At 44.6% G+C, this 59,440-nt stretch overlaps 1 protein-coding gene and 2 long non-coding RNA genes across 8 annotated transcripts in view; all 3 read right to left on the bottom strand.

The window, feature by feature from the left end:
- Positions 1-17,587: 17,587 nt before the first annotated feature.
- On the bottom strand, positions 17,588-28,389 carry LOC121016323 (uncharacterized). The gene is made up of 2 exons (XR_005784224.1): positions 28,353-28,389; positions 17,588-17,933 (listed from the first exon to the last, which is right to left on the bottom strand). It is a non-coding gene; the product is annotated as an uncharacterized LOC121016323 (long non-coding RNA).
- Positions 18,726-30,237, bottom strand: MCFD2 (multiple coagulation factor deficiency 2, ER cargo receptor complex subunit). Of its 5 annotated transcripts, none has more exons than XM_040453820.1 (4): positions 30,130-30,237; positions 24,906-25,066; positions 23,965-24,124; positions 18,726-18,900 (listed from the first exon to the last, which is right to left on the bottom strand). In XM_040453820.1, exons 2-4 carry the CDS (start codon positions 25,052-25,054, stop codon positions 18,838-18,840), a joined length of 372 nt encoding a protein of 123 aa, XP_040309754.1. In that variant the 5' UTR covers positions 25,055-25,066; positions 30,130-30,237; the 3' UTR covers positions 18,726-18,837. The 5 variants fall into 5 exon arrangements, with proteins under 5 accessions (XP_040309754.1, XP_040309750.1, XP_040309751.1 ...); XM_040453816.1 differs by lacking the exon at positions 18,726-18,900 and adding an exon at positions 21,066-22,556 and having other exon boundaries at positions 30,130-30,229; XM_040453817.1 differs by lacking the exon at positions 18,726-18,900 and adding an exon at positions 21,066-22,556 and having other exon boundaries at positions 30,084-30,179.
- Positions 30,238-48,690: 18,453 nt separating this feature from the next.
- LOC121016322 (uncharacterized) overlaps positions 48,691-59,440 on the bottom strand; it is a 17,201-nt gene continuing 6,451 nt past the window's right edge. Inside the window, exons 2-3 of one of the 2 annotated variants that reach the window (XR_005784223.1) lie at positions 55,138-55,243; positions 48,691-48,865 (exon numbers count right to left, since the gene is read on the bottom strand). This is a non-coding gene — a long non-coding RNA (uncharacterized LOC121016322). Of the gene's footprint in view, positions 48,866-49,087; positions 49,111-55,137; positions 55,244-59,440 lie in introns of those variants that run through there. The other variant, XR_005784222.1, reaches the window with a different exon arrangement.

Here is a 59,440-nt window from a genome sequence, read left to right as displayed (position 1 = left end):
GCTGAAGTCGGACGCTTAACCGACTGCGCCACCCAGGCGCCCCAGCAAGATAGTTTTAAACTCAGTATGTGCTTCTCCATGACAATTGTCAAAGTTCCCAATAATGGCTGCCTGAGTCCCTGTCTGACAAAAGACTGAGCCCCTACAGACCTGTGATGACGTGTAATTGTGGGCAAAAATAAACCTTTGTTGTTTTAAGCCACTGAGATTTTTAGAGCTGTTTGTGACTGGAGCATAACCTAGCCCATCTTAACCGGTATATTGTATGAACGGCCAAGATGTCCCATGTGACCATTCTGAGATACAGAATAAGTTCATGGTTCCTTATAATTTTCATTCAAATTATAAAAACTTTTGATCCTTAAATCTGCTGGTGGCTGTGCTCACTGAAGCCACTGGCTGGTCAGTGGGTCCTCCAAGGTACATAGGGTACGCTCTCCAAAGTCACTGTAGGTCATGGGCTTCATGGCAGGCTGGACGTGAACACCTGGTTCTGAAATCCTTTCGCCACACGGACATCAGTCGAGGGCACGCTCATCCCTCTTGGTCCAGTGGGCAAGCCCACTACTTTGGTCCCCTGTCTGTACAATGACTTCTATCTCAGAGATATCTTGGTCCTTCTGTGCTACTGGGTCTGGGTCCCAGGACTATCTGGTACACACCCTGATCTGTTTCAGTAACTTAAACCCTCAGAGAAAAGGGTTCAAGAGCAGATCTTCACTCTCCTGAAAGGGCCACAGGCTTAGTGTGCAAATTTAGCCACTGCTGCCCTGCCGCCACAGCCACCACCACTTCATCAAGCAGCTGCCAAGCCCCTTATCTCTATGACCGTGGGAGAAGGTGACACAGCTCCATGTGCCCACAGGGCTCCACTCGGGCCCAGATGGATCAAAATACCCAGGCACACCCTCTCCCAGAATGGTGGGTGGCTACTGACCTTACATGTGGGCATCCAGCTGCCCAGAACTGCGCAAGCCTGCTTTCGGATGCAGCAATGTCGTTTCTAAATGGAAACTTGTCCCCCAAATTGGCAGTCTTCCCCCGCACCTCCACCCCAGGGTAAGAATTTAAAGCCCCCCTCCCCACGGCACTCCACATGTGACTCTTGGCTCCTGGCTGCGCAGCCAGCCTGTGGCACGTCCCCATCACCCTTAAACATCACAGGGCCCGCAGTGAATGTGGGATAGACACTGGTGGTGGGGAAGGAAACTGACCCCCTGGAGCCATGCTCTCAGGCACAGCTGAAGGGACTCAGGCCACCAGCAAGGACCAGAACATCCTCTCCCGCAGTCTCCAGACGGGAGCCGGCACCAGGTGAGGGTGAGGCAGAGGGGCAAAGGGGGCTGGGCCAGGGCCAGCGATGCCACTGTGCCCAAGATAGTGGTAGGACATGGCCCCAACGGTCCAGGACTCTCTGTGGCCTTTCCTTTCAACTGGAAATGTCTGCCCCCAGCCCATCCCCCCACCCCCGCCACCAGGATATTCCTCCTCACCCTCCCAACACTCCAACCTCACTTTGCACAACCAGCAGATTCCTGAAAAGATGCCAGGAAATTGGGTTTTGGGAAATCATACCCTGCTCTGAATGCCCAGTGGGGAATGATGTGTTGAAATACGTCTTCTGTAAATCCTTTCATAAAGTGACACCCCCACCGCCATTCCCACAGCACAGATCAGGTGAGCTCCCCTAGGGTGCTCCTCCTCCACCTCCTAAATTAATGAGCTATTCCCCACCAGCCTCACTTGGGATGGAGGTGGAGGCCAGGCTGGGGGGATCCTCTATCTCAGAGAACAGAAAGGACAAATAATGAGCCGTTTGCCCTTTGCCGGCAGGACCTCAGGCCCCGCAGCGCTGTGAGTCACTGGTGATGAGTCACCGCGCATTGTTTGTGCTGATGATCCAGGGAGGAAGCAGTCACACTGCAGAGGTTGACTTTTCTCCTCTTGCTCTGGGATGTGAGGTTACGTGTGTGTGTGCCTGTGTGTACGTGTTTGCTTGGACCCCCCTGAGTGCACGTGGGACGGGCACGTACCTGGAAAATTACGATTTCCCAACACATTTGGGATAAGAATGTCCTTCAATCACAAGCTGGTGTCTTAAAGCTAAAGCTAACAGGGCTATCGACTCTATAGGCATCAGCCTCTGGGACTGTCCCTCCATGGCACAGGGGGCATGGGCGCCCTGTCCCCTCAGCACTGTACCCACCTGGAACTGCCCTCTGCCCACCACATGTCAAACTTGTCCATAAAGCGTGCCCCCTGCCCCTGCCCCCTGACGCAATTCACAAGGCCAGGAGTGGATGCAGGACTCGGGAAATGGGAATTGGAACGAAGATTGCAACTTCGGTCCAACTGTCCCCCTTACCAGAAGCCTAGTTGGGGTGGTGGGTGGCTGTCTTCCCCACACTGTGGGCTGGAAAGCAGAGAAAGTGGCTGCTGGAGAGTAGGAAGCAGATGCCCAGAGGAGCCGAGAAGGGAGAGGTCTTCTAAAACACACAGCCCTTCGGTGCCTCTGCCCCACACATGCTGTTCCCCTGGTCCAAGGCCCGGCCCCCACCCACATGGTGCCCTCACCCTACAGGACCAGCTCAGGGGTCACCTCCTCAGTGAGGCCTTTCCCAAGCCACCCAAGCAGGGCACCCCCTTCTTGCTATGGGGCACCCCTTTTCTTCCTGCTAGTCATTTTGACACCACCCCCACCCCAACTATGCTCCTTAAGGGCAAGAACTGTGGCTCCTTTATCTTTGTACACCTAGCTCCGTGCATTGAACATAATAGGTGCTCCATAAATACTCTGGGACCAATGTCCCAAGGCCAGTGTTGACCTTGACTCTCTTGGATCCCACAAATAAGTGACAAGAGCAGGTTTTAACCTTGGTGTCTTCTGCCTCTAGGAAGCCTGAGTTCTTCGTGGCTTACAGGGTTGAGAGCAGCCAGTCTCCTTCAGTTGCCTCCCCCCACCCTACCCTGGGGAAACTGAGGCAGGAAGGCATCTGTTGTCTGCTCCAGGGAGCATTCTGAAGAACAGGAATGCTGCAAGCAGATGGGCTTGTCTCTGAATTGGTTGTGACAAGGTTGGCTACCAACAGCTAGTGCCCCTCGAGCTGGCTTCAGGGAACTCCGTTTAAGGAATCAAGGGTGTCTTAAACCGAGGATAAGGGCCTTAGAAATCTCTCCCAACATTTTCCACACAAATGTAGGTAGCTACACATTTTTACAAATATGAAATCAAACTGTACATCCACTCTTTTGTAACCTGTTATTTTCATTCAGCAATATATTGCAAACATTTTTGTCATGCTAATAAACCTGGATCTAAAACTTCATTTGTTGTTGGTAGTGTTTCCATCATAAGGACACGTCAGGGTTAGATGTATACGTGCTGCTGTTGGACATTTAGCTTATCAGTCATTTTTACATTGAAAACAACACGATGAATGAATACCATTGTACACGCATCTTGACTGATAATCTCCATCAGATCAGTTACTCACAATAGCATTGATGCACTAAAGGGTAGGCATTAGGGTTTTTTTTTCAGTTTTTTGTTGCATAACAACCAACTGCTGTCCAAGAGAAGATTGTACCAGTGAAAATTTCCCTTTCCAGCAGTCTTTAAGAGCAATATTCCCTCACACCTTACCACTCCCACATTTCTGCAAATGGTTTTCAAAGCGTCAATCAGCCATAAGAAATCAATTTTTCCCCTCTCTGCTTAAAATATGCTTCACAGCAATCAGTCACAAGAAATAAACTCTTCCCTTCCCTGCTTAAAGTATAGCTTCACAGGAGAAAATCCAAAGTCACAAGAGAGGGCGTGACACCCACTGAACAGCCTCTACCATGTACCAGGCATGAGACACGTTCACTCTCATTCAATCCCACAAAGTAGATACTATTGTTCCCGTTTGACAAATGAGCAAGTGAGGGTTCAGAGAAGTTCAGAGACTTGCCCGAAATCACATAGCCAGGACGTGGCCAGAGTCAGGCTCTGACCCCAGGTCTGAGGACAGGGCCCATGACCTCCAGCCTCATGGCTCCTGGAGACACACACAATGTGGCCCTAACGTATACTTTCCAACCTCATCCTCTCCTTGCCCTGGTCAAGTCCCCCTGCTTTGGCCACACTAGTCCCCTCCAAAGGGTGTACACCCTCTGTTAGCATGGGCACAGCAAGATGGTGGAATCAGGGATGATTTTTTTATTGCTTAACTATACTTTCTACCACAGCAATATTTTACTCATTTAACAAAGAAACAAAGTTTTTTAATTAAAAAAAAAAACAAACCTCATTGTCAAGATTCTCTCTTTAAGAAAAGAGTCCCCTCCGATGTCCCCAAACACACACGTGCGCATGCATACACATGCACACATGCTCACATGCTGTGACAACTTGGGGTTAGTGGGCTACAGGCTGTTGGTGGGAGGGAGTAGAGCATCTCAGAAGCATCCTGTGACTTTCCAAGGTGAGGCTGGGGGTCATGCCCACCCACAGTCAAGTCTCCCACAACAGGACAATGGCCTTTGAGGACATCCCAGAGCTACTGCTGGCCTCTCTCTCCTCCAGAGACCTGACCTCCCCCGACTCAGGCCAGCTGTCTCTGGCACAGACCCTCAACCAGCCAGGCCCTGGGGAAACAGCTGGACCCAAATGACTCCAGCGGCTGCAGCTAAATGGCCAGGCCTTCCAAAATAAGCAAAGGGAAGCTGAGGGAGCCAAGACTGCCAGCATCAACGAGGGAGTCAGCTGAGGGCAGCAAGTGAGGGACAGGGCCTGGGAACATGTTGCTCAGGGGGAGCCAGGAAAGCTGCATGGGCCTGGTCTAAGAAAAGGGTAGAAACAGGGACTTCCCCCACTATACCCACATCCACGCATGTAAACTAGAACACACTCCTTCTGGAACTCTTGCAATATATTTAAGGTTTATAGGGGCGCCTGGGTGGCGCAGTCGGTTAAGCGTCCGACTTCAGCCAGGTCACGATCTCGCGGTCCGGGAGTTCGAGCCCCGCGTCGGGCTCTGGGCTGATGGCTCGGAGCCTGGAGCCTGTTTCCGATTCTGTGTCTCCCTCCCTCTCTCTCTGCCCCTCCCCTGTTCATGCTCTGTCTCTCTCTGTCCCAAAAATAAATAAACGTTAAAAAAAAAAAAAAAGGTTTATAGAGTAAATGCATTATATACTGGATGGATGGATGGATGGATGGATGGATGGATGGATGGTTGGCTGGGTGGCTAAACACAGCAATGAATGCATACATCTGGTGGATAATGAGTAAATATGTCTGCTTCCTTTGGAGGCCAGTAATACCAAGGTGAATCAAGAATCATAAAGATGTTCATACTCCTCTAGTCCTTAATCCCATTCTTGAGAATTTGCTATAAGGAAATAATTCAGAGGAAAACAACTGCTCTAACCCCCAAAGGTTGCAGCAGCATTGCCTCTAATAGAGCAAACCAGAATGGCTCAAGCAAGCAGTGACCCAGGCTGGTGAGTAAATTATGGCAAAATATTATGCAGTTATTCAAATGAAAATAACTGAATAACAATGTAAGGGAACCATATTTCTGAAATAGTATTAAGAGTAAAAATGTGTATATTTGCAGAGCCATGTTTTAAGTCAGGAGGAAAGGTATTTTGGTGGATAGAACAGCACAGGCTGGGACATTAGATCCGTATTCCAGTACACTTGCATCTCAGGCCCATCATTTAACCTCTTCTGCCCCACTTTCCATATCCCTGCAGTGGGAACAATGAGCAAACGTCTCCTGGTTGGGAGGACTGCATTAGCTTTTACATGTGCGGGTACTTTGTAAACTGTAAAGCTCATCACATGCTAGTCAAAATTACGCATTTGTGTTGAGATTAGAAGGAAAACAAAATAAATATAGTGGTGGAGTTAGAACTGGAGGAAATGCAAACTGAAACAAAAATAATACAATATTTCATCCATATCAGATTTCACCAAACAAACAAACAAACAAAAAGTACACATAGAATGTCCTCAACACCTGACGCGATGAAACCTGAACCCTGTCTTTGTTGCTCACCTTGATAAGGCAAAGCTGGGCTGGGGACAAGGCAAGAGGAATTGTGGGAGGGGCATCTGGAGATGGAGGGCTCTACAGTCCCTTGCTCCCTGGATAAGGACAGAAAAATCCAGAATCCAGATTCACTGGGCATGGGGTACTTTAGGGCGCCAGCGGTTCTGTGGATAGCAGCCCTTGGTCTGGACTGTGAGCTCAGAGAGAACAGGGCTTCCTGGAAGGTACAGGGGATGGCCCTACAATCCCCCAACAGTAGCAGCCCCAGACCCAACTTACAGCTGTTTGAAATTCAGTTCAAGGGATTTATTTGGCTGCTGCTGCAGGTAAAATTGTGTTTGTTCAAGAATAGGTCCTGCGGGAGCCGGGTGGGCGGGGACAATGGAACCCAAAGCAGCAGGCAGGTGGCTCAAAAGAACCCCCAGCCAGTGGGCTCCAGGTTTTCATATTCATGATCCCCAAGAAGTAAATGCAGTCACCTCCTTTTACAGATAAGGAAGCAGAAGCTACTCCAAACTTCTTCGATGCTGGCCCATTGGGCACGGTCTGGGGGAAGCAAGGATCAGCGGTGGGAGGAACAGTTCTCCAGGGACCCAGGTCCCGGCTGAGTCACTGGGCCCGGGGGTCCACTTTGCAGCCTCTGTTACTCACTGCCGGAGACTATGACTTAATTCCCTGTGGGCGATGGCACCAGGCACACGAGGAGATGGGAGATGACTGTGACACAGAAGCTAAAAGCCTCAATTACCCTTCATGACAGGAACATAGGACATTTTTATGAAGAGAGAAATTTTTGCCTCGTAAATCTCAGCCTGAGCTGCTGGTGACCATGGTTACATCCAGAGGCACATCCAGAGGCAGTCTCACCAAGGTGGGGGATCACCCCAGCCTCTCACCTGCTCATTAAGCCCCAGGACAGTGCTCTGGGGGAGCACTTAGGGGTCAGCCAGGATTAGGCCAGGGCAGGCATCAGGAAGGGCCAGAGTTCAGGTACATCTCTGGCTCCCAGCCTTGGCTTCTGGTGGGAAAGAGAGGGGGTGCTTTAAAAGGTCCTGCCACCGGGGTCCACCCTCAGAGATTCTGATGTAATTGGTCTGGGGGGGGGGGGTGGGCAGGGAGCCTGGGCATTGGGAGCTTTAAAAGCCCTCTAGGTGATTCTGATGTACAGCCAAGGTTGAGAGCCAAATAGACCTTGTGCTGCCCTGCCAATCAATGAATCCAAGGGGAAGCTTTCAGCAAGTGCAAGCCGGTGGGAGGAACCAGAAATAGAACACAGTTTCTGCCCAGGCTCATTTACATGAAGCCATAGGGGCTGACCCTCCACCCAACAAGCAGCCTGGGAGGAGGGCCCCATGCAGGGTATGTATGGTACCTTGGGGCTGAACATGTTCTGGGGCTCCCACCAATGCACACCACTAATGCCCTTCCATGATGTCATCACACACACATACGTCCTCTCGGGCCTGCTGTCTTGCCCCTCTGCCCTTCACTAAGTGTCCTAGTACAGCAGACCCAGCTGCCCCAGGATCCCTTCTCCTTCTCCTTATGAACATTTGCTGGCCACATCAGGCACGTAACAAGCACCAGGACTGCCGGGCAGCGGGCTAAGAGGAAGCGGGGACACAGGAGTCAACAAGGCTCCCTCAAGGACACAGAAGTCCTGATCACTTAACAAGCGGAAACCAAGCATCTGACGAACTGCCTCAGGAGGGTGCGAGAAGAGGTTGACGAGAGCCTCTAGCAACTCCCATTCTTCCAACAAAATCACAGGCAGCTTCCATACCTTTCCATGTACTCTTGAGTATTAATAAATAATCCCATACTCTGTAATAAAAAGCCTAGTTCAATCAAATATCAAAACCCCAAACTCCCACCCATTTTTAAACAGCTATCCTCTCCTCTGCCAGTCAGCTCAGCCTTGAGGCAGCTCAAGGTTCTTAGGTGTGCCTGGCATTCAACACTACCTCTCGGGGAAGATTCCAGGCTCAGAGAGACTCCCCATGACTGGGGGTCCTGGGACTTGACAATGTCTCCTAAAATGACACAACAGCATAAGCCCTGTTCTATATTTGGCTAGTTACACAATATTCAAATTTCTGTGGGTTGTTGATGTTGCTTGCTTTCAAATAAGGGCATTTAAGGATATGAATTTTCATCAGAGTACATCTCATTAACATTTATTGCTGTCCCTAGCCTTCAATACTGATAAAAGTAATATATGCTTGTTGGACAACAACTCATACAACTCAGAAAAGCATTCATTAATTCACTCAACAAATATTTACCCAGTGCCTTCTGTGTACCTGACATGGTTCTTGGCACTAAAGATACATCAAGAAATACATTAGACACAGACCCTGCACTCAGAGAGCCTACAGTTCATCATGGCGTCAGATAGAAACTAATAATTATGATGTCACGTGATGCAGAAAGATTAAAAAAAAACCCAAGCCTACCCACCATCCCAAAGCCCAGAGAATTCCATGGTTCCCATTTTAGTCCATGACTTTCTGGTATCAGCATTATTATGATACATAGCATTACATTGTGAATATTTCCCCTTATCAATGGGTATTTTTCAGCCAAATGATTTTAGTATTTCAAAATGTGAATGAATCACAAAGATCTTAGTCATAGAATCTTTAAAGCTGAAAGAGTCCTTAACAGGCTCCTATTCTGTGGGTGTGTGAAAGGGGTATAAAAATCAGGAAATGGTAGGAATGATGAATTGTAGAGGTACAGCCTTCCTGATGGCATGCACCTTGTGGGAAGGGAAGGAGGGAAGGGAAGTTAAAACCCTGTGTTGGCTAGACACATCTGTGTAAGAGTCAACTCCAACCCTCCATGTGAAAAGCCACCCTCCCCCCTCCCGCCCCCGCACTGACAGATAAGGGTCCGGAGACCCAGACGACTTGTGTGCCCAGGTGGCCCATGGGTGACGTGATCAGGACGGCTGATCGTGACCATCACACTGCCCCAGCTCCAGAAACCAGTGGCCAGGTCTTCTCACCTCCCTCTGGATTTCTGAAGCATGTGAGTAATTGCTTCTACCTTTTCAGCAAAACCCAAGGTTGAGGGAATCAACTTTCAAAGCTAACTTTCCCCCCTCTTAAGGGAAAACATTGTACTCCTTGGAGCTGCAAGGCTGGCCCTTTTAACACCTTCTTAATTCAAAGGCTGAATTTGGCTCAAACCCCCTTCTCTCAACTGCAGCCAACCTGCTGCCGAATTTCAAGTTGATTTAAACTTTGAAAAAGTCTGGTGCGTGTCTTTAGTTGGGAGAGGGTTTTTTTTTTTTTCCTTCCTTTTAATCAGCTCATAAGTCAATAAGCAGCGTGGGCAATAAAGTTCATACTTGGAGAAACCAAAGACTAAATTACCATCTGCATTCACACCCAGGGTGGATGGTCTCAGCTTTCAAGAATTTAGTGTTTGTCTTGGAGAAAACTGAGAGCCTAAATGCAGCCAAGGGAAAGAGAAAGAAATGCCACTTCAGCCCTGAGCTCTGCTTCCCCTGCACACACAGGAAGGATGGTAACGGAAGCATGATAGTCAGGAACCACAGACGGGGGAGACATCTGTGCAGTCTGCTAGTTTGAAGGTTCTGAGGTGATCTCGCATTGCCCTCCACATGTTTGTGCAAGTGAACTCACCAGGGCATCTGCTGATGGCACCCTCTGTGATTGCTAGGTCATCATTTCCAAGTGATCCCCTTGAGGGTGTTTAAGTTTTCCAACCAAACTTCAAGATTTGGGCAGGAACCTTGTGGGGCTTGGGGGTTTGGGTTGTTTCAATACCACCCACCCGGAGCTCTTCACACTGGCTCTGCTGCGATGAGAAGGGGAAGATAAAAAAAGATGTCAAAAGTTGTGGTTCCTGCCTCACTGACAGGCCACATAACATGGAGCAAGTCACTTAGCTTCTGTGAGTCTCAGTTTCCCCATCTGAAAAATGGGGATAGTAGTGTCTGCCCTGTGAGGTTACGCCACATTAAATACAGCTTGTTGGGCCACCTGGGTGGCTCAGTTGATTAAGTGTCCGACTGCGCGGCTAAAGTCATGATCTCAAGGTTTGTGATTTCAAACCCAGCGTCAGGCTCTGTGCTGACAGCTCGGAGCCTGAAGCCTGCTTCCGATTCTGTGTCTCCCTCTCTCTCTGCCCCTCCGCTGCTTGTGCTCTCTCTCTCCCTCTCAAAAATAAATAAACGTTTAAAAATATTTAAATACAGTTTGTTAAACTGTGGAAGGTTATATAAAGTTAGTTAATATCTTTACTGTTAAATGCTAATTATCCGCATGGAGACTTCAATTGTATCACGAAGAACATTCATCTCATTTCATTCTCTTCTCCACAGGATCCCAAAGAGAAAACATTATAGGAAACTTCTGAAGCAAAAGAATAAACCACAAATTGACAGAACCTAGCACTGAGCTAGAGGTTTTCTCACAAAGACCCATTTATTCCACCACGAGGCTATGAGGTGAGAAATATCATTGTCCCCTTTCAGGTGGGCAGAGGCTCAGAATGATTTTCAGCGATAGCCTTCCTCAAGGTCACCCTTGAGGTCACCCAGCTAAGAAGAAGTCACACTGGTATGCTGGTAAACTCTTTGAAGGGGAAAAAAAAAGAAGGCTTGACTTGCAGGGCTTTTGCCAATCGCTATGGTGTAAATACTGTCACCATGACTAATTTCACACTAACCAGTACTAGCCAGTTTCAGCACACTACTTGACCACTAGCATCTGGAAGTTTCAGTTTCATCTCCCAGTTTCAGGTAAGGATCATTTCCTGAACCCGAGACTGACCTGCCACCCATAAGCAGAAAATTCCGGGGACCAGGGAGGAACCGGGACTGGCTGAGTCACCTAGGGCTCCACCCCCACACCCACCCAACCAGATCCTGTGGGGCAGCACCTGAAAACATGTGTTCTGCACACAGACCTGTTATGTGCACTGGAGTTTGGGTACCACCCAGCCCTCAGCTGCCAAGAAGGTTATCAGGCCAGTCACCCCAAAGCCCTCTCCCACACCCGTCTCCCACACGCAGCGGGAGCCCAGGTATCTGAGGAGAGAGATGACAGCTTCCCCGGTGACCCATACTAAGATTCTGGTCTCGGTGTCCACGTGGGGGCTGGATCATGGTGGTGAACTCGTAGCTCTGTCTTTATAATTATCTCTTTTCACCACATCTAGGATTCCACTTGATTATAAGCTGCACCATTATTTCATTTACCACCAAGAAAAAAAAGTGTTGCCAAATTATTTTAAAATATGAAAGAGTACATTTTAGAATCAGTGAAATATGATCTATGCAGTGTATGTACATTCACATACACATTTCACTTCACAACAGTTCATTAAATAGTCTGCCCTTTGGGGCGCCTGGGTGGCTCAGTAGGTTAAGCATCCAACTCTTGATTCCCGCTCAGGTCATGATCTCATGGTTCATAAGCTTGAGCCTCAAGTCGGGCTCTATGCTGACAGTACAGAGCAGGTTTGGGATTCTCTCTCTCTCTCTCTCTCTCTCTCTTTCTCTCTTTCTCTCTCTGCCCCTCCCCCATTCACACAGGCATGCTCCCTTTCTCTCTCTCAAAAAAAGTCTGTTCTTTGAGGGAAAGGCTGGGTCTCACTCATCTTTATTTTGTCCTCTGTGATCCATCAGGCTTGGTTGAATAAATAAATGCCTACCAGCATATCATTATACACAATTTCTTGATCACTTATCAATAAATGCCCCAGGCTCTGCACCAAGCACAGTACCTTTAATCTCAGCAACAATCCTATGAAATAGGCACCAGATTCTTGCCACTTTACATAGGAGATCAATGAGACTCTGGGAGGCCACATAACTCGTAACAATCCCACCTGCAAACGAAACCCCAGGTCTGAGACTCCTGACCCCATTCACAATACCAGCTCCTCATAGATGTTCAAAAATGTTCACTGAACTGAACTGCAGAGTGCTCCCACCTTAGTCTTTTGCTCAAGGCTGGACAATAAACCAGATTGATTTCTCATTGATGCTTAGGTTGTAGAAGGACGAATACCATTTTTAAAAGCAAAGTTTTCTCACTTCTGTTGGGGTTTCAGCTTTCTTAGACTTTGTGAAGAGAAACAGGCGGGCGGATTTTCTGAGCTTTGGTAACGTCTGGAGGGCTTGCTGGAATCAGACCTTTAGGTTGTAAACTCCAGGGCGCAGGCACTGACAAAGTTCTCCCCCACCAAATCTCCCTTGGGATTTGGTTCTTGCAATCTACCCTGTTTTCCAAACCCAGGTTGTGTCCCATCAGTTCCCATGCCTCTCCACCCCCGCACTGCTACAACCTGGGGGTGGCCTTGCCTCCCTGCAGAGCCATCCTAATGAGTGTGGGAAAATCCCTGTGCTCCTCCACTCAGCTGCAACCAGGTGGGGATTTTTCAGAAGGCATTTGTATTAGGAGAAGAAAGCACAATAGCACAGAAGATGAAAAAGCTTAGATTGCTTCACCAAGGTGTAGACACACACTGCTTTGGCTGGCTCAGAGTTTACTGGGTCCACAGCATCACCACTGCCCTTCCTCTTTCCGGACATCACTTCCATTGTTTGTGGCTAGCTTACTAATGCCTTTCTCCAAAGTAGTTCAGTCCAGGTGGGTTTTATTCTTTTCAGGTCCTTAATTTCCTTTTTTTTCTTTTTTAAAGATTTTATTTTTAAGTAATCTCTACACCCAACGTGGGGCTTCAACCCCCAACCCCAAGATCAAGAGTCACACGATCTACATACTGAGCCAGCCAGGCGCTCCTCAAGCTCTTATTTCTTTTGAACGGTTTTGTTGTTGTTTTTAGTGTGTGCAGGTGTGTTTTTGTCATCGTTGTATGCGAGCGTGGGGTGTTCTGTGGGGGTTTTCTGGTGGCCATTTGACACGGAGATTTGAGGAGGAGCCAGCCCATCTTTCTGCCCATGTGAAGGATCCTGTGCAAGGGAGGGACAGTCCCCTCCAATTAAAGGGACCATGTGATTCAGCTCTGCCACTCTGGAATACATGGAAGAATTTGATGTCAGCCTGCCTCTTGAATCTGAAGATTAAAAGGCTGTTGTTCTACCATGAAGCAAACAAAGTGGCCGACTCCACGCAGAAGCTCTCCATGTTCCTGCCAATTTTCAGTGACCCAAACACGATCTACAATAAAGTCTCACTAAACCTGATTTGCCTACTAAGAGCATGGGCAATACGTTTGGGAGCTAGCTTAAGGTCTACTTCTACTAGCCTCATTCATTATATGTTTCTTAGTGTTTTTATGTTAAAAATTGTATCACGGCACTATGACAGAGCAGTTTGTACACAGAACATTTCGTCTAGACCATCATTCTTAACTGCACCCCAACTTCTGATTTCATGTTTGTGAGTTGCCTTTGGGCTTCATCCGCATACAGATTTTAGCTTTATTGCAAATCACAGTCTGTTGTAACTTAAGTTTTCCAGGGGGACTGAACAGCCCAGTGAGCATTACTGCTCACACCAGCACTGCTTCTCTGCTGCTGCCCTAAACCTTTCCATTCCACCAAAGACCCAGCCACTCTTCCCCTCCATTCTCAGTATGTGGTCACACACCTATGACAGGGACAGTGTATCCGTGTAAGTGAAGTGTAGCATTAGGTCTGACACATAGTAGGTGCTCCATAAATGCTGGGAGGAATATGAATTTCCCATGCAGACCAGTCAGATAATTTTTCTATGTGACCTTGGATGGTCTACCTAACTACCCATGCTCTTCCACAGCCTCCCTACTGGAGGAACAAAATAATGCAGCACTAATTCTGTCTGGGAAATCCATGGGGGTGGGAGGTAGCGGGAAGGGGAGTGAGCCTGAATTTTCCAGGCCGGAAACCTAACTGAGTCTTAAAAAAAAAAAAAAAAAAAAAGCATCCCCTGGATGGGATACTAAGGGCAGGGAAAGGACAGTCTGTGGAACACTGCTGCCATCTAGTGGTTTACATGCAAATGACAAATTTTATGCTAAGAGACCAGAGGCATTCAATAGGGTAATAAAAATCTCAGAATCTTCAAATATTGGCATTTAAAGAATCATCACAGGCAGAGAGTCAACAAATGCTGATCAAGTCAACAAATGCTCCTTCTGGGCCCAGCCCCTGCTGTGCACTGGAGTGGGGCTGGTGGTCCAGGGGACTAGAGAAGACAGACTGGTCCACCAAGCACAGGACACCACTGAAACAATATCCTGCAGAAAACAAGCAGACTCTGGTGGAGGGCAGGGGACTGGAATCTCACTTTATATACATCTATTTGGCTTGTGTTTTTAAAAATAGTTCTTACTTAGGGGCACCTGGGTGGCTCAGTCAGTTGAGCGTCTGACTTCCGCTCAGGTCATGATCTCACAGCTTGTGGGTTCGGGCCCCAGGTAGGGCTCTATGCTGACAGCTCAGAGCCTGGAGCCTGCTTCAGATTCTTGTCTCCCTCTCTCTCTCTGCCCCTTCCCCACTCATGCTCTGTCTCTCTCTCTCACGAATAAATAAACATTAAAACAAACAAATAAATAAATAAATAAAAATACTTATTACTTCAGTAGTTATAATGAATTTATTGCATATTACTGACCATATACTCCCTAGGGCAATGATTCTTAACCTCTGACCCTTCTTAGATACACTTCAGAAGATCCATGAACTTGAGTGGGAAAAAATTACATCTTTATTTTCCTGAATCTTGAAATGAAATTTAGCATTTTTTCAAGTATGAATCAAGCAACAAACTGTGAGGGTTATTAGCAGAACCTGTGACTTCATTATTCATAGAAATTATAAAATATTTTCTTATCATAGTACAATTGTTGCAGAGATCTCAAATTATTTATTCATCACTACTTTGAAATTATGGTGATTATTAAACCTGCTGCTAGATCTTAATATTAATTAGATAGCATATAATATTAAATCACTCACCTTTTAAAATATGTTGGTATGTGTATTTCAGTATAATTGGCTACCAGCATGGGCACTGGCAAAACCCTTTGAAGAAAGTCCAGGGACACCTGGCTTAGCACCCTTGTCCCTTCAGACATGGTCACCTTATTCCCATCTCACGCCCCAGAGAGCGTACAGAACTTAGCTATGGAGACCAAAGCCTGCACTCTGGGGACACCGATAGCCCTATTTACTGCATTCTGATTCTCTAACATCCATGAAGTTCAAGGCCTCTCCCTTAGATCTCAATTTGGACACCTAACGGATCTCTTCTCTCAGACTCACCAACTATGACCACACCTCCCCTCACTCTACTGTCTTTGGCTGTAGCCACAGCCAGGGACAAAGGCACTCAGCTTCCTTCAGTCCTCCAGTCTCCACGAAGGCCAGCCCCGCCTACCCCACCCCCACTAAGGCACAAGGACCTCTTCAACCTCTCTCTCCCCTCTCTGGGCAGCAGGGCCTTTTAGCCTTGGCAGACATGACCTGCACGTCCTTCCCCAGCCACCCAGTGGGAAGGCAATTAGAAATTCATGAACAGAAAATGCCCAGTGCAATGTTTCCTTTCAACTCTGGCAGAGTGAAGCAAATTCTCTGAAAGCTCCTGAAAGAAGACTATAATTGTGAGCACTGCCAGCACAGCCCTGGAGCTGAGACACGAAGCAACAGGCTTGTTCCAACACTGTCCCAGGGGTCCCAAGTTTAAAATCGCCACTGGGGTGTTGAGAAGACAATACTTTGTCTTTCAATACTATGTTTTTAAGCTTTTATCTTGAGATAATTGTAGATAATTCACATGCAGTTGTAAAAAATATGAGAGAACTTGTGCACCCTTGACCCAGTTCCCCCCAATGGTAGCATCTTCCCAACCCATATCACAATATCCTAACCAGGATATCAACACTGATTTAGTCAAGATACAGATCATTTCACCACAAGGATGTCTCATGTTGCTGTTTTATAGCCATGCCCACTTCTCTCCTGCCCCCATCCCCTCCTTAATCCATTTCTATGATTTTGTCACTTCAGGAATCCTTCACTCAGCATAATTCTCTGCAGAGTCATCCAGGTAGTTGCTCATTATCAATACTGTGTTCTTTAGATGGCGGGGTGGTATGCTATGGCATGAAGTACCACAGCTTGTTTAACTATTTACCTGTTGAAGGATATCTGCATTGTTTCTGATTTGGGGCTATTATAAATAAAGCTGCTATAAACATCTGGGTGCAGGGTTTTGTGCAAACATAAATGCCTAGGAATGCAACTGCTGAGTCATATGGTAGTTACCTGCTTCTTTTTTTAAGAAGCCACCAAACTGTTTTCCAGGGTGGCTGTACCATTTCACAGTTTACCAGTTCGAGCAAAGTATAGAAAACTTGCTTTTCTTTATATTATTCTATCCTCCTTCATTTGCAATACAATTGTGTTATATTTCTTCTGCATACATTCCAAACCATATCTGACTGTGTTGTTTTTTTGCTTCAACAATTAAGCATAATTACAAAATTTGAGAAAGTCTATTGTATTCACCTATTTTTTTGTTTTCCATGGTCTGCCTTCCTGATATTCTAAGTTTCCTTCTTTTACTGAGTCGTTTCTGTTTTAAAAACTTCCTTCAGCCATTCTTTTAGGGCAGGTATACTGGTGACAAATCCTCTTTGTTTTCCTTTGTCCAAGAATTATCTTTTCTCTTCATTCTTTTTTTTTTTTAATTTATTTATTTTGAGAGAGAGAGAGAGTGTGTGTGTGTGCTCTCAATTTGGGGAGAGCCAGAGAGGGAGAAACAGAATCCCAAGCAGGCTCCAATGCAGGGCTCAATCCCACCAACCATAAGATCATGACCTGAGGCGAAATCTGGACTCATCAGAGCCACCTAGGCACCCCCCCCCCCCTTTCATTCTTAAAGGATATTTTCTTAAGATCTAGAATGCTCAATTGAGGGTTCTTTCCTTTCAGTACTTGAAAATTATTGGAGGGGTGCCTCGGTGGCTCAGTTGGTTAAGCATCCAGCTTGGGCTCAGGTCATGATCTCAGGGTTTGTGAGTTCAAGCTCCGTGTCAGACTCTGTGCTGACAACTCAAAGCCTGGAACCTGCTTCAGATTCTGTGTCTCCCTCTCTCTCTGCTCCTCCCCTGCTCATGCTCTGTTCCTCTCCCTCTCAAAAATAAATAAAACATTAAAAAAAAAAGAAAAGAAAATTATTGGGCCTCTTCTTTCTGGCTTCCATGGTTTCTGATGAGAAATATACCATCATTCAAGTTGTTTTCCATTATAGGTAAGCTATTGTTTCTCTCTTGCTGCTTCTGAGATTTTTTTTTCTTCTTTGTCTCTAGTTTTCATAAGTTTGACTAGGATAAGTCTTGGTAGGTTTCTTTGGGCTTATTCTCTTGGAGGTTTGTTCAGCTCATGCATCTACAGATTCATGTCTTTTGTCAAATTTACAAAGTTTTCAGCTGTTATTTCTCTGAGTACTTCTTTAGCTCCAACCTCTTTCCTCTTCTGGGGCTCTGATGACAGGAAGAACATTAGGTCCTTTGTTATGGTCCCACATGTCCCTGAAGTCCACACAATTTTTTTTTTTTTTTTGAGTCTTTTTTTTAGTGGGTTGGTCAGGTTAGGTAACATCGACTATTCTATCTTCTAGTTTACTGATTCTTTCCTCTGTGCCCTTCATTCTGCTGTTGAGGTTTTTATTATGGTTATATTTTTTTTAGTTCTCAAATTCCATTTGGCTACTCTTTATATCTTCTATTTCCTTGCTGATACTTGTTTTTATTTTTCCATTGGTTTCGTGTTCCTAATTGTTTGTTGAAGTATTTGTATCATGGCTGCTTTAACACCCTTGTCAGATCATTCTAAAACCTGTTATGAAGGGCACCTGGGTGGCTCAGTCGGTTAAGCGGCTGACTCTTGATCTCGGCTCAGGTCATGATCTCACAGTTTGTGAGTTTGGCCCTGCGTTGGGCACTGCACTGACAGTGTGGAGCTTGCTTGGGGTTCTCTCTCTCTCTCTCTCTGCCCCTCCCCACTCACTCTCTAAATAAATAAATAAACAAACAAAAAAAAAAAACCTGTTATGGGTGCTGACATCTTTTCTCCTTCAGTTTGAGATCTCAGTTCTTGGTATAATGAGTGATTTTTGACTGACACCTGGACATTTTTGTATTATATAATGAGACTGGACTTTATTTAAACCTGTTTTAACTGATTTTCCATGATACCCCTGTGGCAGGGGAAGGACAGGTGCTGCCTCCTTCCTAACAGGTGAAGGAGAAGTCTACTCCCTACTCAGCCTCCATCAATACCCAAGGCCAGCAGCTCCTCCTTACTGCTGGACGTGGTTGGGAGTTTGGATTCCCCACACGGTCTCTCCAGACACTGTGGTGGAGGTGACATTGTTATCCCTGGGTGGTGAAAGGCCTGACCCTTCACCAGGCCTCCTCCGACACACCCCACAGAAAGGGGGTGGGGAGTCTCACTCCAGCCAGTTGGGAGTTCCTGGGGATGGAACTCCAGGTTTCCTGGGGTTCTCCACTGACCCTGTGGGCAAGAACGGGGCCTTGTTACTGTCCAGGGATTGGGAGGAATGGAAGTGCCAGCTCCTTACTTGGCATCGTCTGGCACCACCTCAAATACAGGAAGGAGGATAGCACCTCATTACAGCATGGCAAGGATGGAGGCCTAGGCTCCCCACTCAGTCTCTGCTGGCAGGGCCACAGTTTTCCCTGTGGTGTTTGGCTGGAATAGAGAAACTATTGTCTAAAAGTTTCCTGCCTTGTTAGATTGCCCTTTTCTTCATTCTCTGGCTAGAGAGAGCAGGTTTTTGTTGGGGCTTTTTTATGTGCGCTCCTTTTGGCATTTCTGGGTTGCTGGCTTCCTTAGCTCCAAGTCTGGATAGATCTGGTGAAAACAAACAAACAAACAAACAAACAACCACAAAACACACGTAAGACAGAACTCACCACCATGTTGCTGCTTACATCCCAGTGTCCCTAACCAGTCTGCTTTCTTCCCTCCACCTTTCAGACTCTTATGTTTGTTTTACAAATAATTTTCCAGAGTTTTGTTGTACTTTGCTAGAGAATAGAAGCGTATCTACTCCATCTTCTCAAAAGGCAGAGGTCCTGGGTTTTTTGGTTTTTTTGTTTCTTGTTTTTAACATCCAAAAGTTCAGACATAATGTTCATAGTTTCTGCTACTAATTCCCTAGTTGAAATGTTAGATTGGCTGGGTCCTTGATAAAATGGATTTCCCCTTGAGGTAGAGATGTGACTTAGCTCTTGTTTTTATTGGGGATGCTACGTAAGAATACTTCTGTGTCCTCTGATGATAACACCTTCAGGGGAAGTCTGGAATATGACACAAAGGCTTTTTTTCTCCTCTCTAGAAGGTACTGAAGTCCAAAATCTAGATCAGAGAGGTTACATGGCAAACACACAATAAACACTCAATGAATGAATCAACAAATGAACAAACTCAGGATTGACCAAAAATTAAAAGCACTGATGTCTCATCACTTTGTACTTAGGGGCTTGTTGGGTTATGCTATGCGTCTAGCTAAAGTTAATAGGCTCTTCATATGCAATTGAGATGAAGTATGAATTAGTACAACTCTTCTGGATAGAAATTTAGCAATACTTACTAAGGCTTAGTAAGTAAGCCTTACTTCTTTGCAGGTTCAAACCTCAGTAATCCACTTTCCTCAAGAAGTAAGAGTATAAAAAAGATTTGTGTACACAGATACCACAACCTAATTGTCAACACCACATAACAGAACACCCTAACTTGTAGTTCCTCAACAGATGGATTGACATCCATGATCTATCCGTTCAGTGGAATAGAGAACATCTTTTGACCCCTGCTCCGGAGGAGTCATCAATCCCTTTTTAGCCCCTCCAACCCCTGCAATGCAATAGGGGCCCAGGCTCTCTAGCCAGACTGAGGAACAGGTGACTGAGTATTAAGTATCTACTTTGTGTAGTGTCAGGCACTTACTAGATGCTTTCTACATTTGCCCTCATTTTGTTAATCCTCTTCTCCTTTCTGTAGGTAAGTTTTATTGTAGTAATTTTTTAGATGAGAAACTAAATTTCAAGTTCGCAGCTGAAGAGAGCAAGCCTACGATTCTGACTCGACGGCCTGAGTCCAAAGCTTATGCTCATATAAGGCTGCCTCTCTTAGATAGATTTATCCCCATTTTAGAGATAAGGAAACTGAGGTGCAGAGATGTTCCTGATACATTCTGAAAAATCCTTCAAGTGGGTTATGAGAAGGCTAGAAGAGAGGAGGTATGCAAGAATGTCACTGTGTCCCTAGTATCACAGGTCCCTCTCCCACCAGGGACATTTGCTAAACAGGACCACAAAGGCTAGCACGAAATAGTTACAAAGGGAAGTCAGCTGTGAAGGAGGAAGGAGGAAGGAGGTGTCTGTCTCGTCTATTTAATGGGGTGACTCTACCTTGTAAGGATCTGCTTCCTTCCCCCTCCAGCTGCCTCAGTCCCTTCCCAGCAGCCAACAGGATGAGGTTGTTCTGGGAGCCCACCCATTAGATCCATCCAGAGGGGCAACTCTGGATGAAGAAGAGCCAATGCAACATCCAAAGATCTTCGGGGGGCAGGGGAGAGAGAAGGCAATGGTTAACTTCCTTCCTTCCTTTTCAAATGGCAGAACAAGGTGTCATTCCCAAAATGCCAGGGGAGACTGTGCTTTTTGCTTGGGCCTGGGAGGCTTTCAAAAATGCTACCTAATTAAATTTTCTGCCAAACAAAAGACAGTCACCAGACTCCAGGAGAAAACAGTTACTTTCCTAAGCTAGACAATGCTGTCATAATCTGAACGTGGCCAGAGAAGAAAGGTCCAAAAAGTGATTTCACTCAGAAGAAGAAATGCATCAAAGCAGAAAGTGACTGATGACTGGGAGTCTACCCCTGCCAAAAGAACAGGGCACAGCCAGGGAGGGTCATAGGACCTGTGAGGGAGCAGGCACATGGAAACATCTGTACTAAATAAACAAAACCTTCACGTGGGAGGAGAAGACCCCTATTGGACAAAAATCAACTGCTCTTCATTTTGTTTCATCAGCTTTATTGGTCATATACCCAGGATTCAATATATAAATCTTTCAAAATAACTAGATATTACAAGAATAGTTTACAATTCAGCTCTGATTGCACAAATACTTGACACAGGAAACCATTTTTTACAAATACATACGTTTTCTTATAAGAATACTTCAATAAAGAAAATAGGTCTCTATGCGTCTTACAGCAAATCCTAGGCAGTTTTTTCCCCTTTCAGCCATCATTTCAGGTTTTTTACCACAGCAAGTCCACCACATCCAATAGACCAAATCACAATCTGCTGCTACTTCTCATTTTCAACTGTTACTGAGATCCGCAGTCTTAATTAAGAGTTTTTAGGCTTCTTTTTTTAATCTTTCCTGATCTGAAAGAATTCACATATTTAAGCTAGAAGAGGTCATTTAAACACCATGCCTTCTAAATATAGCTTGCAGCAATATGGGTGCTGGGTGATCTTCTCTCTCCTCACTTAGGCAAGACCAACTAGCAGCTTTACCCCACTGTGCCAAGCAGGAGGGATAAAGTCCTTGCGTTCCTAATAGTTTCTAAGCAGCAAAAACAAACCGTAGAAATAAGAGTTAAATACAAATATTAAGAAAGCTAAAACATTTGCTAATGATTAGAATAAAGAACATTTTAAATTCAAAGTCTCTCCTAAGACGAAGAAGACATAAAAGAAAGGATGTGGCAGTAGTTTTACAAAATACTGAAAAACGAAAAAATGCTAATCACTTAGGTCAGTTGTTTATCATTCCCAAAGTGTCAGAAGACACAGAATCTTAGACTCTATGGCTAGCTGAATTCAGTATCTGGCATCCTTCTTATGCCTTGTGATAGTCTAATAATCACTTGCCCAGGGTGGGGGCAAGCCATCATTCAGGCCAGGGGAGCTTTGTGGAATACTGACCACCTTTACCGAAAGAGACAGAAACCACCAGGAAAACATTTGGCATTAACGCCATTCCCTCACTGTTACTGAAAAGTGTGTCTACTTGGCAAAGCTTCTCTTACTTTTCCGGTAGCATGAATGCAAACCAAGAGACCAGCAGCATCCTACAGTCAAGTTCCTGAGTACCGCACTCCAGCTGTCCAATATTCTTGAAAGGATTCTTTAATCAAGCCCTTGTCCAGTAAGAGATTTAACAGTACTTGGGGACTACAACTATGTCCTGCTTCTCTTCTATTTCTCTTGATTTCTCTTTCTCACCCCAGGGTAACAAATCGCTATAGGTTTTTACCAAAATACTGTTGCAGTTGGAAAGGAGTTATTTCGCATTACCGAAAGTGTTTAATCACATTATGACGGGTCACATTCGCATACAACTAGATGGCCAAACAACGTCTACTGCAGTGATTTTGCAAATTCCGCATAGTCAATGTATCCATCATTGTTTTTGTCATCGTCTCTCAAAACACCATCTATTAGATTAATCAGTTCGGCTTCACTCATTGGTGGTGCCTGTTCATTCGCTTCCTACAAAATACAAATTAGACAACGATGAGTCGCACGTTTTACTGGAAGTGCTTAGCTAAGGTCTAAAATGTCCATGTTCGTGTGTCCAAAAACTCCTTTTACATGTAGTATGTGGCTACTTCTAGGAATCTACAAACCATATAACAGACATAGAGTAAATTCATAAAAATCCAATTTAGAAATTATATTTGCCAGTGAAAAAGAAAGATGCAATCAAAGCAGGTCCTTGCTTATTTGTTTTAAAAATTACTTTTCCCTCTTTTCTAATTACAGAAGTAACACATGTTCACTGGAGAAAGCTAGGTCTGGCTTACACAGAATTATGAGGTTCATAATTCCCACAAACCAATTCTAGAGAAAAGCTGAGAGCTCGTGCTCTCCCGAGGGTCAGCTCTGGGTGCAATGTGCCCTTGTGAAGTGCAAACGGTCTGCACTGGACAGCGTCCTGGGGTCAGAACAAGAGGAAGGCACTGCCAACCAGGAGACCATGTTACAGTCTTTGAGACAAAGGTGCTTCCCCTGCTCCAGAGGGAGCTGCAGCAGGGCTCACTGTGCTGAGTGCTATGCTAACGCTGTTCACATTCTGCCAATTCTTCCTTTGCCACCTCTCCCACACATACCCTTTGCTCTCCTGTCGCTACCACCAGCCTCGTCTTCTGGGACTGCTGAATCCCAGGTCCTCTCCCTGATGCCAAGCTCTCCCCGCGTCCATCAGTCTGCCTCCCACGGCAAAGGACCTTCCCGCGACACTGCCACTCTTCTGCACAAAGCCATTGTTAGCGCTCCCCACCACCTTCAAAGCAAACCCGAATCTGCTCTCCTGCTAGCCACCAGGAGCACGCTCGCACCACCAGCTCTGCCTGTCCTCCTCTCTGCATTATAGACTGAAGTGTGGCAGGGCAGGACAGACACTAAACCTGGACACATATGGATTTCAGTTCCCTCACCTCCAACATGGGGGTAATAACAGTGCCTGCCCAGCCCACTCCCAGGCTGCTGCAAAGACTCTGTAAATGCTCTGTAAACCGCTTCATACGGAGCACTGAGTAGTATCACACAAGTCCTCAATTATTACTGAGTCCCTTGATCCCTTGGTTTGCCACCCTTAAATAAAACAGCTTCTCCCCTGCTCCGCATTTTGATGTGGTCTGTCCTGCAGGTGCTGGTTCTCAAGCTCTGGTGTGCAGTGGGAGTCCCTGGAGATTCTGCCTCAGTAGGTCACCCTGTGTGAGAAGTGCCTCCGAATAGGAAAAGAGGCAGAACGGAGCGATGAGCAGACAAAGAAGACACGGCAATACAGTTGTACAAGGACAGCACAGGTCATCAAGATTGAAGACTGAACCTTTTGGGGGGGGGGGGGCGGAGAGCACTTTCTGAGATGCTGCCCACTGAGCTACCGCAGACCTACCTCCTTATGGACGTGAGTGATGGCTGTGGACAGCTCCAGGCCATCAAGCAAATTATTGCCATCATAATCATGCATTTTGAAATAATGGAGCTGCAGTTCTTGTGGGGACATCTCCGCCTCTGGTTTGTTGATGACACCTTCTAGATGCTCCATGATATGCCTAAAAACCGATAGTCAGACTCAGACCACTTGGCAGCAACCCCGGGATCACACCAAAACGTTAAGAACTGAAAAGTTCAAGATCTTAAGGTTCACTCATTCCAGAAAAACAGAAAGCGTGGCAAAGCACACTCAAGGATGATAGATACAGGCAAGGCCACGAAAGGGGCAGGGAAAAGTCAAACAGTTCACCTGCTAAGCTGGCAAGATTATGGGTGTTTTCCACTTTATTATTAGAATGCTGTTATAACATCATGGGAGACTAGCAATTAAACACATTTTTTTGAACCAATTCAAGGAAAACAAATTATGTGTGAGCCTAACTGGCCCAGGACAAAAGTTGCAACAAATAATTCAGTGTTAGAATGTGACAGTAAAAAAAGGAAAAGCTCTAGTCAGTCCAGAAGCCTTAGTTTTATCCTGGATTTTGTCACCACTACTGTATACACGTGTGTGAGAGTGTGTGTGTGTGTGTGTGTGTGTGTGTGTGTGTGTGTGTGTGTGCACGCATGAGCATGAATGCAGAGGGGTTGTCTGTATGTCTGTCTGTGGTGAAAGAGAGACAGGATGAATTCAGGCAAGTCATTTATCTCATCTGGGCATCAAGATCCTCCATCTATGAAATGATGATGGAAAAAGACTGCCTGATTTACAGGTGGCTATAAGGAATAAATAATCACTCTTGAAAAACGTCAAGGAGTTGTACAAACAGTAGAAGGGTGGCTACCGACTGCAGCTGCAGGGGGGAGGCTCTGGGACCCCAGCCCTGGCTGGATACGTACTCTTGGTCGTGCACTGTATTCTTATCCAGGCCCACGCTGCCAGGATGGGAGAAGCTGGCCCCAGGCTCCTCAGCCCCAGCACCTGGAGCACAGAAGGCCCAGAGCAGACCACACAGGAAGGGGGTTCTGAGCAGCCGCAGAGATCTCATGGTCGCCGGCACCTGGGAGGTGGGGAACATAGAAGGTGCAGGTGAAAACACCAGAGCTAAGGTTCTTTCAAAACATGACAGTGTGCTGCTCCTGGAGAAGGAACTCAGTGAAAGGAATGAGGTTGGGGAAGAGAACATGTCCAACTGGACCTAAGGCCAGCTCTGCCATTACAGTGTGGGATGACCTTGGGCACTCCAAGTCCCCATCACTCAAAGAGCGGGTGGGAGGGCTTCATGACATTTCCTGAAGCTCCTTCAGAATGCCAAACAACTCAATGAGAGGTTAAAGGGATCTGAAGATTACTCCTGCCTACAAGAAGCTTACCGTCTGGTGAAATACTTCCTATGGAGAGCACTAAAAAGGCAGAAAGCGAGGTGTCCTAAAGAAAAATAAAAAACTGAGAGTTCAGAGGAACAAATTTCCTCTGGGTGAAGGAAGATCAGTGAAGGCTGGGGCCACAGTTTGCTGTGGACGTGCAGGGACTGAAGGACTAAGGCAATGCTGTGAGCAGAGCAGAAGGTCAGACAAGTGGGAAAGAAACTCCAAGTGGTGTAGTCAGGGGGAGCCTAGAGGAAATGAAGCAGGCAGAATGGTGGACAATGGGGCACAGAGGTTGACCAGGCTCTATGGGATATGGCTTTGCATGCTAGGCTAGCACCATGTTGATCCTCCATACCGACACAAGGACTACATATCCATCTCCCAAAAGGCAGCACAAATTCTGCTGATAACAAAGGCCAGTGATTTCTAATGGGCCAACGGTAGCCACAAGACCAAACTAACAGCAGTAAAGAGAAAGCTTTAGGGTACTGGTCATTCCTTGCATCCATCACACACACAGCTCACTCCAAAGCCTCTGTACCTGGGGCTGGCAAGGAGCTGTGTGGCAGCCCTCTCACCCATCCCAAAAGGTGGGACTCCGGGAGAATACCATCCCCATAACGTTCAGGAAAATTTCCCAAACCCATTTTGCCTATCAGTGGTAACCCCTTCAACAGTTCCTTCCTCAAGGGAACAACAGTCGCTGGGGTGTAACTTCCAGGGGGCCGAAATGCAGCATCTAATCTTACAACTGTATAGGGACATCATAATGCAACGTCATACTTAACAGTAAGAAATGATTTTTAATATTTAATGAAAAAGAGCAGACTGCAAAAGTCTGTGAAAAATAATTTTGTAAAAAAAAAAGTGTATATTTCATACATAGAACAATGGCTAAAAATGGTTAAAAGATTATTTTCTGAAATAGGAGGTGTGATTTGGATTTTTCTTCTTTTTACTTTTCTCAGTTCCTACTAAGGATTCTAAGGATTCCTAAGGTCTAATGTTCCTACTATAAACATGTTTTTCTTTATAAATGTGTATTTAATGTGACTTACCCCATAATTTTGCTCAATTATGTATGAATGGAATTTAAAGGGGGGGGGGGCTTCCATTTAATTCTCATCCATAGAAAATAATTCAGGACCAGAAACTACATTTCCAGTTTTACCAAATAAAAGTGTCCAGTCCCTGACAAGGCCACTGCCACTGTATCTGGTACCCAAAAACAAGGTCTCAAGTTACTCCCAGCAGTGACTGCCCAGGCCAGAGCAGAACAGCTTGGTCTAACCACGTATCTTAGAATTCTGAGACAGGAGAGATCAGAGAGGGAAGCCAGTTCCTCCCAAGCCTCTTAGACTCATGCACAGTAGACATCGCTTTCTCCAGCAAGGCTTCTTCAAATCTGAGTCTGGCTTAGGCGTTCTTCCCATTTGCTCCCGAGTGACTCCCTTCAGAAGGGTCCGGTCTGACAACAGATGCGAATGCGACCTTGAAAACTGCCTGATTACTTGTAAGTGCTCCCTGCTGGACTGAGCTCTATGAGGGCAGGGAGGGAACCACATTCCCAGCAGCAGGCACAGCGCCTGGCACAGGGGCTGACGGTTTCAGCCTGTGTGCCACAGTCCTTAGTGGGCGGTGGGGGGAGGGATCCCCATCTTCACAGATACACTGCCGAGTTTTGATGTCAGTGTAACTGAGCATAAAACTTTTTTTTGGAGATATCTATCAGATAGTCGAGTGATCAATGAACCCATAGCAAAATTTCGTATAACTATGTGGTTGGAAGCTTAGTATCAAATTGTGTATGTGTGTAGAGGAGAAATAGGTTCTATTTAAAAAACACCAAAAAGAAACCAAGGGATAGGTAATACAGTAACTATGGGTCCACATTCTCTCAAGGGAGGCAGAATAAAGGTCAAGAACCAGTTGTTGTGGACATGTCCCATTTTGGTTTGTTGCAGCAGGTTTCTAACAGAACATAACACAAGTCCAATCAATCTACCAAACACAGAGGAGAAACTTTCCCTCAAGTGCTACAGTGAGAACAGGGAATCTGCCACCTAACAAATTAAACTGTCACATTCAAAAAGAAACATAAGCAACTTCCCTTTGTCTGAAGAACATGTTGCATCACCCATACTCCAATGATTTAGTTCAAGGCCATGAGCAAACAGGCTGTTAGATAAACCCCAGCATTTCCCAAGCTCACTGCCTTCTTTGAGAAATTATAGAGGCCAGACTGGAAAAAAATCCAAAGGAGAGACTTCTGAAAGAGATTTCAGAACCCAACCCCTGCTTTCAGACATCCTTGACAAGGAGAAGCCTCAGTCCTGGGAGGGAAGTACCAGACCAGGCTCAGTAGCCAGTCTCAGTGTAACAGGGCTCCCCTCACCACTCCAGCAGCCTCTTCCAGGCCCAGAGCCTTTGCTCCCAATGTTCCATTAACCTGTCTGCCCTCTTCCTTCCAGGCCCAGTTCAAATGTCATTTCAGGATTCTTCCAGCCACACCAATCTTTCTCTCCTCTGACTTCAGTCTGCAAACTCTCACAACATATAGTCACATATTGTTCTTTTCCCTCCCTCTGTGAGGGCCAGGACACTGTCATCTCAGTCTCTCACTTACTCTACCAATCACAAAGTGCTAAGCTGACTGGAGAACAGCACATCCTCAGGTCTGATTCAGGGCAGTGGGTTTTTGCACCTAGATATGCTGTTCCCTATCACAGAAGATCTGGCCTAAGCTGGAAAAATAACCCCTTTGGAGCTCTCCCACCAGGGCCTGCCTGGCCAGCTTGGTCCACCCTCTCCTCCCATTGTGTCATTAGCCCTATCAGCATGTTAAGAGTTTGGAGCCAGCCTTCCTCCTATAAAGATTGCAGCAGCTGTTAGCAGGTTTTCTCTCCTGCCAGGGGCCCTCGGTTAAGAATTCAAACTCAGGGGTGCCTGGGTGGCTCAGTCGGTTGACTGCCTGACTTCGGCTGAGGTCATGATCTCGCAGTTCACGGGTTTGAGCCCCACATCGGGCTCTGTGCTGACAGCTCAGAGCCTGGAGCCTGCTTTGGATTCTGTCTCCCCCTCTCTCTGCCCCTCCCCCACTCATGCAGGCGTATGCTCGCTCTCACGCTCTCTCTCTCTGAAATAAGTAAATATTAAAAAAAAGTTTTTTAATTAAAAAAAAAAAAAAAGAATTCAAACTCAAAAGCAGCCACACTCACTAATATCCAGACATCCTGTACCCAAAGTCAATGCCAAAGAAAAACTCTGAAGGGTACTTCCCATTTACCACTGCCACGGTCCTGGACTGAAGGCACGAATACAGCCAGGTTCCTAGGCCAAAGAAACTGCTACATGGGTTGGAGATTGAGAATTGGTTCTGAAAAGCAGAACATTTAATAACTGGATCCATATGTTTATTTGGGGAGCCCGAGAAGCAGCCAGGCTTCATTATGCATTTAAGCAACACACTCCTTACTAACAGCCTGGTGCCACACAAGGTACTGAGGACTATGGCCCAGACAGGTGCCTGTCACACTGATTCCAGCCTGGTGGAAAAGAGAGACTAATAAATAGACCCCTATGGAGTACCGCTGAAACCCTAACCCACACCTGGAGTAACACATGAGGGAGAAAAGGATTTTTTCAACTAAAGTATAGTACTTCAGGCAGAGAGAAAAGAATGTAACCAACACCTAAGCCTGTAAGAGACTTGGTCCAACCCAGGAACTACAAAAGGTTCAAGAGGGTCGAAGACACAGTAGAGAGGTAGAACTGGATGGAAGCATATGGTTAGCTTGTCTAAATAATTCTGCAGGCTGGCAGGGAACTGAAATCTGCTACTCTGGGATAAGCAGGCCCATTTGATAAGGAAGGTTGTTTGGCCAGGGGGCCTAATCCATTGGAACAGAGTGGGGAAGAGAACTAGAGTAAGATAAAAACAGAACAGGTCATGAAGGGCCTGTATAAGCCATGTTCAAGAGCTCGAAAGAACAATGAAAATCCACTAAGGACAGAAGGGGAATGGGGGAAGGGATCTGGTGACATTAACAGGTCTGTGTTTTAAGATTATCACTCTGGCTTTCCAGTACAGAACAAACTACAAAGGATCAAAAGATCAGTCAAGATGTTATTGATGTAGTGCAGGGGTGAAATGAAGGTGGCCTGAACTAGCTGCAGCAGAGAGGCCATGGATCAGGGGCGAAGTGGGAAGTATCTAAGAGACCTGTGATAGATTCGATTGGGTGGGTGAAGGAGTGCCGAGCCGGGGCGGGGATGGGGGGCCGGTTAGAGTGACGCCCAGGTTTCTGGCTTGGGCACCGGGTGCATGGCGGTGCCACGCCCAGACAGGGGATTCAAGAGGAAGTGGGCTTCCCCCATCTTCCCACTCGGTTGGCCAGACAGGACCTGTTTGTTGTGACCCCCTCTGGAACACAAGGTACCGGCGGTAGACGAGAGTAACGCCCCCAGCCGGGCCCATCTGGCTTCAAAGCCCCCGGCCGCCTCTGTTCCAGGAGAGTGGCTGTGCTCCCCGCCGCCGGCTAAGCTTCCCGAGGCAGCGCAGAGGCCGAGACCCCTACTCAGGCCGCTCCCGCCCCCCAACCTGAGCCGGAAGCCCCGAGCCCCTGAGAGAAGCGCCGGGATCCCGCCCCACTGCAGACGCCTGAGTGCCGCCCCAACGACCTCCTTCTCCAGGGTCGAGTCACAGACCTTAGAGGACGAAGCCGGGGCCTCGGCTCCTCCTGGGTTCACTCACCCTCGCTGCACCCAGTTTCCAAGCAGTTTTCCTCAGACGCGAAGCCTCCTAGCATGAGCCTCGCCAGCCCCCGTCCTTGCAACGCTTTTCCACGCCCTCCCCGCTCCGCCGCGCTGTGCGCATGCGCGCTCCCCTCTGGCTGCCCATTGGCGCCACAGAGTCCCACCTCTGCCCGGCGCGAGGCAGTGTGGACCGCTAGGGTGATTCCACGTGTAAAGGACCAACTAGGGCCCGACGGGCGCAGTTCCTCAGCCAGCCAGCCAGCCTTCCCGAGGGCGACAGTCGGCTCTAGCCTAGGTTGGGCCACTTGAGCCTTCTCGGCCCGGCAGCTTGCTAGGAATGTAGTCCAGCGTGGGACATAGGATGGTTAATGGGGATGGGGAGGATGCTACAGCTGGCTTCCATTCGGCTTCCACTTTTACAGGTTCCTCGGTTCCTCCACCTGTAGGTTTGGAAGAAAGATCATAGGAATCCTAGTTCCACTTCTCATGAAATGCCTAGAAGACGCTGGAGCCAGCTAGAGATCCTGCGATTCCAAGATTGTCCTACTTCCAGCCTCCACTTGCTGCAGTCCACAAACCGCTTAAGCTGCAAGACCTATTCAATTGTATACGAGTCCCACCAAGATTTTATGGGCAGCCCAGTTCAAAAACCACCTTACCTGTGCAGTTAGTGAAATCACCTTCTATCTCAATAGAAGACAAAGCACTTCAACCCCTTCCCCTCACCCCCCACCCAAACAGACCCACAAACAAAAGAAACCATAAGCCCCTCATAATCCTGCTCTTACACCTTTCCTCCTATACAATACTATCATTCCATGAATATTTATTGACCAGATGGGTAAATGAGTGTGGGACCGTCATTTTTTTAAATCCCTTCTCCCATTTGTGTTCATAAAGATACGTAATCATTCTTCATATGAGCCTGGATTCAGAAAGGGAGACACTGGGCAAGAAAGAAAGGGGTTAAGTGAGATGATCCCAGAAGCCTCCCTGTACTCTGCTTTAGCAGATCAGTGCCTTGAAAGTTGGCCAAGGTTGGGGCGCCTGGGTGGCGCAGTCGGTTAAGCGTCCGACTTCAGCCAGGTCACCATCTCGCGGTCCGTGAGTTCGAGCCCCGCGTCAGGCTCTGGGCTGACAGCTCAGAGCCTGGAGCCTGTTTCCGATTCTGTGTCTCCCTCTCTCTCTGCCCCTCCCCCGTTCATGCTCTGTTTCTCTCTGTCCCCCAAAAAAAAAAAAAAAAATTTAAAAAAAAAAGGTGGCCAAGGTAACTGCCATTGACAGTACCCCATTTCTTCTCCCATCTTCTTCTGAGATTAAAATCTGTTAATCCTCTCCCAGAGAAAAATCCCAGGATCCCAAAGTCCTTGAAGAAACCCTATTAGTTCAAGACCCCCTTCTTTCCTTAGTCTGAAGTTTGGGTTACTTTGATCTAGTTCATTCTTCAGCACTGCATCTGTCATCCACCCATTCTTACATTTGCCCATTTATTCATTGATTCAGTAACATTTCTTGAGTACTTCCTATGTACAAGACACTGCGCTAGGAGCTACTAGATATACAAATAAGACATAGTCTTGTGTTCTCATTCTATTTAACCAACGCTCCCACTTTTTCTGTGGATCTTAACCTCTATGTCTTTCTCTAGAATTACCAATTGCTCCCTCTCTAATAGACCATTCCCATCATCATATAAGCTTGCCCTCTGGTTTCTATCCCACCATACTGCTGAAACTGCAATCTCCATGCAAATCCAGTGGTCCCTTCTCTGTTCTGTTTTTGCTTGCCCTCTCAGTACTATTTAACATAGTCAACCACTCCCACGTTGAAACACTTTCTTCTCATTTTCTGACATCATGCACTCTTAGCCCTCCTACCTCATTGGCTATTCTTTCTTGAGTTCTTTTCCCTGGCTTCTCATCTCCTGCTCAACCTATAAATACCAAAGTACCCTGGGTACTATCCTGAGTCTCCTCTTTATCTACCCAACTCCTTATGTGATTTCATCTAGTCCTATGATTTTAGGTACCACTTATAAGCAGGTGGCTCCAAATTTTCTCTAATAATGACCTCTCCCTGAAATTCCTAATTCCCTAAAAAAGTGCATACTTGACGAATGTCTAACTGGCATCTCAAATTTAACTTGGCCTCCCCAAATATTTTCATCCCCAAGCATGTACCTCCCTGTTTTGCTCATTTTAGTGAATATCATTGCCATCCATTTAGTTCTTCAAGCCAAAATTCTAGGAGATATTCTTGTTTTTCCCCTAGCTCTACTGAGGTATAATTGGTATCCATGAAACCATCATCTGCTACCTGTACTTCTGTGAGAGCTTCCTAACTGACCTCCCTGCACCCATTATTGCCCCCATTCTAGTCCATGAATGAGAGCACACATTTATTTAAGCCATTTATAGGTGAATGCACTGTAACTTGTAGTTGAACCAATTTTTAACAGGCAAATAATTTGGTACCAGAAGTAGTACACTAAAAACAGACACTAATGTGGAATTAGCTATATGAAGGTTAAGGTATAGCCAGTGGTGAAGACTCCATTCCAAATTGGAAAGTTGGTGAGCAACTTGTTAAGCAGTAGTGAAACTGTCAAACTGCTGTCACTTGCTGGACCAACCGAAGTTGTACTGTAGGAGAAATCTCAGGATCAATATAAAACGTTAGTGGTGTTGCCTTTTTTTTTTTTTTTTTTTAGTAGCTTTCAGCAAGTGAGTGACAAATCTAGATTAGAGATACCTGATTTGAAAGCAGAGATTAAAAATGAGGACTTGGTAAGGGCGGAATTCCTTACCTGCAGTTTACAACCTAAACTGACCTAGTCCCACAACTTGGAGTCTCACTAGCTTGAAATAAATAATTTTCTTTGTATACCCAGCACAAGTGGAAGCAGGGAAGAGGCAGCTTTATCAGGAGAGAAGATTGAGGCCCAAGGTAGCAAAAATGGACTATAGGTGGCATCTCTGCCTGCAACTGTTGTTTTGAATTGCCTTAACTGTAATTGAGCACACAAAAAGCAGCCCCTAGAAGACTTAAATATTCTGATACTTGATTTGCTTGTTTTGCAAAATTAAGCACTCGAGGTATACACAAGAAACTAACAAAAGAGAACAGAGGTGAGAATATGACCTTATTATTACTATTATTATTTTTGAGAGAAAGAGACAGAGTGCAAGTGGGGTAGGGGCAGAAAGAGAGGGAGACACAGAATCCAAAGCAGGCTCCAGGCTCCAAGCTGTCAGCACAGAGCCTGTTTGGGGCTCAAGCTTACAAACCACAAGATCATGACCTGAGCCAAAGTTGGGTGCTTAACCTACTGAGCCACCTACGTGCCCCAATAAGACCTTAATTTATTTCTTTTTGTATTTTTTTTTAACCAAGAAAAATGTTACCTATTTGGAAAAAAAAAATTTATTTATTTATTTTGAGAGAGAAAGCACACAAGCAAGGGAGGGTCAGATAGAGGGAGAGAGAAGATCCCAAGCAGGCTTTCTGTCAGCCCAGAGCCTGACGCAGGGCTCCATGGGGGGCTGGGATCTCATGAACCATGAGATCACGAACTGAGCTGAAATCAAGAGTTGAACCCTTAACTGACTAAGCCACCCAGGCACCCCATGGGAAAACATTTTTAAAATCTTTAATTAGAAAACCATTTAAAGACCCCGTAGATAAGTTATTTGATTGTTATTACTCATGCATGGAATTGACCAGAAGCCTAACAAATGATTGAGGGAATCACTTATGTCCTTAAAATCTGAAGCCTGATCAACATCAGTCTGTTACTGTTTAACACTTAGGGCAATCCCTGGATTCCTGAATCCCCTCCAACAGGAAGTGGGATACAAACACTGGCATTCTACACAACCAGGGCACAGAACAAGTGAGGGGCTGGTAGATTCCCTAGTCAAAAACTTAACATACTGCCACAGAGGAGATCCCTTACTATATATGTCCAGCAGGATTGGATGTGGTTTACTATGGAGGTATATTATGCTTTGCATGCTTTTTTTTTTTTTTCTAAAAGGAAGCTTTCATTGTATCTTCACACTGTGCACTGAAAGTATTTGCATACATTTTATTGTTGTACAGCTATAGACGAAAGACACACTCCTATTGTCCTTTACTTACAAACACAATACCTCTGACATCAGGTGTGTGGATTTTCTCCCCACACCAAGCAATTCTCTGCAACACTAGCTGAGTGTACTACAATGCTATTCAATTCTGACACAAACTGGAGTTAGTAGTCTAAGGGCTCAATCCCTGAGACTGCCCCCCCCCCACTTCAGATGACAATCACAAGTGCCCGGGTTACCCACAATTTCTGCCCGACTTGGCTAAAAATTGGAGGTTCCCATGACACCCTTCTTGGATTTGATCATTTGGTAGAATAGCTCCCAGAACTCAGGGAAATGCTTACTGAGGTCTGCCAGTTTATTACGTAATAAAAGACACAGTTGAAAATAGCCAGATTTGGAAATACAGAGGATGAGGTCTGGAAGGGTCCCAAGTGCAGGAGCTTGGGGTCCTGCAGAGTGGGGGTGCACCACCCTCCCAACACATGGTTGTGTTCACCAACCCAGAAGCTCTCCAAATCCTGTGCTATTGGGATTTTTATGGAGGCTTCCTGACATAAGCATGATTGATTATTAGATCAATCTCCAGTCCCTCTCTCTTTCCTGGAGAATGGGGAGTCAGGCTGCAAGTTCCAAGCTTCTAATCATGGCTTGGTCTTTCTGATGACCAACCTCCACTCAGAAGCCATCCAGGACCCTAACAAGAGTCATCTCATTACCACAAAAGACACTCCTATCACCCAGGAAATTCCAAGGGATTTAAGCACTGTGTCAGAAACCAGGATCAGGAATCAGGGTCAAAGATCAAATACTAGAACAAAAGATGTTCCTAGTGTTCTTATCACTTGGGAAATTACGAAGGTTTTAGGAGCTCTGTGCCAGGAACCAGCAGTAGAGACCACTACATGTATTTTCTATTATTTCACAACAGTATATACAAAGGAAAGTACACATATAGAAAAGCATACAGCTCCATAAATTTTCAGAAATTGAACACACCCATATAACTATCACCCATATCGAGAAACAGAACATTACCAACATCCTGGGAGTCCCCCCTGTGCTCCCTCCCAAGTACCACCCTCTCCCCAAAAGGCAACTGCTATCCTGACTTCTAATAGCACAGAGACATTTTACCTGTTTTTGTATTTTCTATAAATGGAATCACACAATACACACTCTTTTGTCTCTGGCTTCTTTGACTCAACATTATTTTCAGATTCACCTACAGTGTGTGTAGTTTTAGACCATTCTCATTTCTGTATGGTATTCTACTCTCTATGCACATCTAGGTAGTTCCCAGTTTGAAACTATTGTAAACAATGCTGCATTGAATGTTGTAGAACATTTCTTTTGTTGCACATCTGTTTGCATCTCCATCAGGTATTTACCTGGGAATAGAACCACTGGCTTATAGGGAACACAGATATTCAGCTTTACAATATACTGCCAAAGTTTTCCCAGGTGGCTGTGACCATGGATACACCAGCAAGAGCATGTGAAGTTCTGTTTTTCCCCATTCTCCCAACACTTGGTACTGTCATTTTCATTTTTTTCAGAGAACTTAACCTTTAGTTTAAGTCGGAAGGCCACAAGAAACCCCATCTGGACCTGGAAGAGGGGCCTGTACACAGAGTATCTGGACTCCATGCTGTCTGTAGGAGCTGGCTGACATTTTAGGATTACCTCCTTTATGGAGGAGTGAGAACATTCCATGCAAAATGTGCATATGGGAAAGAGGGGTGTGTGGGGGTTATAGGTAACCAAAGAGCTGCACAATGTTGACTCCAGTGAGTTAGACTGGCTGGTAGCCCAGTTTCAATTTTCCACCCTCTTGCTCTTGTCTATCCCCATAATAAAGACTAAAAAACATTAAACACTCACTTTTCCATCTTTTTTGCAGCTACATGACCACATGACACAGTTCTGGGCAATGAGACACGGGGGAACTTGGGAAATCTGCATTTCTAATAACAGATCTAAGTGACTGGTACCAACCTTTCCCCATCTTCCAGCTCCAAGTGGGGATGTACCACCTCAGCAGTAATCCTCAACCACGAAGGCAAGTCAGGGAGAATTTCAGAAAGGCTACTCCCATGCTTTGGAGCTGCTGAACCAGCACGAGCAGCTGCCTGCCTCCAAATATTCTGTTATGTGGGGAGAACTCCTGTTTAAGCTATTCTATGACAGTCAATTGCATTTCTAAGTGATACTGAATTGATCAAAGTGAGGTCACCGAGGGCTCAGGAAGCAGTTAATGTGGAATGCTGGACAGCAGCCAGATTGCAGTGCATGATGAGCACCTGGTAGGTAAGCACCAGGTACAGCAAATACGGGCAAATCTTCCAAGCACTGCTATGAAGGGAATGGAAAGTAGCTAGAGAGGACACAGGATCCAGGAAGGGTGGTCTTTAAGATGGAGTGCCATGTGCATGTCTACATCGTTTTGGAAAGAAGCCAGCAAAGATGAGACTGTAGAGCCAGCAGAGTGGAAAAAATTGAAAGGGTAAGGTTGCTGAGGAGGCAGGAGAGAGTGGATCCAAAGCCCAGATGGGGACAAGCCTGAAATTTGGGAGGCATGGCTATTTTCTGAAAAAAGCCGTGGTTGGAGGAGGGGCAGGGAGACTGAGCGGGTCAAAGTTTGAGATCATTATGGTGTAACTGGGAAAGCAGACTGCCTAGGAAAAACAGAGGCTTTCTGGTCTGAGTTGAAGGTCTAGGTGAAATTGGAAGTTGTTCATTTATAATGGTATAATGGTACAGTCTTCATTATTATTTGATTATATACAATTGGTAATGTATGTTTCTTGAATTTTAACTTAAACATTTTCTTGCATGTGGCCAGAAAAAGTTAGAACATAAAGTTGTCTCATAAAACATTAAATTCCTCTCTCTCTCATTCACCTTTTCCTTCTTGGGCTAGTTGCCATTTGTGACCACACCAGGGCTGAGTGAGGGAAGGACTAGAAAGTGGTAGGGGGATAAGGACATTCCTGCCTGACATGTATAGTCAGTTGGTTCTTCCCCCACTTTCTCCATTTGATATGGATTCACTCAGAATGCTTTTGTGTGGCTTCCCATCTGAAGCCCTCACTATGGTTCCCTTGACGCCTTTCAAAAAGCTGCTGGTCCTCTCTCATTATCTGTTTTCCCTAGCACTCCAACAGATATCCTTTTGGGCAGGATCCCTTTAAAGATGATCCCAAGCTGGTTCAGTGGCTCATGGCTTGGGTTGGGTTTGACAAGAGCCTGGGGCAGAGTCCCTACTTCCCCCAGGTGTTTTCCAGGAGATGGCAAGCCCCTGGGAGCCCAGTATGGGCCCTGAACAATGAGAAGCAATACTGAGGGTGATGTCTAGGTCCTAAGAGCATCCTTAAAGAGTCTCTCAGTCCCCAGCATGGTTCGGTGAAAGGAGACAAAAATTCCCAAGCCCTCCAAGGGGCTGGGTGTGATGGCAAGGCAAACCAGGTGAGAGCTGGGGGCTGGGAAGAGAAGAATGCAAAGTACATCTTCCTCAACAATAAGAAGCCAGGGCAGGACTTCTGACATTAGTGGCCCATGCAGAAAGCACAGGGGGTGACTGTCCTGGGCACAGCTGCCTTCAGAACCATTCCTTACTCTTCCACTATTGGGTTTTGCATCACAAGGGGGCTAGCCCCAGTGAATAGCATTTCCTAGCCTCCCCTGTCAGTTGCCTTCCTGCTGGTTCAGCTAATAGAGGATACCAGCAAGCGATCAGAGGATGGAAGGGAGAAAGAAGCTGCTTCCCCTGGCAATAAGCACCCAGTGACCTCACCTTATAAATTCAGTTCACATTTGAAACCAGTGACTTTTACGAATTCCAGGTACTCAGATTCCCTAGGTACTCAAATCCACCTTGATTCCCTGAATTCCCAAGGTCCCATATGTTCTTAGTCATTGCCTTAACTTTCTCATAAGAGACATGACTGTTGTAATATGGGTTCTTTCTCTGTTGTAATATGGGTTCCCACAGTATCAGACACCGTATCTGGATTTTAGCTGTTTATGTTCAGGAGCTCTAAGACAAAAGAGACTTTTTAAAGACACTCCCACAGGCTCTGACTGTGGTTTGAGCTAAGAATTTAAAATTCTGGGTTTGGGATTTTTTTTTTTTTTAACTTTTTAAAAAGGTCTTTTAGGCTGAAAGCCATCCGAACGAGCCAGCCGGCCTATCTTATGTTCTTCATGTTCCTCATTCCTTCACAATGACCTGTCATCTGTTCCCAAGGAGCGTGAGTACCTCCGAGAGTACATGCAAAAACATTCCAGGGGGTGCTCAGGCAGTTTTAGAGATTACTTTCAGGCCCTCCCTTTTTAGATGCACTCTTTGCTAAAACTGACCTGCCTGACAAGGACTTGCCTTAGAACATGAAGTCACTTCTGTTTTCCAGCCTCCCCTTTAGCAATCATTCTCCCTCCCCCACTTTATTATGTGTTTATGTATTTACTTTTTATTTAGTGATTCATCACTTACATATAACACCCAGTGCTCATCTTTTTTTTTTTTTTTAATTTTTTTTTTTTAAAGTTTATTTATTTTGGGGACAGAGAGAGACAGAGCATGAACGGGCGAGGGGCAGAGAGAGAGGGAGACACAGAATCGGAAACAGGCTCCAGGCTCTGAGCCATCAGCCCAGAGCCCGACGCGGGGCTCGAACTCCCGGACCGCGAGATCGTGACCTGGCTGAAGTCGGACGCTTAACTGACTGCGCCACCCAGGCGCCCCCACCCAGTGCTCATCTTAACAAGTGCCCTCCTTCTCCCTCCCCAACTTTAAACAACTCTGCCCTACATCTTACCAAGATGCATTGTCCCAGGATACACAAAGCTCAAGATAACCACAAAAGGGGCAATTCAAACTACTGATGCCAGTAAAAGCTGCTTTAATCAAGGCACAAACTTCATATATCTCCTTCTCTTCTTATTTCTGATAAGAGTGAAACACAGTGGAATTTTGGTTTCTATTGGATGTTCTGAATTCAGGCATACTGTACATGGGGGTGGTGGAAATGATGTCCATCTAGATTTAATGACCCCTGCCATTATCAAAGAACTCACGACTTTGGTGAAAAATCCCACAACTGTTGATCTCTTAAACTGCTAAATAGATATACTTTCCCTCTAATAAGTCAAACACATTAGCATTTCTTAATATCTCTTTATTTCCTCTCCTCCCCCATTATGTTGTTTGTGTTTGGAATTTCTGACATGAGTTCTTCTGGATAAACATTTTCAATCTTAGACTTTTCAAAAACAATTTTTCTAATGTTTATTTATTTTTCAGAGAGAGAGAGAGAGAGACAGAGTGAGAGTGGGGGAGGAGCAGAGAAAGAGGGAGACACAGAATCCGAAGCAGGCTCCAGGCTCTGAGCTGTCAGCACAGAGTCTGACATGGGGCTCGAACTCACAAACCGTGAGATCATGACCTGAGCTGAAGTCGGACGCTTAACCCACTGAGCCACCCAGGCACCCCAACATTTTCAATCTTAGACTTTTTTTTAACAGCAGTAGATTTATCAAAATAGTAGATTGCCCTGACATCCCATATCTCTTAAAGGTTGTGCTCGATTTGTTTCTCTTACTTGCACATTTCTTTTAAAGGCATTTTCAATTGTGGATTTTTATGTGGCAAACATCTGAGACCTTGTATGCCTGAGTGCATTTTTATTACTCTCTCTCACTGAAATGAAAATTTGGCTGTGTATAAAGTTTAAGGTTCACGGTTCTTTTCCTTCAGTAAACAAATAAATACATGATAAGAAAAACTGTATGATCATCTAAAAAGAAGGGGGGAGAGGTAATCAATACCCATTCATGATAAACAACAACAACAACACAAAACTTTCAATAAATTAAGAATAGAAGGACAGTCTCTCAATCTGATAAAGGGCATCTATTCAAACCCCTCAGTTAATGTTTTTATAGTGGAAGACTGAGTGTTCTTCCCCTAACATCAGGAACAAAGCAAAGATGTCCACCTTTGAATCTCTATCCACCATTACACTAGAGTGCCAAGCCACTGTGGGAAAAGATACCCAAGGCATACAGATTGGAAAGGAAAAAGTGAAACAGTCCTTGTTTGCAGACAACGTGATCATGCACATTGAAAATCCTAAACAATCTATAAAAAAGCCACTAGAATTAAGTGAATTTAGCAAGGCCACAGGTTACAGGTCAATATATGATAAATAATCAATGGTATTTCCATATATTAGCAATGAATACACGGAAAACAGAATTTTAAAAATATCATTAAAATAGGATCCCAAAACATAAGACACTTACTGATATCTTTAATTATTTAAGTATACTTTTTTTTAAATCATCTGGGAATTTTATTAATTGAAGTTATTGTGGTCCAGTCCTGCTGTGAGGTCTTTTCATTTGACTCTGTTAAAGTGTAATTCAGAGACATTTAGTTATCTGCAAGCAAATGGTTTGTTTGTTTCTTTGTTTGTTTGTTTGTTTATGAGAAAGAGAGCCCGCATGCATGACAGCCAAGCAGGGAAGGGACAGAAGGAGAAGGAGACAGAGAATCTTAAGCAGGCTCCATGCCCAGTGTGAAGCCTGCAGGGCTCAGTCTCACAGCCCTGAGATCATGACCTGAGCCAAAATCAAGAGTCAGATGCTTAACTGACTGAGATACCCAGGCACCCCTATACTCACTTATTTTAAAGAGAATAGTCATTAGACTGTTAACAAGAAAGGATTTCAAAAAGGGAGGAAAAAAACCTGATGACACTCTGGGAACAGTAAGTGTGTAGATTTTGGTTTGATTTTTGGTGAGGAAGGTGCACAGATCAGCAGGTACCTGACAGAGTCTAGCCTGTGACGTGTGCTCTGGAATAAGCTGTCTAAAAAAGCAAAAGAAACAGTTTTAGCTACTGACAGATTCCTCTGATAAGTTGGAGATTTTAATTGTGGAATATTCATGCCAGGCTGACACCGTTAGATCAGGTCTGTACCATTTTCCTCCTTAGAATTTCTTATCTCTCATTCACGGTGATTATATCCTCCTGCATTTTGTAATTTCAGGTGATGAGCTCATCTTCGGTGGGGCTTTGTATCTGGGAATGCTGCATGGCCGAGATGGAGGTATGTTCCTTCACAGAGATTTTATGTTTGCTTCTGTCTGCTTAGTATCCATTTTTAAGTCAATTTTTCAACTTGCGGGCCCCCAGTCTCCATAGGTAGTATAAGATTGAACTCTAGACCTGAATAAGAGGAGACTGAAATGATAACTTCTTAGGAGAGTATTTTTTCCCCAATCAAGAAGCTAGGCCAAGAGATACAACTTCCCTGTTTCTCTGTGCATCTCTGAACATTTCATTTTTGGTTCATACTTTCACCAAGGTACAGCCCTTTGAGAGTCCTAGTTTTATGTAGAAGTGTCAAGTCTATCTCTTTACTTTTGTTAATCCAAGGTCCCTTCTCTTGTTGCTATAGGTACATTAAAAAATGCCTAGGTTCCTGAGACCTGTAAACCCCCAGGGGGGGCTCCACATCAGCTCAGCCAACATTCCCTCTCCCCTGCCCCTTAATTGAGTTCCCTCTTAATTGCTGACCACTGAGAATTTTCCCTAATTTCTGTGAGCTTAGCTCTCCAATCAACTGAAAGCTTCATTTATTTTACCATGATTTCAAGATGTTTTCAAAGAGAGAGAACATGTATGGAATATATTCATATATAAATGTAATACGAATGGTAGGAAAAGGCAATTCACAAATCCATTCCTGACTTATCTCCCACCTTCCCCTAAAGCCCCCACCATTATGCTTTGTTCTTCCCTAAGCAACATTTATAATTGTTTTCCCTTCTCTACTCAACATCTAACCACAGTTTTAGTAACAATAAATGAAGGGATGGATGAGTGAATCAATCAGTTAATCAACTTTATAAGAACAGTAAGCTTTTCAAATTTTATTTTTCACAGTGACACCTACTGACTATGCGTGGAATTCTTATCAGTATGAACATACTGAAGATTGAAATAACAGAAATATTGAAAAAAAGGGAAGAGGCAAGAGAGGCTTCTAAAATGTATTAAGTTAAGGGATGCCTGGATGGCTCAGTCAGTTAAGCATCTGACTCGATTTCGGCTCAGGTCACAATATCACGGTTGGGGAGATCACGCCCTACATCGAGCTCTGCACTGACAGCTTGGAACCTGCTTGGGATTCTCTCTCTCCCATTCTCTCTCTGCCCCTCCTGATCTCTCTCCTTCTTTCTCTCCAAATAAACTTTAAAAAATTTTTTAAAAATTAAAATGTACCAAGTTGAGAATTGCACCTTTTTAAAACAAAGCCCTGCAGAGGGCATCTGGGTGTCTCAGTCGGTTAAGTGTCTGACTTCGGCTCAGGTCATAATCTCATGGTTCATGGGTTCAAGCCCCGCATTGGGCTCTGTGCTGAAAGCTGAGAACCTGGAGCCTCCTTCAGATTCTGTGTCTCCCTCTATCTCTGCCCCTTCCCTGTTCATGCTCTGTCTCTCAAAAATAAATGAATATTAAAAATTAAAAAAAAAAAGTCTTGCAGGAATTGAATACTGAAAGTGAAAAGAGCTGAACCGTAAGATACAGACCATGTTAAAATTGAGTTCATATTTGAATGAACATGAATGAATGTGAACCCTAAAACCTGGCTGGTAGGGGAAGGCTTACAGCGTAGGTGGGAGCCGGGCTGAGCTCCTGGTGTTGAGTCATGAAACTGGGATTCCTACAGGCCATTAGCTAAACACATACAATAAACTATAGGCTGCAGTCTGCCTACTCACATTATCGAAGTCTCTTAATAAAGAGGACATTTTCTATGGTGATCGCTTCTTCCTTCCTAATAAGATTTTATTTGTGAAACTTCAATTGGCATGTTACTTTTCAGTGTCATAGTCATTGTATGAGCAGAGGTGGTTACCCTTTCTGGAGTTTTTCCAGCAAGTGTTTGCTCCAAGAATTAGCTCAAATCCTCTGCTTAGTCATCAAGTGGTTCATTATTTTTTGAGTGATTAGAAGTGTTCCCAGGGTTTGCCATACACTCAAGGACCATGCCTGACATGGAGAAAGCTAAAATGAAAAGAGACTTCTTTTGACAGTGTATTCTTTTTCAAAAAGGGTAGAGTTTTAACAATAGAAACTGATCCTTCTGGAACAATATTTTATTTTAGGAACTGCCATATATTCACAGAACAATCTGTATGAACTTCTCTGTACTGAGTGATGGCTCATCCTCTACTATAAGGAGGTAGAGTGGGGGAAATGAAGGATAAAGTGGCTCATTTTATTTTTTATTTATTCATTTATTTTTAATGTTTATTTATTTTTGAGAGACGAGAGAGAGCACAAGCAGGGGAGGGGCAGAGAAAGAGAGGGAGACACAGAATCCAAAGCAGGCTCCAGGCTCTGAGTTGTCAGCACAGAACCCGACGTGGAGCTGGAACCCACGAACTGTGAGATCATGACCTGAGCCAAAGTCAGATGTGTAACCAACTGAGCCTCCCAGGCGCCCCTAAAGTGGGTCATTTTAGATGCTATCCTAGGGGTATATTACCAGGCTTGCCAAGATCAAGCCTAAAGCAAACAATCCTCTCCCTCCAAGTTCAATGAATTTATTGTAAACCACTTTGTCTTTTTCTTGCAAGGTCCATATAAAATTGCTCCAAATCTGCTCCGAATGTTTCTGAAAAACCTCACATACCCTTTATCGTTTATAATCAAAACTTTCCCCCCAGTGTTCTAAGTGGCTTGGGAAGCCCAATCCAGAGGCTGTCTGGAGCATCTCCTATCTACACGTGCAAGCTGCCGTGGGCCATACACAGTATCTGTGTGACCGCTGGTGCCATGTACAAGGTAAGTATGGGTATGGGGCAGAGCCAAAGGAACTGCAGTCTTTGGGGGGGCAGGCAGCAGAGGGCCGGGCAGCCCCAGGGGCTCAGAGCCAGGCACAGAGGCTGCAGCTCCAAGGCCACAGCCCTACTTGCAGGAGGCAAGCAGTACCGGCCTAGAAGCCTCTGCACACCTTTCTCTCCCTGCCGACTCAGCCTGGCTCGGGCTTGCCCAGGGCTCAGCTCATTATCTTGTTATCTTTACAACTTTATTCCCACTGCTTACAAGCAAATCCTTCCCAAGTTTCTTCGTTGATCTTCAGAAAGAAGACACTGGTTGAGCCCATCATTTTGTCCCATGCTGTCTGGAGCAGCTAATTAATTAGTCCATGGGTAGCCTGGCCTCCCTGGGGGCAAGAGCTTTAGATACTGTGGTCACTAGTATCTAAAGGGATAGGGCATGCAATGAGGCTTAGGCACAGTTTGGGGCTATGAGTGAGTGATCTAGATTCTCTTAACATGCGCTTCAGATCAGGCCTGAAGCATCTCTCATGGTGGCCTCCAGGAGTCCCTTGGGGAAGTTACTCCTTCCGCCTTTATTCCCCTAGGGCCAAGTATGCACTGGGGCCCAGGAAGGGGATAGACCTCTTTCAGTCCGCTCTGGAGCCCATTTGTTTTAGCCTGCCTGGGCAAAGCTTATGAAGATTTTATTGGGATATCAAAATGGACACTTGGGCAAAGGGAGCCCTGGTGATGAGTAAGTGTCCTATCCTAATGCAAAATTTGCTCAATCTTATTTAAAAACAAAGAAAGGCTTGGGGCCCCTGGATAGCTCAGTCAGTTAAGCCTCTTGACTTCAGCTCACGTCATGATATCATGGGTCACAGGTTCAAGCCCTGAGTCAGGCTCTGTGCTGACAGCGTACCACCTGCTTGGGATTCTCTCTCTCCTTCTCTCTCTGCCCCTCTACTGCTTGCATGCTCACTCTCTCTCTCAAAATAAATAAAATAAAATGAGATAATAACAATTGGGCTTAATCACTACTTTTTTGCCTAGGAGACTAGCCAAAATGTAAATATCCAGTGTTATGAAAATACATATGGGGAAAAAAGGACTCTGATGCACAATGGAATGCAGATCAAAAGCCTTGGGATGGCACACACCCTCCAACCCAGCAATTTCATTTGTAGTGGAGAGCTGAAAATGTACAGTACTCCTGTTGTGAAACAAATATAGTCCTTTGATTGTCTGTGACTGATTTCCTCCAAAGCACCCATCTTGATAGGAAGCGAGAGAAAACTAAATTCAGTCCACGCCACTAAAACCCAGTTTAATTCAATACATAAAGGGACCATTTAGATGCTCAGTCTATCAAGGTAATTGTCTGGTCTCTCATCAATTCTCCCACTTCAACATAGGTTTAGGCACATAGGGGGCGGGAAGGCTTACATGTCCTATGGCATTAGGGAAAAGGCTCTTTGGAGTTCATATATAGTACAATCCCATTTCTGCTATTAAAAAAAAAAAAAGTACAAGTGTCAAAGTGTGTCAAAGAAAAAAAGTCTGGAGAGGTAAAAAGCAAAGTCTTATCTTAGTTATCTCTGGGAGGTAGAATTGCCCTGAGCTACTACTATCTTTTACATTTATCTGTTTTGGTTTAATTTTATAAGAAGAATGCATTAATTTCATAATCAGAAAAAACCAATAATGATGTTTCATTCTGATAAAAAGCAAACAAATGCAACAGATGTTAACTTGGATTTTGACTGAAGTGTCAAGATATAATAGTGATTGAGCATCAAAGTAAGGTGTGAGCAGACCACAAATATTTCAAAGGCGATTTTCAAAATCTGGTTACCTGTCTCTTGGTCCTTGGCCTAAGGAATCCCTAACCCAGAGAGAGGAAATACAAGAGTCAGAAGAGGGGAGATTGGGGGTGGGGGGGAGGGAATTTGTGGGGAGGATTTCCCTGGGAAAATGTGAGGGATCACCTACTCCCTCCCCTCCAGTCTAGTGAGAAAGGCTTCAAGGGGACAGACTACTCAGGCAGCTTGAGGTGTGGTCATTGCTGTAGGGCATATACGATGGCCTGTTGCTGGTTGGCTCAGGAAGGCTAAGCAGCCTTGGCTGAGAGAAAAGGGCCTCGGTGAGAATTGCTCAACCAGCTGGGTGCAGGTCAAATGAGACAGGAGTCCTGGGGACAATTTGAGGCGGAGGCAGAGGTTAAGTCTCCCTGGGGTGGAGCCCAACCAAGAGGGTAGCCAGTGAGGACAAGTAGGTCCCAGCAGTTAAAGGCTGGGAGGCAAGTCCTATGGCGAGACTGTGGGGAGCAGGAGGCAGGGGGACCCTACTGAAGGAGAAGGAGCGGAGTCAGAGAAGCCCAGCAGGGAAGTCTCTCAGGACTTCACAGAAACCCTCAGGATCAGTGTTAAATATCTGCCAGGGGACCTGTGGCCTATGGGTCGCCAGGTGTAGGACCCATAAAGCCAGGACTATCCCCCTTCCCTCTCCTCTTTTCCCCATTTCAACCTTAAAGGTCAGAAACAGCAGCAAGATTAAGAAGTGAATAAGAAAGAGAAGTAGCTCCCTCCCAGGCTACCTGCTATGGGCCCTAGCTTTGGGAGAGTGGGAGAGAAATCTTATCTATGAATGAAAATTTAAATATTGATTAGTATATTGGGCTGAACCCTTTTAATTATTTAATTAAGCCTGCATTCGTGACTTAAAGTGATTCCCTGGACTTTTACACTAAAGATGTCGAGAAAAAGTTATGAGCTTGGCAGGATTTTTATACGTGGTCATGGAAAAGACCATCCTAACCCTCACTGGAAGGGATTGAAAGCAGTGGAAGACAAAAATAAAGTGGCTTTGGTGGATATAACCCATAAATCCTGCATGTTCAGTATACTGGTTATACAACATTCCTTTCTTAAAAGCCACTCTGCCTTGAGTTTGTAGATGCACTACAGCAGAACAACCCAGATGTTGGCTAGAAGCTCCTTATTCCTTGGAGGTCTGGGTATAATGGGATCAGATCCAGCCAATTCCACAGGCTGGAGAAGTGGAGCTTGCCCAATAACTTCTGCTCATTCTCAGAGACTTCCTCACCTGAAGTCTCCTCAGCCTCTTATTTCTGAGTCTGTTTTCCCTTCCATTCTTTCCCCTTATCAGCCTGGATGCAGAAATGAGTATCTCTTAGCATTCCCTCTATAGAAGAATCTCTTCACACAAAGAACAGTTGTGAGTTGTGAAGACTTTCCTGAAGGTTTTCCATCTTCTCAGAGTGGGGCAGTGTTAGGTGGTCAGGGAAGTTGCTTTACTTAAAGTTCACAACACTTACAGAGTGATTGCTGTTATTCAGGCGCAATGCTAAATGCTAGAGATACAGAGTACATGATGTCCACTGGCCTCAAGATACTTACAGTCTAGTTGGGGAGACACTGTAAGAGAATATGGGAAATGCCTGGTAGAGCCCAGGTTGCCATGGGAGCACATGGGGGGAGGCGAGGGCAGAGGACATCTAAACAGGCCTGAGGTGAGGACGGACGTGGGAAGTCAAGGTAGACTTCCCTCTATGATAAAATAGCAGATTAGATAAAGAATCAAATAGAATTCAAGAATGGAAAAATATAGTTAGAGATGTTAAAAACTCAAGAGATGGGTTCAACAGTTTAGATGCATGAGAAGAGAGTCAATGAATTAGAAAACATAGCAGAAAAGGGGCGCCTGGGTGGCTCATTCAGTTAAGTGTTAGACTTCAGCTCAGGTCATGATCTCACAGTTCGTGGGTTTGAGCCCTGCATTGGGCTCTGTGCTGACAGCTCAGAGCCTGGAGTTTGCTTCAGATTCCGTATCTCCCTCTCTCTCTGATTCTCCCCCTCTGGTGCTCTGTCTCTCTTTCTCGAAAAAAAAGTTAAAAATAAAAAAAATATATATATAGCAGAAAAAAACTATCTAGAATAAAGAGACAACATAGAAAATCCAAAAGCAAGGGTAAGAGATACAAAGAATACAGTGAGAAGATCTTGCTTATATCTAGTTGGTGTCCCAGGAGAAAAGAGAAGGAGCTGAGATAACATTTGAAGAGATAATAGCCAAGAATTTTCCAGAACTGATGAAAGACTTTAAAATTCAGATCACAAAGAGCAACAATCCCAAGCATAATTAATTATTTAAGAAATATATTCTTGGCACATTAAATAAATCTTCAGAAGACAAAAGAAAAAGAAAAAAATTAAAGACAGGTGGGGGTGGGGAAAAGATTGTTTTCAAAGGAGCAACAGTTAGATAACTGACTTCTCAACAGCAAAAGTGGAAACCAGAAAACAGTGTAGTATCTTGAAAGGCTTTAAAAGTAAACTGCTAGTCTAAAATTCTATATCCTTGGTGCTCCTGGCTGGCTCAGTCAGGAGAACATGTGACTCTTGATCTTGGGGTTGCAAGTTCAGGCCCCACAGTGGGTGTAGAGACGAAATAAATAAACTTAAAAAAAATTTTTTTTTTTAAATAATAAAATTCTACATCCAGCTAAAATCTTCTTTCATAAATATGAGAAGATGTATAGTTTGTCCACTAGCAAAACACTGCATTAGTTTTCTATTCCTATGCAATAAGTTACTACAAACTTAGCAGCTTAAAATAATATCCATTTATTTTCTCACAGTTCTGTAGATCAGAAGTCCAGGTAAGGATCAATTAGGCTCCCTGCTCAGAGTATGACAAGGCTGAAATCAAGGTGTTGGGTAGGGCTGGGATCTCATCAGAGGCTTGAGGTTCTCTTCCCAAGATCGTATGGTTGAAAGTGAGGTCTAGGGGCGCCTGGGTGGCGCAGTCGGTTAAGCGTCCAACTTCAGCCAGGTCACAATCTCGCGGTCCGTGAGTTCGAGCCCCGAGTCAGGCTCTGGGCTGATGGCTCGGAGCCTGGAGCCTGTTTCCGATTCTGTGTCTCCCTCTCTCTCTGCCCCTCCCCCGTTCATGCTCTGTCTCTCTCTGTCCCAAAAATAAATAAAAAACGTTGAAAAAAAAAAAAAAGAAAGTGAGGTCTAAAAAAAGTCTAAGATTTAAAATTATATGAAGTATATTCTCTGATACAATGAAATTACAAGAAGAAAACTCAGAAAACTCCAGTTACATGGAAATTAAGAAATACTTCTAAATAACACATAGGTCAAATATGTATCACAAAGGAAATTAGAAAATAGTTTGAATCAAGTGTTAACAAAATTTCTGTGTATCGATTCCTACGGGATGTAGCTGACAAAAGGAAATTTGTACCCTTAAATGCACACGTTAGAATATAAGAAAGACTGAAAATTCATGAGCAAAGATAAAGTCTCAAAAAGTAAGAAAGGGACATCTGGGTGGCTCAGTCACTTGGGCGTCCGACTTTGGCTCAGGTCATGATCTCGTGGTTAGCAAGTTCAAGCCCTGCATCAGACTCTGTCCTGACAGTTCAGAGCCTGAAGCCTGCTTCGGATTCTGTGTGTGTGTCTCTCTCTCTGCCCCTCCCCTGTTCCTTCTCTTTCTCTCTCTCTGAAATAAATAAACAGTAAAAAAAAATTTTTTTTCTAAAAGTAATAAAAAGAAGATATGGGATACTATATTATCATTCACAAAGATTCACTAATCCATCTCTGGGCATTGGCATCAGGCTTAGCTATATCTCTTGCTCTAGTCAATGAGAAGCATATAGAAGTATGATGTGTCACATCTAGACAAAAGTTTTAAGAGCCAACATATGGTTCACCATACTGTCTCTTTTCCCTCTGTCATGATGACTGCCAATGTTCTAGATAGTGGCTGTTCTGTCAGCTCAAGTCCCAGAGTGAAGACAATGAGAAGAAGCCAGCCAACCTGACTGGAACAGGTAGAAAAAAAATGAGAAATGTTGTGAAAAGTCCTGAGATTTTTTTTTCTGGATTGTTTGTTACTGCAGTATAACCCAACCTATCCTGACCATTACAGAAGTACAAACGAAACCCAAAAACATAAGATAAATGAAATAATAAGGATAACAGTAAAAATTACAGAAAGGAAAAATAACATGCCATACAGAAGATCAACAAAAGCAAAAGTTGGTTCTTTGAAAGGAACAATAAAACTGATAAAACCTTACAAATTATCAAGAAGATTAAGAAGAGAGAATGCACGAATAACCAATGCCAGGAATAAAAAAGCAGATATCACTATGAATTCCACAAACATTAAAAAGATAACAAGAGGGTTTTATGAGGGCTCCTGGGTGGCTCAATTGGTTAAAGTATCTGACTTCCGGTCAGGTCATGGTCTCATGGTGAGTTCAGGCCCCAAGTTGGGCTCTCTACTGTTAGTACAGAAGCCTGCTTTGGATCCTCTTTCCCCCTCTCTCTCTGCTCCTTCCTGCTTGTTCTCACTCTCAAAATAAATAAATAAACTTAAAAAAAAAAGAGGGTTTATGAATAATTTATGCTTAAAGTGTGAACAGCTAGATGAAATGAATATATTCCTAGAAAAATACAACTTTCTGAAAATTGATCAAGGAGGAAATAGAAATTTTAAGTCCTGTGATTTTTAAATAAATTGAATCAGTACTTTAAAAACTTCCCATCAGGGCGCCTGGGTGGCTCAGTCAGTTAAGCAACCAACTCTTGATTTCAACCCAGGTCATGACCTCACGATTCTTGAGTTCAAGCCCCATATCCAGCTCTGTGCTGACAATGCAGAGCCAGCTTGGGATTCTCTCTCTCCCTTCTCTCTGCCCCTCTGCCCCTCCCTCCCTCTCCCTCTCTCTCTCTCAAAATAAATAAATAAACTTTAAAAAAATAAAATAAAAAAATAAAAACTTTCCATAAGTAGTTAAGGGGAAAATAATGCTTACTGTATACAAACTCTCTAGAGAACAGAAAAAAAAAAAGTGGTATACCCTCCAATTCACTTATAAGGCTAGCTTAACTCTGATACCAAAAGCCAATGAAGATAGTTTCAGAAGAGAAAATTTAGGCAATCTCACTCATGAACACAGACACAAAAATTCTAAATAAAGTAGTACAGCAAGCAATATATAAAAAGGAAAATACATTATAACCAATGTGGTAGACAATATAATGGCTCCCAAAGAGGTTTATATCCTAATCCTCAAAACCTGTGAATATGTCATCTTACATGGCAAAAGGGACTTTGCAAAGTTGACTGAATTAAGGCCCCTGACATGGGCAGATTATCCTGGATTATCCTGTGAGCCCAATGTAATCATCAAAGTCCTCATAAGAGGGAGGCAGGAGGGTCAGAGTCAGAGAGAAGATGTGACCCTGAAAGCGGTGATTGGAGTAATGGACTTTGAAGATGGAGGAAGGGGCCACCAGCCAAGGAATGCAACTAGCCTCTAAAAGCAGGAAAAGGCTAGGAACAATATTCTCTCCTAGAGCCTCCAGAAGAAATACAGATCCGCCAATACCTTGATTTATCCCACAAGGCCCACTCGAGACTTCTGACCCCAAGAACTGGGAGATAATAAAGGTGTGGTAGTTTAAGCCACTATGTATTTGGGGATTTGTTACAGAAGCAACAGGAAACAAATACAACTCAGTTGATCTTATTCTAGAAATGCAAGGATGGTTTAATATTGGAAAATCAAAATAGTTCACCATAGAAATAAATTTGAAGGAGAAAAATTATATGGTGAGCTCAATAAATGAAAAAAAATTTGTAAAATTCAATTTCAATCACCATTAAATAAAACACAAACTTTTAACATTGTAAGATTAAAAAGGGTCTTTTAAAATTGGATATCCTTTATCAGAGGATGAAGCAAAATCAATATGTCATAAACTAGCACTCATATAACACGGTATGTCAATAATACTTCAATAAGAAGGAGGAAGGGGGAGCCTGGGTGGTTCAGTTGGTTGAGCACCCAACTCTTGATTTCGGCTCAGGTCATGATCTCACGGTTCATGGGATCAAGCCCTGTGTTGGGCTCTGCACTGACAGGGCAGAACCTGCTTGGGATTTTTTCTCTCCCTCTCTCTCTGCCCCTCTTCCACTCATGTTCTCTCTTTCTCTCTCTCAAAATAAATAAATAAGCCTTAAAAAAAAAAAAAAAAAAGGAAGGGAGAAGGAAAGAAGAGAGGAAGTTAGTTGCGGGGGGGGGGGGGGGCCGGGGGAGGAAAGAAAGCAATGAGTAACTGCCATAAAAAGCCAGCAGTTACATTTAAGAGGAAGAAGACTGTACTTGGGAAGGGATATATTGGGGACTTCTGGGATGCTGGTAAAACCGTATTTCTTTCTAGTTGATAGTTAATGAAAGTGCTTCATAATAATTATGTTTTATGTAATTTCCTTTAATTGTGTTATTTTTTTTGCTATTCAGCAAAAATGCTATTAAAACAAAAATTTTTTTAAAAGGTAGAGAAGAAAGGAAAAAAGATTTAAAAGCAGAGAGAGCAAAGCTATGTTTCAAGGCCTAAAACTGCTATAATCATTAAAGGGCAGACGCACAAGTTGGCCTTAGGAGTGGTGGAGCTTAAAATCAGGCCACCTAACCTGAGCTGAAAGGCTATCAGTGTTCCTGGGTTGGACTGACTTCTCTCCTCCAGGATAGCAGTATCTGGGCAAAGAACCAGCACTGGCAAAGGCTGGGAGAAAGTGTGAACCCCCACTCTTGGGTGGGCACCATTGTAGCAGTCCTGCAAGATGACACAGAAAACACCGAGGAGAAGCAGGAGTCACCTGGGACCCCAGGGGAACAGAATGGACCCAGATGATGGGAGGGAAGTCAATCCATGGAAAAACGTGCTAGTATCTCAATCATGAAATTGGGTGGAGGGGAGGGAGGGATAGGCGACATCCCAGAGCTCTCATCTCCCAGGCCTGGGGAAACCTTCAACATTATAGGATTCCGAAATTAACATAATAAATAATTACTGAGTGCCCACTATGCACAAGCACAAAGAATTCATGGTTTTGAAGCTTGCCTTTGTAGGGCCTCATCCCTCACCTAACAATTACCTGCAGTTTTTCTGGCAGCTGTCAAAGGGAAAAACTGACCATACAGCCAGCCCTTGGCAGAGTTTTCATGGCAACATTCTAGGAGGGCTGGTTCAGTTGGCCAGTTCACAGTACTAATCATTAAGTATGACACGAGACACCATGGGCCAGAAATGCTATGAGCCAACAACCAAGGTCATAAGTAAAGGCTGATTTCCAAATACAAGGCCTGTGGGCCATGGGACTACAAGAAGATTGGGCAGGCTCTGTATCATACACACTGATGATCTGAGTGCATGAAAGCACTCTTGGCTATGAAGAAAAGGTTTAATTGTATTCAAATTTAGGGTTTTTAGGGTTCCTGTTGGGAACACAGGGTCCTGCGGGGGCCCTGAACAGCAAATACAAGAGAGAAGAGAGGAACAGAAGGTGGGAAGGACATCCCCCACCAGGCTTTTCCCATGTCTGGATGGCCTAATTACTCTCAGCACTGTGACAATTAGTATAAATAAGAGTGATTTGAGTGAGGGGATGTGGTAATAATCATACATAATCCCTCTCTGTATTAGTACACAGGAAGAATCGTTCCAATTTTAGTATACGTGCTGCCGAAGCGAGCACAGTACACAGGAAGAATCAAAACCACCTGCACCCTGCTTACTGTTGATGTTAACATGACCTTTTTATTATATGAAACTCTTGCTCGGGATGATAAAGTTGTAAATAACTATTGTTTTTGCAGAAATTTCAAGAAGTAACCTTGAATGAATTTTGCAACTTTTCAATAGATTGCATCCAACCACTGTTTATCTTCTAAGACTCCTTGAAACTCTTGTTTCAAAACCCTCACCTCACACTGTCCATCCATCCTGAACTATTGTTATCATGATTCTTGCCCAGTCCTTATCAAGCTCATTAGAAAAGCTGCCTTAAAATAGACCCAATATTTTATAAATATCTTGACGTAGCCTCCCCAATACAGATGCTACTATGACTCTGCACAGTTGTGTTTTCCTTCCTGCGATCAGAACTCAGCTTTGCATTCTCACAAAGTTGTTCGGACGATATTTTCAGGGAGCAGCATTCAATTATGAGGCCCACTGAGACCTCCTTGCCAATGTGGCCAAGACCCTGACTCAGAAAGTGTGCTCCTCTGAGGTCCTCAAGCCCCTCAGGAGTCTTTTAGACCACAGCAATGAGAGATGTAAGTCTTGTACTGGGCTTGAGCTCCCCAAGTACAGAGTCTATTTGTCTCTAGTGATAAGGAATCCCTTTCGGGAATCCTTTGATTATCTGACCATATTTGAAAATCTTTTCTCTTGGTAGATATCTGCCTTATTATGAACAATACCACTATTGTCTATGTCCATCCTGGTCATTTTCGGTTGTGCCTCAATCAGAGCAAAGTTTATAGTGGAAAGGACAGATACGGGACCCAAGAAGTATGTCCCTAACCTGGCCCTGGGACAAATTCTGTCTTGGGCCAGTTATGAGAACTCTCCTCAGACTTGTCTTGAGGTTCAGCAAAGATGTCTCCACACCTTTTATCTGCCAGGAAGTATAAATTCATCAGAGTTGTGGCTGGGTAAGGTCTAGCTGTGAGGCTGGGGGCCTTGAGCCAGAGGATGCCATTCCCAGGCTCTCAAGGCTTTGTCTTGGTATAAACCTCAGTCCATGCCATCCATGTATTTATGCTCTATCCAAATTTGTGCACTTATCTTCCTAAATAGCATCATTTCACCAAGGATAATTTAGAATTACAGGGGCCACTATGAGGAAGTTCTGATATGAACTGTTATTCACTGGAGAGGTGCCACAGAATGTAAAGGCAGCACAATTCTAAGCATCCAATGGTCTTCATTATTTTTTATTAGCATGAGGAAGCATCCAAAAGAAACCATATTCAAAAATTGCTTCCTTAACAGATTGCTTGGCCAAAGCAAAAGAAAAATGTGAACATGTTAAAACTATTTTTTAGATCTCCCAAACCACAACTCAAGCCTACGATCTTCTTCCCCCATGCTATGCACCTCCCATCTCCTGCTACCCCTCTACCTCTTCCCCTGATGCACTGCCCCTCCCTTCTGGCCAGCCAGGTACCCCAAATCTCACTTACCTCTTTAAAGTAAACCTCCTGCAGAACAGAGAAAACCTCTTATGGTGGATTTTAAGCTCTGGTTTCACTCTCAGCTGAAAGCCATTGTCAGAGACTCTGTCATTGCCTAGACGAGAGAGAAAACATTGCAGAGGAACTTAGAATCATTTGAGAGACATATAGCCCAGGGCAGCCATATATGTACCAATTCCTTCTAGATGCAAGGAGTTCAATGAAAAAGTCAGAATGGGAAGACTCTCAAGGGTAACTTAAATAGCCTTCATTTGCATAGGAAATCCTTGGGGTTTATAAAAGCTGGAGAGTTGGTCAAGGTCTTTTGGAGGCTATCCTCTTGTCTTTCGGGTGAAAATAGACTGTGCTCTGGTTCAGTTCTTCAAACCAAAAAGGGAGAAGTCTGATGGAGACTTCAGGGAAGGTTCATACCTAGTGGCTGCACGCAGGAGTTGATCCTGAAGCAGACATGACCCTGGCTCCTCTCTTATCTTTCTGTGAATGGCCTTGAACCATACATAGAAGAGCCATATTATGCAAGCAAAAAGTAGAATGGGAAATGACCCCAAGCCCAGACCCCCAAAACCTTGCTGAATATTTGGAAAGAGTTCTAGAACTAAGCAACCAAACAACAACAAAGATACCAATGAAGGTGTTTCGTTTCTTGTTCGACTCTTTTTTTTTTTAATTTTTTAAATGTTTTTAAAGAGAGAGAGAGAGAGAGTGATGGAGTTATTTTTGAGAGAGAGAGAGAGATGGAGTACGAGCAGGGGAGGAACAGAGAGAGAAGGAGACACAAAATCTGCGAAGCAGAGCCCAACATGGGCTGAGCCCAACATGGGGCTTGAACTCGTGAACCATGAGATCATGACCTGAGCCAAAGTTGGAAGCTTAACTGACCGAGCCACCCAGGCGCCCTTCTCATTCTACTCTTAAACCCACTAGGAAACATTTCTTTAAAAATTAAAGGACAACCTTACAAATGTTTTATTGATATACCATAATAATACCAATCTTAAACCCAACCACTATTATACAACCTCTTCCTTGGAGTCAGCAAACTACTCTGGCCACACATCTAATCTCACCATGCTTTCCCCAGGCCCCAGTCCATAACCATCAGCCTCAAACCTTTAACCAAGGAATGTTCTTTTAACTTTTGGGACACCACACTCATTAACTTAATAGCAAGGGATTTACTGTGCGACTGTCACTGCTACATTAAATGCTCTCCTGATGGTCTCTTCCTTCTGGTCCCCAAGGACCTCCCTATTCATAACAAGATCCTGGCTCATTTGGATATGATTTACCAGTACCTTTGTGTGTAAATCAAGCAGAGACTGAAGCTCTCTTAACAGCAAAAATCCTACTGATATTCTACTGGAGCAAAACCCATCAAGGTTCAATCTCTACCCAAACTTGCATAACAGCATCTAATATAAGGTGATAAAGAAGGAGTAAAACTAATAATCAGAAGCCTTTTTTAAAAAAAGAAAAGACTTAAAGAGAAAGGAGTCTCATACCTTGTCCCAGCCCTTGTAACATGCTCCTATCCTCTCAGTTGAAAAACCCAGTGGGCAGGAATATAGATTTGTTTAGGATCCCAGGGCCACATATAAATTAGTCACTCGCTGCTTCCCTTTAAGATCAAACTCAAATACACTACTATTCTTTTTTTTTTTTTTTTTTTTTTTGGTTTCCATACAACACCCAGTGCTCATCCCAAAAGGTGCCCTCCTCAATACCCATCACCCACCCTCCCCTCACTCCCACCCCCCATCAACCCTCAGTTTGTTCTCAGTTCTTAAGAGTCTCTTATGCTTTGGCTCTCTTCCACTCTAACCTCTTTTTTTTTTTTCCTTCCCCTCCCCCATGGGTTTCTGTTAAGTTTCTCAGGATCCACATAAGAGTGAAACCATATGGTATCTGTCTTTCTCTGTATGGCTTATTTCACTTAGCATCACACTCTCCAGTTCCATCCACGTTGCTACAAAGGGCCATATTTCATTCTTTCTCATTGCCACGTAGTACTCCATTGTGTATATAAACCACAATTTCTTTATGCATTCATCAGTTGATGGACATTTAGGCTCTTTCCATAATTTGGCTATTGTTGAGAGTGCTGCTATAAACATTGGGGTACAAGTGCCCCTATGCATCAGTACTCCTGTATCCCTTGGGTAAATTCCTAGCAGTGCTATTGCTGGGTCATAGGGTAGGTCTATTTTTAATTTTTTGAGGAACCTCCACACTGTTTTCCAGAGTGGCTTCACCAATTTGCATTCCCACCAACAGTGCAAGTCAAATACACTACCATTCTATTTGCAAGTCCTAAAGAGACTGACTATGTGTTTCACAGTTGTAGATCCATACTTGTGCTTCCTTTGCTGTGTGTCTGTAAATGAAAAGTCAATACTTGTTTGTCTTCTCCAGGGAAAATCAAAAATAGTACCTGGACCACCGTGCCTCAGTTTACTGAGGTCCCCTCCTACATTTCACAAATCCTCAATCAGAACCTCAAGGGCCTTACACTGCCCTGTAATTCTATTCTTATTCAATATGTGGACAGACAATCTTTTGTTGTGTTCCAAAGATGAGGTGAGCTCCAAGGCTGATTCATCTACTGCTTACTGCTCAGAGACAGCAGAAGGGCTCCATAGAAAAGCTGACAATTTGTCAAAGGAAGTGCACTACCCAAGACAAAAGATATCTCATGGAGGGAAATCCCTTACTCCAGACAACCAGCTGTGCAAGGGGTTTGTGGCCCATATCTAAGACAGTTATGAGGATCCCCAGGTCTCACTGGCTACTGCAGGCCATACATCCTGAACTTTTCTGAAATCTCCACTCCATTATTCAACCCACTCAAGTCCTTGCTAACCACACCTTTTCTCTCGGAATCTGAACATGAACAGACTTTTTGTGAGTTCAGATTAGCTCTTCAACACCCTCCCATTCTGGGCCTAACCAAATACCATAAACCTTCAACCTATAAGTACATGAGAGATCTCTTCAAGCCCTTAACTTCGTGGGAATCGAGACCAATAGCTTGTGATCTAGTGGCAAGAGCCTCCCCACCTAGTCAGAGGCAGCAGCTGAACTAGTGGAATATTCTGTCAGCTTGGTGGTAGAGGTGATTTGTCCGGTACCATCTTTGTTGCTCTGTAAAATTACACATTTCTTAGTAGGTCGGTTTACCTCCTGTGAACTTCAGTACTTTCTCTGAGATGCTGGGACTGTCAGGCAGTGCTCTCCCTCAGTCTGGTAGGCAATCAACGCAGCTTCTCACGATCAGCAAGTTATTTTTATAGCATTTTCCAGCCAGCACATAATGGCAATCTTTATTAGAACTTGTCCTAAACTCTCATCTGAGAGATTTCAGATTATTAAAAAAGAAAAACAATCACCATCTGAGAGATTTCTGATTATTAAAAAATAAAAGCAACTGCCACACTTTCCACACGCCTTTTATTTTGGCAAACATTACTAATACAATCATGGCTGCTCTTTGCTCTTGTTCCTATAGTCTCTTACTCCCCTGAAAAAAATGCTGGTCACTAGCAGGTTAGGGGCTTGTCTCTGCCAGAAAAGAACCACAAAGGTATCAGGAATGTGGCTGCAGTGTTAAGGAACAGCTCGTTATAAGTTCTAACCACAATACTGTGTTCCTCTCTCCCCCATGCCATGCCCACACAAATCTTGGTGCTTGAGTCAAAGGAACAAGCAACAATTCTTCAGTTAGTTCCCTGGAGTCCTGCAACCTGGGGGCAGGGTTGGCAACGATTAGGGAGAAAAAAGGGAGGAGGGGAGGTTTATTTATTTCCATCAGGGCTGCCTTCCTGTCCTCAACTCTGCTGTCCTCTGCCTGCTCCAACGCTGACCCTGGGGCATATCACAGGGTGTTCTCAGGCCATCCTCATCTAAAGAACAGGGACAGCTCTCTCCAAGTGAAAGGCGGTTCCAGTGACCAACAAGGGTAGCCAAAGGCTAACCAAATGCCAGCTACAGGGGGTAACAAGAGTAGGCGCAGCTTTCATGTAAATGGAGTAAATGGTTTCTAAATTCGAAAGGCCAGACCTGTCCGTTTTCCTTCATCTACTTTCTGGCTTCTGGAAGTTTAGGACAGACCCCAAGTGCTCCCAAGGTCAGAAAATGCTGTCCCCAAGCATGGAATGGAGCTGCATTCGGAACCTGGAAAGGAGGGTACCCATCTGGGAGTTATAGGAGTGGAGTAGTGGTGAAGCAGAAGATTGCCTTCCACAGACAGGGGGGGGGGGGGGGGGGGGGGGGGGGGGGGGGGGGGGGGGGGGGG

The sequence above is a fragment of the Herpailurus yagouaroundi genome, unplaced genomic scaffold (genome assembly GCF_014898765.1).
Source record: "Herpailurus yagouaroundi ecotype Mexico unplaced genomic scaffold, PumYag 210, whole genome shotgun sequence".
NCBI lineage: Eukaryota > Metazoa > Chordata > Mammalia > Carnivora > Felidae > Herpailurus > Herpailurus yagouaroundi.
The sequence above is the reverse complement of the archived record's forward strand: the minus strand, read 5'-3'. Positions and strand labels throughout refer to the sequence as shown.

Bases quoted from the DNA above. Each gene is read 5' to 3' on its own strand.
- MCFD2 (XM_040453816.1), bottom strand. From the start codon at position 25,054: ATGAGATCTCTGCGGCTGCTCAGAACCCCCTTCCTGTGTGGTCTGCTC. The intron at 24,125-24,905 runs GTACGTATCCAG...ATCGGTTTTTAG, and splicing joins AATACAGTGCACGACCAAGA to GCATATCATGGAGCATCTAG. The intron at 22,557-23,964 runs GTAGGTCTGCGG...TGTATTTTGTAG, and splicing joins TCACTCACGTCCATAAGGAG to GAAGCGAATGAACAGGCACC.